The following is a 72089-nucleotide window of genomic DNA, read 5'->3' on the forward strand; positions in this document are numbered from 1 at the left end:
GGCTCAAACCCAGGTCCTTGTGTACTGCAACATGTGCGCTCAACCAGGTGTGTCATCCCTAGCCCCCCCTTTTGTAGTCTTCTGATGCTCTGAATTCCATTCCTATCATGTTAAATTAGACTCTCATTCTATGCCTATTGCATTTGCCTAACAACTGGCTTCTGCCTCTTCAGACTTTCATTCTTTTAAGTTTTTTCTACATCACAACCTCAGTGTCCTCTGGAAGCACAAGTCTGGTATGTTCATTCCCCTGCTTCAGGGCCTTTAATTCTCTCCTATTGCCATTGACTTGGAAACTGGCTATCTTGGCCCTTCTCTCTGTATACTTTGCTTATTACTGATTTCCAGTGAATCTAACAGGATGACCAGTGCCTCAGGGTATTTGTTCTATGCATTTGCGTCTCTCTCTGCTTGGGGTTTCCTTGTCTCTTTTCTTTTCTTTCTTTTTATATTTTATTTATTTATTTTCTCTTTTGTTGTCCTTGTTGTTTTTCATTGTTGTTGTAGTTATTATTGTTATTGATGTTGTCGTTGTTAGATAGTACAGAGAGAAATGGAGAGAGGAGGGGAAGACAGAGAGGGGGAGAGAAAGATAGACACCTGCAGACCTGCTTCACCGCTTGTGAAGCGACTCCCCTGCAGGTGGGGAGCCAGGGGCTCGAACCGGGATCCTTATGCCGACCTTGTGTTTTGCGCCACCTGCGCTTAGCCCGCTGAGCTACAGCCCAACTCCCCCTTGTCTCTTTTCTTAACAGACTGTGTCCTTGTGCACACCTGTCACTTCCAAACTAGAAGAATTCTTTTCTCTCTGTCTTTCCTAATTTATTGATAGCTTATTCTGACTTACAGCTTCTGTGGCATCATATAGGAAAATTCGTATCTGGTATTAGTCACACTGTATGTTAGTGTCAGCTGATCTGTCTGTGCTTTCTGCTTGGTCTCTGGGGAGCTGTACTTTGTTCTCTGTGGCCTCAGTTCCCAGAGCAGTGTTTTGCACAGAGGCATGAAGGCATATAGACTCAACAGATGTATGTGGAGCGAGTGTATGGAACCCACCTTCCCTAAGAACTTTCCTATGGTCACCAGCTGGGTTTCAACCTTTTCTATCTGAGTCTGCATTGCAGAAGGACAAAAAGAAGTATAGAAGTAAAATAAAAAGACTTCTAAAAAAAAAAAAAACTAAAGACATTTGTTGAACAAGTGAATCTTGAATATAGGGTTTTTTTTGTTTGTTTTTTTCCTCTAGGGCTATCGATGCCTGCTCTGTGAACCCACTGCTCCTGGAGGCTATTTTTTCCCTTTTGTTGCCCTGGTTGTTTATCATTGTTATTTCTGTTATTCTTGTTTTTCTTCTGGTCATTATTGTTGGATAGGACAGAGAGAAATCAAGAGAGATGGGGAAGACAGAGAAGGGAAGAGAAAGATAGCTACAGACCTGTTTACCACTTGTGAAGCCACTCCCCTGCAGGTGGGGGCTCGGGGCTCGAACCGGATGATTGCGTTGGTCCTTGAGCTTCACACCATGTGTGCTTAACCTGCTGTGATACCACCGGTCCCTTGAATATAGTTTATAAAGAAATAAAGTAAAAAAAAGGCAATAAATTAATGTATTGTCTATCTTTTATCATATAACTAATTAGCCATGGGGGCTGGGCAGTGATACACCTAGTTAAGCACACTTAGTAGTATGCATAAGGATTCGCATAAGGAACAGGGTTTGAGCCCCTGCTCCCTGCAGTGGGGACACTTTACAAGCAGTGAAACAGGTCTGTATCTTTCCCTCTCCCTCCCTTATCTTCCCTTCTCTCCTCTCAGTTTTTCTCTGTCTTATGCAATAAATTGGTATAAGATTAAAGAAAAAAAAAGACCTAAGAGCAGTGGCTTTGTAGTGCCGGCACTAAGCCCCAATGCCTTGTAGGCAAACAAACAAACAAATTAGCCATAAAACAGTTTTGCTATGGAAAAAAGAAAGAATAAACTCTGATGCTTTCATTATGCCCTTCTGATTGCCCCTCTGTGCCAAATATCTTACAGTTAATTCACTGTGTGACCAAACACATATGTATAAAGATAAATTAAAGGCCAAGAAAGGGCCAGCCAGTGGTGCATGTGGTACACGTATCACCATGCACAGGGACCAGGGTTCAAGTACCCCAGTCCTCACCAGCATGGGGAAAGTGAAGCAGTGCTATAGATGTCTCTCTGGCTCTTTCCCTCTTTTCTCTCAATTTCTCTCTGTCTTGTCAAATTAAGTAACTAAATAAAAAGTCTTAAAAATCTTAAAAAAGAAAAAAGAAAGGCCAACAAGATAGCTCACTTGGGTAGTGCACTGCTATGGCTTCCTTCACTCTCTCCCTTTCTGTCTATAACAAAAAATAAGCATAAAAAGAAATAAAATGAAAATAAGAGGAAAAAAAATCTCAAAAACCACACAGAAGTATTCCTATTAGGTACAAAAAATTGTGTAAGATCTTTGGGTACATTGAAAAGTAGGAACTCGGAAAAAAAATGAGTTTGAAATTTACTGAAGGTCACATGTTTTAAGAAAATCATAGGCAAAAATTGTCAAGGAAAAACACGTTGCATAATAAGCAGGTATACTTAATATTATCTTCCATTTATGATCATATATTATGTGTCAGGCACTATGCTGAGTATTAAACATACTTAAGCTCAGCTAATGTTTATTTAACACTATGAAGCAAATATAGTTATTATGTCTAAGTAGCTAAAATGAAAAGCAAGATCTCTGTATGAGTCAACTCAGCTGGACCCACAGCTCATGCTTTCCTGCCTTACAATAAGGACAAATAGTTTTCCTCAGAGGAAAGAGCTATGTTCTCTGGGCAAGTCAGAGGCAGGACTGTGTCTTCTCTGGGGCTACACCATTCGAGGCATATTCCCATCTTTTCTTCATGGTGGACTGTTGTGATTTCCAAATTTGAGAGTCTTTGAAACAAGAGATTTTCAAGCTCACAGATAGGAACAGACTGGAGATTCCAGAGAGAGAGAGTGAAGCATTTGCACTTCATAGCATCCACTATGGAAAATTTCCTTGTGAGGTCTGTGGGTGTGAATGCTGAGAATAAGCTTCTGCTTTCAGAGGAGGAAGTGGCAGGGCCAAGAGCCAGAATAACTTGTGAGAAGTCCCCAAGGAAGTTTTGCACAAAAACAGGAGCCTGTGTTTTCACCATTTGACTTCTCAGGTGGGATCAACTGGAAATATCATGTGTGAGAGAGAGGGCATAAGAGAAGGATGTGAAGCCTCATAGCTCAGTTATAGAGACACATAAACCACTCTTCACTTGTTTTGAGGCTACTCAAAAATCTCAGAACTTACCTCATAATAGACTCTTATTCCCATGTATGTTCTTGATGAATTAGGGAGATTTTATGACTAACCATTACCTGATTTACCCCCCATACATTTCTGTCAGATTATATATATCTTCCAGGGTTATTGCTGGGGCTCGGTGCTTGCACTATGAATCCACAGCTCCTGGAGGCCATTTTATTCCATTTGGTTGCCCTTTTTGTCATTATAATTGTTGTCATTGCTGTTGTTGAATATGACCAAGAGAAATTGAGAGAGGAAGGGAAGACAGAGAGGGGGAGAGAAAGATAGACACCAACAGACCTGCTTTACCGCACTGCAGGTAGGGAGCCAGGGGCGCGAACCGGGATTCTTACTCCAGTCCTTGTGCTTCACACCATATGTGCTTACCCACTGTACTACTACCCGACCCCCTCTGTCAGGTATTTGATTATTTTAGGGAGATGAAAATAGGGAAACTCACAGAGGTTGAATGGCTCACTTAAGGTCCCTCTGAAAATGGGAAGTATAGCTTGGGTTCCAGGATAATCCTCATGGCTAAGAACAGCAAAAAAAACAAATCAAAAACCCAAAATACACACACACACACACACACACACACACACACACGTTTCATTGTCTTGAGCTGGTTCATGAGATATTCGAAGTCTTTCAAGCTGGTTATGAAATTATTATTAGTGTGAGATTAATATGCACTATACCAACTCCTAGCGTAGTATTTATACCAGAGACCAGCAGACACTGTTAAAAAGTTTTTCCTGTCTACCTTTTGAAAGAGAGTTCACGAGATTAGGGGCTGGGTGGTGGCACATCTGCTTTAGCATACATGTTACAATGCACAAAGACCCAGGTTCAAGCCGCTGGTCCCCATCTGTAGGGGGAAAGCTTTGCAAATGTAGAAGTAGGGCTGCAGGTGTCTCTCTCCCTCTGTATCTCCCCCTTCCCTCTCAATCTGGCTGTCTCTATCCAATAAATAAATAAAGATAATAATAAAAAATTTTAAAACCCCAGAATTTACATGATTGACTTAGTGCGTCTATTACTGCTCCCACGACTGTCCAAAATGACAGTGTCTTTATGAAGCGTTCTGCATCCAACCAAAGCAACTGCCTTCATTGTGCTCTTCTATATGGCTATATTTCTTTTTCTTTTTTCTTTTTTAATATTTTTAAATATTTATTTTCCCTTTTGTTGCCCTTTTTTATTGCTGTAGTTATCGTTTTTGTTGATGTCATCATTGTCTGATAGGACAGAGAGAAATGGAGAGAGGAGGGGAAGACAGAGAGGGGGAGAGAAAGAGAGACACCTGTGGACCTGCTTCACCGCTTGTGAAGCAACTCCCCTGCAGGTGGGGAGCCGGGGGCTCGAACCAGGATCCTTATGCCGGTCCTTGTGCTTTGCGTCACGTGCACTTAACCTGCTGTGGTACCACGTGGCTCCCATTTCTTTTTATTTTTATTGATTTAATAATGACCAACAAGACAACAGGATAAGAGGGGTACAGTTATACACAATTCCTACTTCCAGATTTCCATATCCTATAACCTCCATTGGAAGTATATTTCTTTTATAGAAAGTAATTTTCAAGTGCCAGGCAGTGGCACACCTTGTTAAAGGTTCACATGACTATGTATAAGGATTGGAGTTTGAGTTCCTGCATGTGTGTGTGTGTGTGTGTGTTTGTGTGTTTGTGTGTTGGGGGAGCTTCAAGAGTGGTGAAGTCAAGTACTGCAGGTATTTCTCTCTCTCCCTCTCTATTCTCCCCCACCCATTTCAATTTCTTTGTGTCCTATCAAATAAACAGAGGGGGAATAAAAAGACAGTAACGGCCACTGGGACTGGTGGATTTGTTATGCAGGCACCGAACCCCAGGTATAACCCTGGTAGCAATTTAAAAAATCCAAGCTATGGATAGTGATTCATCTGGCTGAGTGCACATATTACCATGCACAAAGACCCAGGTTTAAGCCTCCAGTCCCCATTTGCAAGGGGGAAACTGAAGTTGAGTGTTGAAGTAGGGCTGTAGGTATCTTTCTCTCTCTTTCTGTCTCATCCTCCCTCTCAATTTCTCCCTGTCCTATAAAATAACTAAATATTTTTTAAAAATACTGTTTTATCCCTCCTCCTCCCCCACCCTTTTTTTGCCTTTCTCTATCCCCTAAGGCTTCACCACTGCAGGCTAACTTTTTCAGATAGAAACACAATGCCAGAAAGGGAAAGAAACCACAATACTAAAGCTTCCTTCAATGCATTCAGGGGAGTTATTATTTTTTAAAATTATTTATTTATTTTATTAGTGATTTAATAATGATCAACAATATTATGGGATAAGAGGGGTACAATTCCCACCACCAGAGTTTCACATCCTACCCCTTCCATTGGAAGGTGCCCTTATTCTTTATCCCCTCGGAATATGGACCAAATATCCTTTTGGGGTGCAGAAGGTGGAAGGTCTGGCTTTTGTAATTGCTTCTCCACTGGACATGGGCATTGACAGGTCAATCTACATCCCTAAATTTGTCAGGGAAATAACTGGAATTCCACTGGAATATCAAGGAGACTAGGGCCAGGCTGCAGTGAAGCAGAAAAGAGACTTTATTGCATGCAGACCGAAAAGCTCAGATTATTCTTCAAGCTTTCAGCCCTGAGTTCAAGTATGGATTCATTATATATCCCGTCAGTAAAACAGAAGCAAGTTTTACAGAAGCAGATGCACAGTGAGATTTGTTTCTAATCTTCTCTACCTCTCCCCACACACTCAGTGCAGTCCCCCCCTCCCACAAGCTGCCAGATTCATGGAAAGCCCCCCTAATAGCTTGTGGTTTGTGGCTTTGGCTAACTCATTCTGTTTCACTTTTGTTCAACTATCTCCCATCCTTTGTCTCCTTGTCCTGCTTCTCTCTCATTTCCTTCTCTGCTTGACCATCTTGATGGTCTCTTTTACATATCTTCTAATGGAATTTGCTGTATTTCTACCACTGGTCTCTATTCTACTTATACCTAGGAGATCTTTCCTGTTCTTCTGGCTGATAGGGACCAGTTCCCATTCTCTCTGTACCAGCTGTAACTTAACTGTTTCTAGGCACCTCTGTTACATGCTCCACTGCTTGTGAAGCGACCTCCCCACAGGTGGGGAACTGGGGGCTTGAACTGTGCCCCTGTTATAAATTTTATTAACATGTTCACAGGCTCACTTAGGAAGAGAGAGAAACTAAACCCATTAACACCAGTATATAAACTTCTAAGCCTTGCCTTCAATTTTTTTTAAAGCCACATGCATTATCTGTTACCACTCTCTTTTGTGCAAAATTTCTTTCTTTACTAGTGTGAGAAGATTTTATGTCTAGAAAATGTACTTTGGCAGGTCACAGTATTGTCTTGTTTTCCCCAGGTTCTGCCTGTTCATTCCCTGAACTCAGCATTTTCCCATCTAGGAGTATGGGCCAAAATTCTTTTTTTTTTTTTTTTTAAAGCTTTTATTTATAACAAGGAAACACTGACAAAACCATAGGATAAGAGGGGTTCAACTCCACACAATTCCCACCATCAGAACTCCGTATCCCATCCCTCTTCTGATAGCTTTCCTATTCTTTAACCCTCTGGGAATATGGACCCAAGCTCATTGTGGGATGCAGAAGGTGGAAGGTCTGGCTTCTGTAATTGATTCCCCACTGAACATGGGCATTGGCATACTCCCATACAATCCATATTCCCAGCCTGTCTGTCTCGTTCCCTAGTGGGGCAGGACTCTGGGGAAACGAGGATCTAGGACACATTGCTGGAGTTGTCTGCCCAGGGAAGTCCAGTTGGCATCATGCTAGCATCTGGAACCTGGTGACTGAAAAAAGACTTAACATACAAAGCCAAACAAATTGTTGTCTAATCATGAACCTAAAGGCTGGAATATTACAGATGAACATTAGGGATCTATGTTTTGGAGATAGGAGGCCTATTTTAGTTATACTCCAAAGGGCCCATGATACTACTTTTGGAGTGCTAAAGCATAGAATTTCATACTTCTATAACTGCTTCCTGCTGAGACATGGACTGTAGCATACTCCCACACAGACCTGTTCTGTCTTTAATTTTTCTCTAGTAGGGTAGGACTTTGGAGAGATGAGGTTTCTGGACACTTCACCATGTAGTCATCTCCAGGGAGGCCAGTAATTAATGGGGTTTACCATCTGGGACTTGATGGCTGAAAAGATGGCAAGGTGTACAAATGTTTAATAAATAGAGGGCCAAAGAATAAGATTAGACTCAATGAGAATAAGGAACCAAGGATTAGAGGAGGACAGAAAGTCTATTTGGGTATACATGTCCTTGGAAACTAGTACTCTTAACAGTCTTTAAGCTATTACCATAAGGCAGGCTTGAGACATATCTGGGAGAATGGTATTAGAGTGTGGGATTTGAGATTGGATGAGGGCAGAGAGAGTAACTCTCATATTTCAAGAAGACACATATATACATATATAATTAACTGTGTACCACATAAATCTGACCTGCGGCCCATGTCTATTAATATTGAACAAGGAGCCTGTATGACCTCCAAGTCCCTGTCAGTTTTAACTCACACTCTGTGGTTACAGCTGGGGCCATGTCCACATGTTGCATGCCAGTCTTTAAGTGGCAGAGTAGAGTGGCCCAACCTCCCTTCAGAGAGTGGGGCAGTCTTTGCCAGTGTTACTTTTCGTGAGGACAAAGTCCTGAGAGGACCACAGTAGGGCAGATAGAGACATCCCTGATGGAAATGACCAGTGATGGTAGACAGAGGGATCTCATGTAGGTCTGGGCCCATAGTATATGGGGGAATTTAAAATTCCATGACTAGAACCCTAAGTGATGAGGTGGCCTGTCTTTGGCCAAAAACAGCCAAACCAGGTAAGCCTCTCTTGTCACTATTCACTTTCTGTAGTCCATTCTTAATCTAATAAGCTCTTTTTATCAGTTGCTAAAACCTTTTAGACCATTTGATATACAATAACTAAATAACTATCACATATTCTGCTGGATTTAAGTCTAAGTTAGTGTATTTATGGAGTCCAGCCTTAAAGTTAAGAAATACTTAAATCTTAGTGGATCTAAGTTAGCCTCAAGATTTTGGCATTAGCTTGTGTGATAGTTATAATAAAGGGTATCTTAAGGACAACAATTATCTATGTATAGAATCTAAGGCTAATCAATAAATACTTAGATGATTCTATACTGTCATCATTAGGCTGTTACTATTAGGCTGTAATAATAGTATTACACTGTGCCACCACCCGACCCCCAGATCTGGCAGCTTTAACAGGCAAGAGTTTAAACTCATAAAAATGTTTAGAGGAAATCTCATATATTTGTTTAAATCTTGAAATAACTCTTTAATTTTATACCACTTTAAAATTACCTTTTTTAGACTAAATTAATTTTGCCCAATGAAAATGTGCCAAACATTAAATTTTCTATCAGATCAGAAACACATGTACCATATTAATTTATCAAGAATAAACTTTTGATAGTGTCTTGAAAACAAAGCAGCTTGAATTAGATGCCAAAAAAAACCAGGTATCACACACACACACACACACACACACACACACACACACACACACACACACACACACATCATGGATATGAACAACAATTTTGTAACATAAGAAGTTTTTAATCAAATTGATTTTAAAACAGCCTTAAGCCTTAAATGAAAGACTCAGAGTTAATGATAGAGTTAACACCAGAGTACTGTTCATCTCTGCCCCAAGGCAGTGCTGGGAACTGAACCTGGACCTGCAGAGCCTCAGGCATGAAATTCACCTGCACAGCCATTTTGTGCTACACTTGATCTTAGCTGAAAGGCGGAGAAGTGATTGCAAATGATGTTCATTTTGGTATCTCCCCACCCCCCTTATGATAATCTCAGATTTGGTCTGGTTAACCTCTAGGTCTGTCTCAATTAAAAAATTTTTTTATTTTGCATAATTTGCAATTTTGCATATCCATCATCTTACTATTAACTTCAGCCTGACCCTCATGTTTAGATTTAAAAGGCTTGCCTTAATGATCTTTACTGTTTTAAATTCTACACATATTTTAGTTTAGTAAGACTGAAACATATACTAGGTGAGAGGTTTTAAGTTAAAAGAAAACAAATCTTAAAAATAGCTTATTTAACCTTGTGCACTACAACCCACTACGCTAGGAATCCTAATCCACATGGAGTTAAAGAATATTGATTTTAACTTGGGTTTTTTTTTTTTACTTTAAAACGTTCAAGTTTAAAGTTTAAGCTCAAGTTACTTAGGGAGTTAAGACACATGATGTTTGTGATATTGCTTCACAGAAATTTCCACAGTGCCAAACACAAGCCAAATTTGCTGTGGATTAATTTTCATATATAATTTGATTTCACAATTTAAGGATGAAGAATTGCCACATGGTAAATGTTTCAGAGAATTTGACATCTATATTGAACATTGTTTTCATCTACATTGACCAAGTTGTACCTACAGAGGAACAGTGCTGGAACTTTTTCAGTATACCTCTTTCATTGTAGTGGGCAGAGGGCTCACAGTCAGGCCATCATTCTCTATACTGTCCCTACTTACTCTGATGAAACTAAATCTAGGGTACAGGTCACCTAGCGAATGTTAACTATTAATCTATAGGGAAACTGATCTTTTACTACATCATATACTCAGGAGATCAAAAGCAGATCTGGAGTGTCCCTCTTGCCACCTCAGAGAAGGAATAGTCACTCAAAAACAAACTGTAACAAACTGCAGCTGGCCTTGGTATTTAGCTTTGCCACCACAGGTTAGAGCCAAATCAGATCCCATAGTCAGAGCCATGGAACTAAGTCGTTCACTCACACATTTACACGTATTCATACCAGAGTTTAACAGACAACCCCAATTTTAAATCTCTGTTCTAACTGATGAGGACCATTTCCTGACACGAAGTGTCAGAGGCTTAGGATGCAATCCTCTGCGAGGTGATCAAATACCGTGCTTGACTCTGAATAACTCAGGCCCCTCAATACTCACTTCTGAATGTGCTGACTTGGTACTGGTTCAGTTGCTCGTTTCTATGCCTCCATTTGGGGTGACTCATTGTCCTGGGTGCTGCAGTCAGTCCCTGAGAAAGGGGGCTCCGAAACAGCTTCAGAGTTGTGCACTTCCTGGCTCCTAGGTTGAGTGGGCAGACTGGGGCTCTCGGAGAGCAGACCCCTTGACCCAACATGGGCTCATGACCGGTCCATAATATTGGGGCCTCCAGAATGCCAGGGAAATGACTAGAATGCCATTGGATTATCAAGGAGACTGGGGCCAGGTTGGAATAAAGCAGAATGGAAACTATTACTGTGCACAGACTGAAAAGTTTAGATCATTCTGCAAGCTTTCAGCCCGGAGTTCAAGTTTGGATTCATTTTATACCCCTTCAACAAAGCGGAAGCAAGTTTTACAGAAGCAGATGCACAGTTAGACCTAATTGTCTCTAGTTTTCTCTACTCCTCCCCACATACTCAGTCCAGTTCCCCCTCTAAGCTGCCAGATTCATGGAAAGCCCTTCCTGCTAGCTAAGTGCAATTGCTTGTGGTTTGTGGCTTTGGCTAAGTTCATCCTGTTTTTCTTCTGTTCAGCCCCCCCTCCCCCATCCTGTTTGTTTCCTTGTCCTACTTCTCTCTCAGCCTGTTTCTGTCCTGTTAACTGGCTACGGAAGATGGGCAAACGCTAGAAGAAGTGAGGCAGGGCTCTGGGGAGGTGGGGTTCCAAGACTCATTGTTGAGGTTTTTCTGCTTAGGGTAGTCAGGTTGGTGTCTTGGTAGCATGTGCAACTTGGTGGCTGAAAAGTATTAAAATATTAAGCAGAACAAATTGTTTAGTAATCAGGAACCTAAAGGTAGGAATATAGCAGATGAGATTTGGGATCTTCACGTTGGAAGAAGCTAGGAAGCCTATTCTTGGTACATTCCAAGGGACCCGTGACTCAAGGAAAACTTGTAAAGCCCCACAGATAACTTGCAAGTGGGCGAAAAGTATTGTCTGGGAAGATGGTGTCAGAGTTGGGAATAGGGCTAGAAAGGTAGATCAGGGCAAAGAGGAGCTCCCAAATATGGGAAAAGTATATAAATACCATTAACTGTAAACTCTTTATCGATCTGACCTAAGTTCCATGTCTATTCATAATTACACATGAACCTGTGCAACCTCTGCATCCCCACCAGTTTGAACTCACATTCCAGGTCATATATAGGGATACTATAGGCTGCATTCATTTCAGGACCAGTCTTCCTCATGTAGTAGAGTAAAAGAATATGTTGACCCAGCCTCCCTTTGGAGAGTGGGGCCGTCCCTACCATTGTTGTTCTACATTGAGGGCAAGGTCCTGTAGAGACCCACAAGAGGACTTATGGTGTTGTTCCTGATGGAGATGATCAGTGATGGTGGAGAGAGGGATCTGTTAGAGGTCTAGGCTCAGGGGCATTCTTGAAGCTAGGTTGTGCATATGATAAAGGAGTGCATAATCCAAGTGACCTATTTTGCTTCCTTTTCAAAAGATTTATTTGTTAATTATTATTTATTAATGTAGGGGTAGGAGAGAGAACCAGAGCATCATCACTCAGGCAAATGTGATGATAGGGATTGAAGTGGGGACTTCATGCTTGAGAGACCAATGATTTTTAAAATTGATTTAATAATTATTGACAAGACTGTAGTCTTGTCACAATTCCCACCACCAGAGTTCCATATCCCATCCCATCCACTGGAGGTTTTCCTGTCCTTTATTCCATGGGAGCATGGATCTAGGATCATTATGGGGTGCAGAAGGTGGAAGGTCTGACTTCTGTAATTGTCTCTCCACTGATGTGGGCGTTAACAGTTCGGTCCGTACTCCCAGCCTGTTTCTGTCTTTCCCTAGTGGGGAAGGGCTCTGAAGAGGTGGGGTTCCAGGGTACACTGGTGAAGTCATCTGTCCAGTGAAGTGAGGTTGGCATCATGGTAGCATCTGCAACTTGGTGGCTGAAAAGCATTAAGATATAAAGCAGAGCAAATTGTTTAATAATCAGGAATCTAAAGGTAAGACTAGCAAATAAGATTTGGGGTCTGCATTTTGGAAAAGGCTAGTAGGTTTATTTTAAGTGTATTCCAAGGGGCCCATGACTTTACTAATCTTGATCAGACCCCGACAGCTAATATGCAGGTGGGCTAAAAGTATTGTTTGAGGAGATGATGTCAGAGTTGGAAATAGGACAGAAAGCTGGATCAGGGTAGAGAGTAGCTCCCCAATATAGGAAAAGTATATAAATATTGTTAACTGTAAACCCCATAGGTTTGATCTGGGGCTGATAACCTCTGCATCCCTTGTAGCTCTGAGTTTGCATTCTGTAGTCATAGCTAGGAACTTTTTTTTTTTTTTTTTTGCCTCCAGGGTTATTGCTGAGGCTAGGTGCCTGCACTATGAATCCACTTCTCCTGGAAGCTATTTTTTCCCTTTTGTTGCCCTTGTTGTTTATTGTTGTTGTTATTGCTGCTGTTGTTGGATAGGACAGAGAGAAATGGAGAGAGGAGGGGAAGACAGAGGGGGAGTGAAAGACACCTGCAGACCTGTTTCACCGCTTGTGAAATGGCCTCTTTGCAGATGGGGAGCCAGGGGCTCCAACAAGAATCCTTACCCTGGCCCTTGCATTTTGTGCCATGTGTGCTCAACCCACTGTGCTACCACCCAGCCCCCAGCTAGGAATATTTTAAGCTGAAATCTTTGCAGGACCCATCTTCCTCGAGTGACAGAGTATGTTGACCTAACTTCCCTTTGAAGAATGGAGCAGTCCCTAGCAATGTTGACCTACATTGAGCGCAAGGTCCTATAGAGGCCCACAAGAGGATCAACTATGTTGTTCCCGATGGAGATGACCAGTGAGGGTGGAGAGAGGGATCTGTTAGAGATCAATGCTTTATCCATAGCACCAGCATCTGGTCCACAGGTTCCCTTCTAGGTATTTTGCCTGCTGGCATATCTTCTCTGCAAGCATTTTGTTCTGTCAGTAATTGGCCACAAGACAATTTTGCTGTATAAGAGAAAAATAACTAGCTCTTACCCTCACCCTCATTAAGTCCTTCTGAATGCCTCTCATGGCAAAATTGCCTTATGGCTAGTTGGTTACTTGGTAAACATGCTGAGAGAGAGGTTGTGGTCAGATGTTTCTAGAAGCAGGACCATTAGAGACATGAAGTCTATTGAATTCTGAAACTATTTATAAATATTGATGCTTTGTGGGGAAGCCAATGGAGAAAGTGAGTAGGCAGTCTGGGAATAAGTCTAGAAAAACTCTTTTGATTGTCATTACAAAGTCTTAGTAGAGAACCAAATAAGTTCCAGAGCCTCACACATTCCAGGGCACCACAATAAATTGGGCGATAATCTGAAGATTCAGGCTACCCTTTGCCCCAGGGAAACAATTTGAGGGAAATACACCCATAGCTGGGTGATAATGAATTTTCATACAGGGCTTAAGAAGGTCTCCAAAGAAATGGAAGTGCTCATGTCTTCCAATTAGAGTTGCCCAGGGCCTCCAAACCCAATACCCCCAGCTTCTCCTGACCATATGCCATTGGATAACAAACAGTTACAGTGGCCCCACTACAATTTAGCAACAATAATGTGATCTCAGATGAGCTGCAGTTGTGTCAGTGAGAACTGCCATCCTCTCAGAGCAAAGAACAGGGTGATTAGAGGTGACTGTCTGAAGCTTATGTTTGTTTGTTAAAGGCAAGTTTCTAGAAAGATTGAGAATAGTGAAGCAAGGATAGAAAGAGCCACAAAGAAGGGAAATAGAGGGTAAAGAAAAGAAGAAAGGTAGGAGTCAGGCTGTAGCGCAGCGGGTTAAGCACAGGTGGTGCAAAGCGCAAGGATCAGTGTTAAGGATCCCAGTTCGAGCCCCCAGCTCCCCACCTGCAGGGGAGTTGCTTCACAGGTGGTGAAGCAGGTCTGCAGGTGTCTGTCTTTCTCTCCCCTTCTCTGTCTTCCTCTCCTTTCTCCATTTCTCTCTGTCCTATCCAACAATGATGACAACAATAATAATTACAACAATAAAAAAACAAGGGCAACAAAAGGGAATAGATTAAAAAAAAATTAAAAAAAAAGAAAAGAAGAAAGACAAGCATACTGGGAAAAACACAGATAATTAGTTTAGTCCATTTGTCCCTGGGCATAAAATAATTAAGAGCAGAAATTTGGGAATAGGAACAGAAATCCCTATCCACAACAGTAATATTAAAAAATAATAGAATTCAAGGTTTTTTTTTTTTTAAAGTAACAGTTGAAAATGCAAATGGAGATTTCAGAGCTAAGGGAACAAATTAAAGACCAAAACAATATCATTAAGAGCTTTAAGCATAAATTCAAAACAACCAAGAGGCTAGTACACACAGCTGAAAATCACATTATTTACAAAGGGAAAATCTGAGATATTCACAGAAAACAAAAGAAAAATGGTGAAAGTTGAAAAAAATTAGAATAAAGTTCCCACTTATCCTCCAGCTGGAGTTTATATCATACTAATTATTTTTTGACATTTTTTGTTATTTTATTTTCAAAGATACATTGTTTTTAAATTTTTAAATATTTACTTATTGGATAGAGGTAGATAGAAATCAAGACATAAAGGGGAGAGGAACAGAGAAAGAGACATTTGTGGCACTACTTCACCACTTATGAAGTTTCCTCCCTACAGGTGAAGATGGGGGCTTGAACCTAGTCCCTTGTGCACTATAATGGGAAGAAGCCTTTTTTTAAAAAAAAAAGAATTTATTTTTCAATAGAAATAGAATTTGAGAGGGGTGGGGATTTAGAGAGGGGGATACATGGAGAGACACAAGCACTGCTTCACCATTTGTGAAGCTTTCCCCCTGTAGATGGGGGCCAGGTCCTTGTTCATTGTAGCAAGCCTACCAATTCTTTATTTGCATTCCTAGTTCATCTCTCCCACTACTCTTCATAATTCCTTAAGCTTTTCTTTGTTAATCAGATGTTTACTTAAAAGCAGGCTTGAAAATCTGAACAATTTACCTTCTTATTTTTTAAAAATATATTTATTTAGTCTCTTTTGTGGCCCTTGTTGTTTTATTGTTGTAGTTATTATTGTTGTCATCATTGTTGGATAGGACAGAGAGAAATGGAGAGGGGAGGGGAAGACAGGGGGAAAGAAAGATAGACACCTGCAGACCTACTTCACTGCTTGTGAATCGACTCCCCTGCAGGTAGTCTTCTCCATTGTTCTTCCACTCAAGTAGGCTATTGACTTTCTAGTACTAGGATAAATCATAGTTATGTTTGCCCAAGGTATTTGCTATTCCTTCTCTGTATAATGTCCTCTTTTCTCCATCTTTTCTGGACTGACTCTTAAATGGTTCAGGGCTCAGCTTACCTATCACACTCAAAACTGATAGGTTTCTTAGCTAAGATAGCTCCTCCCCCTTTTAGTCATATATTTATGTACATAGTCCTTGCTGGGATGCTGGGAGAAAATTCCTTGGTCTCTCTTAATCTGGACAAATAATCTAAACAACATTGGTAGATCAACAAAGAAAAGAGTCTAGTTAATTGTTTCTGGAGGGAGTGCAGTGGAATGGGATGTGAGGAGATTATACTGTGCCTTCAGGGAATTCAAACTGTGGGGAGTGGATCTGGAAGTGATGGAAAAAGGAATAGTCACTTCCTTTTGGAAAGAACACCATGACTTGATAAGGGGGAGATAGTAGCCAGTCTGGGAAACCAGAACTGCTCTGGGCCTATTTTTGTTTTAGTTTAAAGTTATCTGCATGACAAAGAGCATTGAAAATAGCAGTTTTGTGGAACTTTGTAAGGCTTATTTATCATACCATCATCCTTTCAAATTCAACTTGAGAATGCAGTTGGTCTATTTATTTATTTATTTATTTTATTTATTTTAATTTTAATTTTCCCTCCAGGGTTATTGCTGGGCTCAGTGCCTGCACCATGAATCCACCGCTCCTAGAGGCCATTTTTCCCCCTTTTGTTGCCCTTGTTGTTGTAGCCTCATTGTGGTTATTATTATTGCCATTGTTGATGTTGTTCGTTGTTGGATAGGACAGAGAGAAATGGAGAGAGGAGGGGAAGACAGAGAGAGGGAGAGAAAGACACCCGCAGACCTGCTTCACCGCCTGTGAAGTGACTACCCTGCAGGTGGGGAGCCGGGGGCTCGAACCGGGATCCTTATGCCTGTCCTTGCACTTTGTGCCACATGCTCTTAACCCACTGCGCCACCGCCCGACCCCGTTGGTCTTTTTTAGTACATGTCCTTATTTTCTCTCTCCCTTTTCGGAATATAAGTTTTATTTGTCCAGTAATCTTCCCCATCTTTCATTACTGTCTCCTCAGTGTCTAGAAACCCCTGGTATGTCATTAAATATACCTGGGTTGGAAAATCAATGGTAAAAAAAAATCAGTGTGGAGGACTAGGGACTTTAAAATAAGGAACTAAGGCTGAACAATTGGAATTACAAAATACATTTAAGTGTAAAAAATATTGACAAGGTTAAGGTAACAATATAGCTCAAAACTAAGAAGTTGAATGTTACCTAATTTGTAACTCAGGAGAGAAGTGTGTCCAGTGGGAGGCAGCAGTGAGAACTGACTTGCACCCCATAAAGACACTAGAGAAGTGTGGTTAGAGCTGCTCACCTGAACAAAACAAAACTTCTAGAGCTAGATAATGTATATGGAACAAAGGAAGGAAAGAGATGTTACTAGATAAATTCAAGGTTTGAATTACTTGCCATTCAGAAGACAAACAGATGAGCCAGGCACTTGTGTAGGAAAAGCAGATTTATGTGGCTGCTAGAAGCCTGCATAGATGGCATACTTGTTTCTCAAAAACAAAACAAAACAAAATAAAACAAAATAAAAAACCCCACCTTATTGGGGGGGCTTGCTGGTGACACACAGGTTAAGCACGTATAGTACTAAACTCAAGGACCTGCTCAGGGATCCAAGTTTGAGATCCTGGCTTCCCACCTGCTGGGGGGTGGGAGGGATGCTTCACAAGTGGTAAAGCAGATCTGTAGGTGTCTCTCTTTCTCTCTCTCTCCCTCCCCCTCCCCTCTCAATTTCTCTCTGTCCTGTCCAATAAGATGGATAAAATGGCTGCCAGGAGCAAAGGATTTGTAGTGCAGGTACCAAGCCCCAGGGATAAACCTGGAGAAAACAAAATCTTAGCTTGGGGTTTATAAAGAGTAATAGGTCAATGTGGTGATGAAGGGGGTTGTGGAGAGAAGAAGGGATTTTGTTACATGGAATGAGTCTGTGGGACATAGTGATCTGTTACTTGTGAAACACTGAGAGAACATTGTTAAACAATATCTTTTCCTGGAAGCCTGTGCAACATTGCCTGTTTTTTTTAAATTCTTTTTTTTTTAAAGATTTTATTTATTTCATTAATGAGAAAGATAGGAGGAGAGAGAGAAAGAGCCAGACATCACTCTGCTACATGTGTTGCCAGGGATTGAACTCAGGACCTCATGCTTGAGAGTCTAGTTCCTTAGCCACTGCGCCACCTCCTGGACCACCAATTGCCTGTTTTATTTACTTATTTTTTTAGTGTTTTCCTGGAGGTCTATGTGATAGACCTTAACATTGTTTAATAGTAGGATACAAGGAAAAAGAACAAACAGGAATGAGAGGATATAAGAAGTATATGTGTGTGGGGGGGCTAGGTGCTGGTATACCTGGTAGAGCATATGTATTACAATGTATAAGGACCTGTGTTCAAGCTCCCTTTAACCACCTGCAGGGGGAAACTTAATGAGCAGTGAAGTAGTGCTGCAGGTGTGTCTCTCTGTAATCACCTTCCCTCTCAATTTTTTATCTTTCTCTCCAATAATTGAATAAATAATGCTTTTTTTAACTAATGGAAAGCTGTATTTTGAAAAATTAAAAAAAGAAAAAAAGAAGTATATATGTAGAGGGTCTCTTACCCTGTAGAGCACACTTATTACCACGCATAAGGACCTGGGTTCAAGCACCTGGTCGCCATGTGAAGGGGGAAACTTTATGGGTGGTGAAGCAGTGCTGCTAGTGATTTTTCCCCTCCCTTACCTTCTCTATTTTTTCTCTGTAGATATTGTAAGTTAGACACAATATTTGTGATAACCATAAAAGAAAATATAGTACAAATACAAATAGGAAAGATATGCACAGTAGGCCAAGACTGTTATAGAAAGTCATCCACATAAAACAACAAACAGAATCAAACAGGAAAAGAGTGAACAAGAACATAAAGCAACCTTGAAACAAAAACCAGAATGGTTATAAGCAAACCACATTTATCAGTAATCACCCTAAATGTGAATGGCTTACATATGTGAATGGCTTACATATGTGAATGGCTTACATATGTCAGTCAAAAGATTCAGAGTGACTGAGTAGATTAAAAAGCAAGACTCAACTATTCCGTGTCTCTAGGAAACACACACCCAAAAGAGAGACAAACAGAAGCTCCAGGTGACAGGTTGGAACAAGGTATTTGAAGCCAATAATGCAAATAAAAGGGTGACAACAACTATTCTAATATCAGATAAAATAGGCTTTCAGGAAAAGCAGATGAACAGTGATGGACTTGGACAATACATATTGGTTAGAGTATCAGTCCAACAGGAAGTCAACCATCATAAATATATATCATCCTAATATGCAGGCACCCAAATATGTAAAATAGGAACTACTGACCTTAAGGGAGACATCAGCAAAGAAATAGATGCTTTTAGTGAAATAATAGATGATATGAACTTAGCAGATATATTCAGAACCTTTCCCTCCCCCCCACCAGAGAATATACATTTTTTTTTCAAGTGCACATGGAACATTCTTAAGGATTGACCAGTGTTGGGACACAAAGATAGCCTTAATAAGTACGTGAATATTGAAATCATAAAATCATAAAGTGTCTTTTCTGACCATGAGGTAGTGAGGTTAGACATCAACCACAAAAAGAAGGAAAGACATACACCCAAACTATGGAGACTGAACAATACACTTCTGAATCACTGAAGAATACCCGAATCACTGAAGAAATCAAAAGAGAAACTGAAAATACTTAGAGAACAACGTAAATGAAGAGAGCAACTACCAGAAAGGGAAGCTTATAGCAATACAGGCTCATATTAACGAACTGCAAAGGTCTCAAGTAATAAGCTACTTAACATCATAACTAAGCCAACTAGAAAAAGAGCACTAGAGCCCCAATGTCATCTGCCCTGTTCCTACTTTTTGGTCCCTGTTCATTATCCATTTTGTCTCATTTTATGTCCTGCCACCTTCCAGACACCAAGTTGCAGATGCTACCATGACTTCATCCACCCTGACTTCTCGGGCAGATGATGTCACCAATGTGTCCTGGAACCTCACCTCTCCAGAGCCCTACAGGCTCGGGGTATGAATTAACCTGCCAACACCTAAATCCGTTGGAGAAGCAATTACAGAAGCCATCCCCAAAACAGCTTTGATCCATACTCCTATTGGGGGAGAAGTGATAGGAGGAAGATGGTAAGAGGGCTCTGAACTCCAGCTCTATCAGGTCCCAGAGAGAGGGGACAGAAAGGGGAGAGATACCTGGATGTAGCAATAGGGTGATGTGTGGCTTGGAGGGGAAAGGAGAATTGGACCTGGAAGAAAAAGGGGGCAAATATGTACAAATGTAAACACATAGTTGTAGAGATGACAATTAATTCATATCTGCAACTTTGGGAGAACCATAGTGGTCTGCAATAGAGCAACTTGGGATTCAGAACTCTGGTGGTGGGAGTGGTGTGGAATTTTACCCCTGTTGACATGTTCTTTTGTAAATCATTATCAAATCGCTAATAAAATTTTTTTAAGTGGGCCAAAGAACTAAACAGTTTTCCTTTTTTCTTTTCTTCTTCTTCTTTTTTTTATCTGTACTATTAAAGTTTATTCTGACTGTACTGCTTACCTACCTCACAACTCCTCAGATTTTTCCATAATCTTGTACTTTATAATTGGCTTTATTTTATGTTGATTTAATAATGATGAACAAGACTGTAGGATAAGAGGGGTACAATTCCACACAGTTCCCACTGTCAAAATTCCATGTCTTATCCCCTACATTGGGAAGTTTCCTATACTTTATCCCTCTGTGAGTATGGACCCAGGATCAATATGTGGAAGGTGGAAGGTCTAACTTCTGTAATTGCTTCTCCACTGGACATGAGCATTGGCAGGTCGAGCCATACTCCCAGCCTATTTCTGTCTTTCCCTAGTGGGGCAGGGCTCTGAAGAGGTATGATTCCGGGACACATTGATGAGGTCATCCGTCCAGGGAAGTCAGGTTGGTGTCACGGTAGCATCTGTAACTTGGTGACTGAAAAACATTAAGATATAAAGCAGAAAGACTGTTTAGTAATCAGGAACCTAACACTAAGAATAGAGCATATGAGATTTTGGGGTCTCCATTTTGGAAAAAGCTAGGAAGTCTTTTACGTATATTCCAGGGGGCCCGTGACTTTACTAATTTTTTCCCTGAGTCCAACAGCTAACTTGCAGGTGGGCTAAAAGTATTGTCTGGGTAGATGGTGTCAGAGTTGGAAATAGGCCTAGAAAGCTGGATCAGGGCAGAGGACAGCTCCCAAACATGGGAAAAGTATATAAATGCCATTAACTGTAACCCTCACCGCTCTGATCTGGAGCCCATATTCAGCACAGGAGCTTGTGCAACCTCTGATTCCCTGTAGGTCTGAACTTGCATTTGTGGTCATAGCTAGGAACATTCTAGGCTGTGCTTATTTCAAGCCTCACTCTCCTCAAGTGGCAGAATATGTTGATCCAGCCTCCCTTTCTGTCTCTACCATTGTTCTACATTGAGGGCAAGGTCCTGTAGAGGCCCACCAGAGGATTCACTATGTTACTCTTGATGATGATCAGTGATGGTGTAGAGAGGATCTGTTAGAGGTCTAGGCCTATCATGTCTGTGTGGGAATCCCAGGATTCCCTGACTAGGATGAGGTGAGGCACATGGTGAGATGGCCTGGTAGTGGCCAAAAGGGCCATCATTAGAGTGCTGTGGTCTCTTGCCCGTATCCCACTTTTGTATTCCTTACTTTGACAAGGTTAGCCTTGGAGTGACTGAGGGAAGTGAAATGGGAAGTGAGGAGGATATCTAGGTCTAAGTAGATCAAGTACATTATGGTGTCCTTTTTTTTTTATGTCTTTATACTTGCTTGCTGAGTCACTGCAAACTATTGTGCACTTCACTTTAAGGTACATATTTCCCCCCTAACTTATGGATACATGTGTACATGAGCTATTTCTCATGGGCCCTGGTTTATATCTAGGTTCTGTGTCTTTGTTAGGAAGTGCGCCACCTAAAATGGAATCAAGAAGTCCTATGAGCTAGGACTTCTAGGACTCCAGAGTAATGGAGCTGAAGGGTTGACATTCCAGGCCTGGTGTCTCTGGACACAATCCAAAGTATGAGGTTTGCATTTGTAATAGGCAACAGTGGGATTCCCAGGCTGCCACTCCAGTGAACACAGTTTAGAGTAGCAGGGAGCTGATCTTATACCTTGAAATGAATTTCTTCCTCCTTCTCATCTTCATTTTCTGAGCTTTGCTAATTGATCTTGAAACCAGGCCGTTAGACACCTCTATCATTTCCCATAATTGAGTAGGAAGTAAATAGTGAAAGATGCAAATCCTGCGGAACAACCAACGCCCAGCAAAGGAAACAGAGAGTCCTGATGATGGCTTGGCAACTCATGTCTGCCTGTATGAGCGTAAGCGATGCTGTCTCTTCCCAGGCACAGTATGTCAAACAGGAACGGGCTATCTTGCAGGAAATGGCTACAGGACAAACACACCAGAGTCAGATGAGAGGCTGATGTGCAAGCAACACATTTGGACAGACACTCAGATCAGCTTCCTTCCTTTGTCATGTCAAAAGATTTCACCGTGTCAAGCTTCCTTTCCTTACAAAACATATGTTCCCAATCTAACAGATAGACAAAGCCACAAGCTCTCCTTTCCCAGCTGACTACGGGCTTCAGTTTGTCTGAGGGGCTATCATCTCCTGCAGAGCTCATCCTGTGTTGCATAAGAGAAACACACATAACCTGCTCTCACATGGTCTGCTGTTCATATCTAACTTTCCCCATCTCCAAAGGCCCGAAGCACATGAGTTTGTTCTTCTGGATGGGATGTGATTTTCATCTGCAACCAATCTGTGTTTCAGTTGCTAGACAAATAGCAAGTATTTGGCAGGCTGCCTCTGAGCCACTAGATCCAAAGGGAAAATTAGTTATAAGGAGAACTAAAGGAAAGGAAGGAACAGAAAATGTAACAGCCGTCACTGACGATGGCTTTCCTTTGGCGAGATGAGTGTTCATGTGGTTAGGAAATGCTGAATATGAATAATTGGGGGGAAGAGTCAGACTCACTGCTTCCTTCCTCTCAGGATCCGTTTCAATGGAGAAGGAAATTATTCCGAGAAGTACTTGCCATACAGCACATACGCTCCAGAGGTCAAGCTTAGAGAAGATTGGGAAGGATGTAAATGCCACTTCTTATTCTTTCATCTTGTGGGGCCACTTGCTTTCTCAGAGGAGGCTCTGCAGCCTCACACTCAAGCAGGGGCTGAGATTATCTAGTGGCTCCTTCTTGCCTTCTGGTGGACCCTGTGCTTGAAGATGGTGAAAAATCAAAGAGCAAGAACTGTCTTATCTAAGGTCTGTCTGTTAGGGCTTCTTTAAATATCCTTGTTCCATTTAAGAAATGACTGGAGATACACTTTCTTTTTAAATTATCTTTATTTATTTTTTGGATAGAGAGCCAGAAATTGAGTGGGATGGGGGAGATAGAGAGGGAGGGAGACAGAAAGACACCTGCAGCACTGCTTCACCACTTGCAAAGCTGTCCTTTTGCAGGTGGGGACTGAGGGCTCGAACTCCAGTCCTTACATATTATAACATGTGTGCTCAACCAGGTGTGCCACCACCCTGGCCCCTTGGAATATGTTTTTTTTTCTATAAAATTTTTTGAAAAATATTTTTTATTAATTATTGTACAGAGACCGAGAGAAATTGTGAGGAGAGGAGAGAAAGAGAGGGAGACAGAGAGACACTTGCAGCCCTGCTTCACCTTTCCTCCCGCAGGCGGGTTGCACACTATAATGTGTGCACTTAACCAGACGTACCACGTCTTGGCCCCCTACCTCTCTCTCTATTCCTTCTCTCCTTCCTAACTCCCTTCCTTCTTTCCTTCCTCCCTTCTTTCCTTCCTTTTCTTCTCCTCCTTCTTTTTCTTCCTATTGAATGTTTTCTGCCAGGCCCGGGTGGTGGCGTACCACGTTAAGCACACACAGTGATTATGTTTTCTGTTGTGTTGAAATCTAAGGCCTTTTTATCTCCAGGAAATGGTGGTTGGGGCTCAAAAATGAAAGTAAGGGAGTTTATGATCGCCACTTGCAGTGGAGCAATTAGCAGAACTATGTAAATAGCAAGCATAAAAGCCCCTTTCCATGGAAAGAACACTTCGTGTAATAAAGGCAAATGAACTCCCACTGTCTCTGCCTTCACCGCCTCTCACACTGCTTTTATATACACTGCTGAAGCCACAGACCTTGGACTGGATGACAGTATCTACTAATTAAGCTGAAGTATTGTAAGAGGTCACTGTAATTATTAAGTTAGGACATATCCATGGGTTGAAATGAAGAAGGAACAGGAATGAACTTACTGAGCTGTCTTGAGTTTCCATTTTGCAAAGCCAAGAAATTCCAAGTGTCAACATAATGGGCGTTGTGGAGATTTTTTTTTTTTTTTCTTCCTCAAAGGTGTGTGTGTGTGTTGTGAAGGAATTAGAAGAACTGCAAATTACTTGGAATAAAGAAGATGGGGATAAAGTTCTACTACATGTAGGAAATTAAATACCAGATGTTCATTGTTACAGAATCTCAACCAAATGTCTCAACATGTGGTGACTGGGGGGTATTTATTGCAAACAAGGCATTCAGCACCTGTCCAAAGAAACTTCTCCCTGAACTTTTCCTGTGTACTAGCATGTTAATCAGGCAAGAGTGACACAATATTTATGTCACACTCCTTAATTAAAGAGGCTAAGGAAATTTCTGAAACTGTTAATTACCCAAATGCCAGTTAAGTGAATGGCAACAGTGTTCCTCCTGAGATAGTTTTGAAGATTATAAATAACACTGTGTAAAAATATGCAATGCATCATGGAAAGCCAATTCAGAGTGGAAAAAGAATTTCAGATAAATTAATCCAACAGTTTAAAGGGACTGTGTGTACTGTCAGAGAGAGAGAGAGTAGCCTGAAACTGCTTGAAACAACCATCTTTTCTGGACATCTGTGTGAGCCAAAAGTTAGAACTCCATCGATCTGGTTCTGTGAAGTGAACTGACTCCAACCTCCTGAGTCTGTGAAGGAGCAGGCAGGGGCACAGCGAGTTAAGACACGATGTTCATTAACCATTAAGGACACACAAAGAGTAATCAGTCCAGGGTGTCAATTTCTGGTTCCCAGAAGAATAAGTTAACAGGGTAAATAGAAAAAATATGAATAGGGGCCAAGTGGTAGAGTACATTTGTTATTATGCTCAAGGATCAGGTCCCATCTGTGGGGGGGGGGGGCAATTTCATGAGCAGAGAAGCAGGTCTTCATCTGTCTCTCTTTCCCTCTCTTATTTCCCATCCATCTCTCAATTTCTCTCCACCCTAACAAATAAAAATTAATAAAAAACAAAATGTATTGAAAAAGAAAAAATATGAATCACATCACGTGGTTGTTGTAGTATATAGACATATAAACTAGGTCAGGATGGGATACATATGTGACTCATTGTACTGTGACTTCTGATTACATATATAAACTCCCCATACCAGTATTCAGTCTTTGGACTAGTTATTTCAAAACAATCCGAGGACTGTATTTGGGTCTAAGCCCTCTATTTAATTTATTTTAAGTACTCACCTAAAATCAGGCTTGGTTTTTTTTTTTTTTTTAGCTGACAAATCCAAAGGAAAGACACTTATATTTGGCAGGCCTACCTGTTGCTATAAAGTAACTCAATTGTTAAAAGTGTCACTTACTGTGGAACTATTGCCAGCTATCTGGGTGCATTTTTGGACTTTCATCATGAGAAAACAGTTCAAGGACAAGCCAATGGATAAAGGAAAGAATACAGATTTATTTTTTTCATTTTTTATTTTTTTGTTTTTTGACCTCCAGGGTTATTGCTGGGACTTGGTGCCTACACCACAAATCCACGGCTCCTGGAGGCTATTTTTCTCCTTTTGTTGCCCTTGTTGTTTTATTATTGTTGTGGTTATTATTATTGCTGTCATTGATGATGCTGTTGTTGTTGGATAGGACAGAGAGAAATGGAGAGAGGAGGGGGAGATAGAGAGGGGGAGACAGATAGGCACTTGCAGACCTGCTTCACCTCTTGTGGATAGACACCTGCAGACTTGGATAGACCTCTGCAGGTGGGGAGCCGGGGGCTCAAACCGAGATCCTTACACTGGTCCTTGTGTTTCGTGCCATGTATGCTTAACCCGCTGCGCTACCACCCGAACCCCCAGAATATAGATTTATTTAAGGGAAAAGGAAAGTTCACTCTCCATAGACAGAGCACAGATTTACTTGGAGGGGGTGAGAAGCCCCACGCTGAGCCTGTTTTGATGGATCTTGCTTTTGGGGGAATCAAAAGAACAGGGTAATGATTGATCCAAGAGGGCAGAAATCAGCCATTTCCTTTGTTATCTGGGAGTCTGAAACTCCTGCAGGTAGGTCCATGGGATAAACAGACATGCACAAAAGTTAATTAAAGGGGAAAAGAATCTCTGCCAAACTGTAAGAAAAGAAGAGGTAAACTAATTTTCACTGAGTATTAAGAAGCAAAGTTAGTAGAGTGAGCCTGCTGCCAGTTTGCAGAAGTTCTGAGGGTAATATCTTGCACAAACTTAGCTGTGATATTAAGATATTAAGTTTTTCAGGAACAACTGTCTTTAGGACACATTCGCCATTCCTGAAGCCCATGGAACTCTCCTGTTTTTGTAACTAAAAAACGCTCGGGAAAGTGGCGCCTCCTCCAAGACCTCCGCGCAATTAACAAAACAATGCAGGTCTGGGGAGCCCCCCAGAGAGGCTTGCCTCTCGCTTCTGCGATTCCTGCAGGAATTCTGATTATGGCAATTGATATTCAAGATTGCTTTTTCTCCATTCCCCTGCACCCACAAGATTGTAAGCGTTTTGCTTTTTCTGTTCCTTCTATTAATAATGCCAGCCCTGCTGATAGATTTGAATGGGTGGTATTGCCTCAGGGCATGGCCAATAGCCCCACATTGGGCACCAGATTTCGGGGTATCTCTCTCCCTCTCCGGCAGGGTGGTCTCCAGGGGAAAGGTAACGGGCTGGTTCTTTCTCGCTCATAACAGGGGTGACACGAAGTAAAAGATACCAGGGGACTCTTAGCGTGCCTAGAATCTGAGTCCTAGAATCCCAGAATCCTAGAGTCCGTTTATTAGCAAAGTGGACATGAGTTAAATAGAAAAGCAATGAAGTTAATTATTGTTGAAATATGACAGAAATTATAGGTTTCTTAACAGTCAGCATGCCCCTAAGGTAGGGGGCTGGTATGACAGGAATTGATGAGATACAAGACAGTTATTCTCCATGACACAAGCAACTTAATTCTCCAAAGGTATTTGAGAGAAGCATAGGGGTTAAACCTGTAGGGTGAGACAGAAAGAAGATGGATATCAAAAGGCCATATAGTTTGGAATTTCTCTTATCTGGGGTCTGAGGTGTGTGATGAAGTGTGTGATAAGGTGTGTTCTTCTGTGATCAGAAGGTAACTTTGAATGAGTGAATCTGCGGCCATGTGGCCTGTGGTTAATGGAGGGAAGTACTGGGGCTTCTGTGGGCCTGAGAGTCGAGAAGGAATGAACCAAGTCTGAGTTTCCCCCCTTATGCTCACCTCGGTTGAGAGAGACTTACAAAGAGGTTATCTTCTCAGACCTCCATCCAAAGACAGGGGTGGTTCTCCTAAGCTCTATCAGGCTTACACATGGTCCCAATATGAGGGGTGGTTTCCTATACATTTGCTGTGTCTTAAAAAAGGGGGTGGGACAGGGGAGTGACTGCTTAGTGCTCCTGTCTGTTAGGACAATGGCATGTACTCTGTCAAAACCCAGAAATTGCTTGAAACATGATGGCAGAGGAGAACCTAGTGGGGGCTGAACTATTATGTGGAAAATTGATAAATGTTATGCATGTACATACAAACTGTTGTATTTTACTGTTGACTGTAAACAATTAATAAGTTTAAAAAAGAAATAAAACTATATAAAAATGATAAGAAAAAAAAGAAAAAGAAACCTCAAAAATTGGATCTAGAAATTAACTATTGTCTGAATCTGGTTGTCTGAAAAGTGGGTGTGTGCATCCCAATCTAAGATCACCAAACCAGGCAGTTAATGTCTATTTTATTATGAATTAGTTAACTAATTAACTTATTAAATAATTGTGTTTTTACCAAGGCACTGCTCTTCTCTTGTTTATGGTGATGGTGGGGATTGAACTCAGGCCTCAGGCATGAAAGTTGTTTGTGCCACCATTATGCTGTTTCCCCAGCCCCCAGGCAGTAACTTTTTCCCCCCGTACTTTCAATTTTATGTGATAGAACAGAGAGAAATTGAGAGGGGAGTGGGAGATAGAGAGGGAGAGAGACAGAGACACCTGCAGGTCTCCTTCACTGCTCATGAAATTTCACCCTTCACCCCTGCAGGTGGGAAAGGAGATGAGGTGGGGCTTGAACTTGGGTCTTTCACAAGCTAAGGTGTACTCTAGCAAGTGTACCATTACCCAGCTATAGTTAATGCTTAAATGTGACTGGAATCTGGTGGAGGATTGGAGAAAGTACCTGAAAAAATTAGATGGAAATTTCAAAATACAGACTTCATGATTTTCTTTTAACTATGCCTGGTGGATTTCCATTTCTCGACAGTGATAGGATTTATCTATGCTTTCCTTGCCTAATTGAACTCCACCTGCATCAGAACATCCACTTTCACATGTCACAGCCTTTCATCTGTATTTTTACTACATGGAAGAAGTGAGCATTGTATTGTCAGACATTGTCAGTCTGGGACTGGACATTCCTGGCTGTGTTGTAGCTAGGCCTACTTAAGCAGGTGACACCCCTATTGAGGTCACACTTAAAAGAGTCTGTATTTCAGCTTGAGTTCTTTAGTTTGGGAATAAATTAAAATTACAACCTTTGCTAGTTTGGAGTGAAGGCTTCATTTCTCTTACCCCAACTTCAACTTACTTATTAAAATACATTTATTTGTTTTATTATTTAATGAGGTAAACGTACACACACACACACACACACACACACATATATATGAGGGGGGAGAGAGAGAGAGACACTAGAGCCCTGCTCAGCTCTGGTTTATGGTGCTGGGGATTGAACTAGGGACTTTGGAGCCTCAGGTATGAAGCTTTGCATCACTATTATGCTATTTCTTCTGCCCTCAGTTTTTTTATTTTATTTTATTTTATTTATTTATTCCCTTTTGTTGCCCTTGTTGTTTTATTATTGTAGTTATTATTGTTGTTGTCGTCGTTGTTGGATAGGACAGAGAGAAATGGAGAGAGGAGGGGAAGACAGAGAGGAGGAGAGAAAGATAGACACCTGCAGACCTGCTTCACCGCCTGTGAAGCGACTCCCCTGCAGGTGGGGAGCCGGGGCTCGAACCGGGATCCTTATGCCGGTCCTTGTGCTTTGCGCCACCTGCGCTTAACCCGCTGCGCTACAGCCCGACTCCCCTGCCCTCAGTTTTGATTTAAACCACATGTAATGAAATGATAGTCACAGGTTTGCTGCTTGATAGGGAGGTCAGCTGAGAGGAGAGAAATAGGTGGATTTCTCTGAAACTCACTCTACAATATAGTCCATCACACAGACATCTTCCGTGTATCTCTACAGCCCCTTCTGATGCAAAGACAAATCACTTAAAAGAGAAAAAGAGAGAGAGAGATGTATTTTAATATGAGAAAGGAGTGAGAAAGAGACCAGAATGCTACTCATCTCTGGCATAAAGTGGTGTTAGGGATTGAACCTGTGGCCTCAGGAATGCAAGTTCTGTGCTCTACCTCCCCAGTGCAGGGCATGTGATCTTTTTATGGTCTTTTGCCTTCTGTAGTCTACTATATGAGAATTCAGTCTGAATTCATTTTTCTTTACTCTTTTCTTTTAATGCTTGCCACTCTCAATTTGATTGCTCCTATAAGAACTTTTATTTACCCTTTTAATATTAGATACAGGGAGAAAGAGGCGTAGAAAGAGGAAACAGAAGGAATGATATCACAGCATTGGTCCATCATTCATAGTTTTTCATGGTGTTATGCCTTCTGCCCTCTTGTGGTGCTGGGTTTCGAACCCAGGTCCTTGTGCATGATAAAGTGTATGCCCTATTGGGTGAACCATTTCCTGGCCCTATCTTTGCCTTTCTGAAAATGTAGACTGTTTTTTAGTCAGAAAGGTGGCTTGCTGGGTAGAGCACAAGGCTTTCATGTGTGAAGTTCCTAGGTCAACTCCTGGTACCACATACGCTAGAATGATGCTCTGAATTTTTCCTCTCTCACTTTCATAAAATCAGTCATTAAAAATAAACTGTATGGGGGCCAAGTGGTGGCACACCTGGTTGAGCGCACATGTTATAGTGCACAAGGACCCAGGTTCGAGTCCCTGGTCCCCACCTGCAGGAGGAAAGCTTCACAAGTGGTGAAACAGTGCTGCAGGTGTCTCTCTGTCTCTCTCCCTCTCTATCACCCCCTTCATTCTCAATTTCTGACTGTCTCTATCCAACAAATAAATAAAGATAAAAAAAACCCTGTATGATCAAGAGTAGTTTTAGGTTCACAACAATGTTGAGGAGAAAAGTACAGAGTTAATATATATACACACAGTACCCCCACCCCACTTCATGCTGCAACCATGCAGCTTATCTCCCAAGTACCAGCACCTTCAGTACAGTGACAGATCATGTTACCCACAGTCCGCAGTTTATGTCAGAGTCCTCTCTGCTGTTGTGCCTTTCATGCGTTTTTACAATGTGTAACGACACCCATCCATAATTACGATTCCATTTAGTATTGTTTTCCTACTATAAATTTCTCTGTGTTCTCCCCTTCCTTCTCTTCTATCCCTGTCCACAACCACTGATTTTTTTCTGTCTCCTAGTTCTGTGTTTTATTTATTTATTTAAAAAAGGATACATTAACAAAACTATAGGATAAGGGGTACAACTCCAAACAATTCCCACCACCAGCTCTCTGTCTCCCCTCCCCTCCCCTGATAGCTTTCCCATTCTTTATCCCTCTGGGAGTATGGACCCAAGGTCATTGTGGGTTGCAGAAGTTGGAAGGTCTGGCTTCTATAATCGCTTCCCCGCTGAACATGGGCATTGACTGGTCGATCTATACTCCCAGCCTGCCTCTCTCTCCCTAGTAGGGTGGGGCTCTGGGGATGCGGGACGCATTGGTGGGGTTGTCTGTACAGGGAAGTCTGGTTGGCATCATGCTGGCATCTGGAACCTGGTGGCTGAAAAGAGTTAACATACAAAGCCTGTGTATGTACACTTCTATTAATTTGTAGTCATATAAGTCACTATTTAACTAATATGAGAGGGGAAATATTAATTGTATGTCTCAAACTTTTTAAAGCACAGACTGAGTCTTTTTAATACATAGGCTGAGTCTTTGGTAAGTTGACTCTCTCAAAAGTTTAGACCAGGGAGAACAGAAGCAATTGGTGGCACAGCTATATACAAGATGCTGGGTATTATACAGCAAATCCTAACAAAGGGACTTTTCAAAGTTAACCCAATTATGGACCTAAAGGCTGGAATAGTGCAGATGAAGTGTTGGGGGGTACTCACTGCAGACTATTGTGTACTTTTGCTTTCAGGTATATATTTTGCCCTAGTTTATGGATACGTGTGAACATATGCTCTATCTCACGGGACCTGGTCTATATCTAGGTTTTGGGACTTTGTTAGGAAGTGAACCACCTGGAATGGAATTAGAGAATACTATGAAAGGAAAGGTCTCACCCAAGTAATGAAGCTGAAGGGTTGTCATTCCACACCTAAAGTCTCTGGAGACAGTCTGACGTGAAGCATGCTGAGGTGGCACTCGTTGCGTTGATTAGGTTGTGATCGGTGGATGCAATATTATTTGATATGGATTGAGTTGCAGGAAAGTGAGCCCCATCCTGAGGTTCCAGGACTGGGGGAAATAAAAGCTTTATAGTGGAAATGTGAGGTTCCTGCTGTCTTAGGGTTCAAGAAGACAATAGGTAGTTATTATTATAATCACATTATTTGGTAATTGGGTTAAATATGAATGCAGTGAGGCACAAGATGATCTAGTACTAGGAGAGAAGGGTCTTCCTTTTTGTCTACAAATGACAAAGACAGTGAAGACAGTGTTTCTTTTCTTTCTTCTTTTGAGAATGTTTGTCTTCTGATTCTAGCTCTCTGTTTCAGTAGAGGGCACTCTGACCTTAGATAAAGCACAGTAATTTTCTCATTTGACCAGTTTTACAAAGTAACTAGTTTATCATATTCATCCTTCATCTTTGCTGTCATCATTGAGCTTAGTCTCAGACTACAAACCAGCTGCATTAAACTAGAGTTCAGTCTATGCAATATGATCCTGAAGTCATTTATTCATCTCTCCCTAAAACTTCTACTAATCTTCTAACATTATCCGTGTGTTTATATGTAGCCTTTCTGATCAGTCTGTGAGCTCCTCAGGCCTGTGACCCAGATATTTCATTATGGCTGGAAAAGACTACACCTCAATAAATATTTATTGAATACACATATCTCCCACTTTTTGAAAGTTCATGCTAAGTCATCTTGTTTTTTTTTTTTTGCCTCCAGAGTTATCGCTGGGGCTTGGTGCCTGCACTATGAATCCACTGCTCCTGGAGGTCATTTTTCCCATTTTTGATGCCCTTGTTGCTGTTATTATTGTTATTGCTATTGTTATTGTTGGATAGGACAGAGAGAAAATGAGAGAGGAGTGAAGGTAGAGAGGGAGAGGGAAAGAAAGACACCTGCAAACCTGCTTCACCATCTGTGAGGTAACCCCCCTGCAGGTGGGGAGCTGGGGGCTTGAACCAGGATCCTCAGGCTAGTCCTTGCACTTAGCGCCATGTGTGCTTAGCCTGATCCCCCCCCCCCCCCCCCGCTTTTTAATTGAAGGGTTAATGGTTTACGGTGCAGTTGTTGACACAAAGGTATGATTTTTCATTTCACCATGCAATCAAACAAGAGGACCTTAAGGTTCTTTCCAGCTACTTCCTCTGTCTCCTTTCACAGGGTCCTTTGCTTTGGTGCATCACTGCTTTTAAGCAAGACTGATGTTTTTGCTGAAATGTAAAGAGAATTTTTGCTTTTATGGTAAAGGGCAAAAAGCAAAACTAGCGTTGAGAGTGTTTTGCAGCAGCCACTTTAGAAGTAGCTCTACAGTGAGAGCCCCTGCCCCCTCCCCTGGACCTACGTCATTCGGGCTGTGCCTCTGTCGCTTTGCTTTTGCTTTTACTACATGCCATTGTTATATGCCATTTTTTTTTCCTCCAGGGTTATTGCTGGGCTCGGTGCCTGCACCATGAATCCACCGCTCCTGGAGGCCATTTTTCCCCCTTTTGTTGCCTTTGTTGTTGTAGCCTCGTTGTGGTTATTATTATTGCCATTGTTGATGTTGTTCGTTGTTGGATAGTACAGAGAGAAATGGAGAGAGGAGGGGAAGACAGAGAGGGGGAGAGAAAGATAGACACCTGCAGACCTGCTTCACCGCCTGTGAAGCGACTCCCCTGCAGGCGGGGAGCCGGGGCTTGAACCGGGATCCCTACGCAGGTCCTCGTGCTTTGCGCCATGTGCGCTTAACCCACTGTGCCACCGCCCGACCACCCATTATATGCCATTTTATATGCTATTTTTGTAGGTTATTATTATTTTTTTTGGATCTGTAAGCATTGTAAACATTTTTTTCTTATTTTATTTTGTTCTTTTTTGGGAGGTTAACAGTTTATAGTCAACAGTAAAATACAGTAGTTTGTATATGTGTAACATTTCTCAGTGTTCTATTAACACTCTAACCCCCCCACCTACGTCCTCCTCTACCATCATGATTTAGGACTGGAACACTTCCCCCCATCCCGGAGTCCTTTATTTTGGTGTAATAATATACCATACTCAGTCCAAGTTCTGATTAGTGTTTTCCCTTCTGATCTTGTTTTTCAACTTCTGGCTATCAGTGAAATCATCCCATATTCATCCTTTTGTTTCTGACTTTCTCATTTAACACGATTCCTTCAAGCTCCATCCAAGATGAGATGAAGAAGGTGAATTCACCATTTTAAATAGCTGAATAGTATTCCATTGTGTATGCATACACAACTTTCTCAGCCACTCATCTGTTGTTGGACACCTGGGTTGCTTCTAGGTTTTGGATATTAAAAGTGTGCTGCTATCAATGTAGGTATACACAAATATTTTTGGATGGGTGTGTTGAGGTCCTTAGGATATATCTTCAGAAGAGGAATTGCAGCGTCATAGGGTAAGTCCACTTCTAGCCTTCTGAGAGTTCTTCAGACTCCACAGGGGTTGGACATTCTCACCAGCAGTGCAGGAGGGTTCCTTTGTCCCCACAACCTCTCCAGCATTTGTTGCTGCTGCTACCTTTTCTGATGTATGACATTCTCATAGGAGTAAACTTGTATATCTTGTTGTCTTTATTTGCATTTCTCAGACAATCAATGACTTGGAGCAATTTTTCATATGTTTGTTGGCCTTTTGGATCTCTTCTATGCAGAATATTCTGTTCCTATCCTCTCCCCATTTTTGGATGGGGTCATTTGTTTTCTTGTTGCTGAGTTTGGTGAGCTCTTTATATATTTTGGTTATTAGCCTTTTGACTGATGTATGGCATGTAAAGAACTCCCATTCTGTGGGCGGTCTCCTTGTTTGGGCGATGGTTTCTTTTGCTGTGCAGAAGCTTTTTAATTTGATGTAGTCCCACTGGTTTATTTTGACTAAGTATTCTTCGTAATTGTATTTGTATCATTGAAAATGCCTTTAACATTTATATTGAAAAGAATTTTGCCAATATTTCCCTCTAAGTATTTGATAGTTTCTGGTCTCACATCAAAGTCCATGGTCCATTTGGAATTTACTTTTGTGTCCAGTGAAGTGTACTGGTTCAAATTTATTCTTCTGGATGTTTCAACACAATTTTTCTAACACTATTTGTTTAAGAGACTCCCCTTTCTCTATTTTATAGTCTGGGCATCTTTGTAGAAGATAAGATGTTCGTAGGTGTGGGGGCTAATTTTTTTTTTTCTCATAGATTACTGGTTATTATTTCTTTGCCTTATGTCAATTTGAGTTGTGGGAGATTTCATATAACTGTTTTGCTTTCAAATAGCAAGAGAAACCTGTAAACAGAAAACATTAAAAAATGAAAATAGATTCCCACCAGACTGTTCACAAAGGGAAGATTGTCTGTGTATTTGATATTTTCCCAGAGACCAGCATTTGCCTTGAGGATTCATTAGTGCTTTTGGCTATTATTTTACCGATCACTGTCAGTCAGCAGGCTAGATGACACCTACCTGTCAGTATAGTTTTGTGCCATGACATGTCATGTGGGTAAACAAAAGCTTGTTTTCTCAGCAAAATATGTTAGGCAAAAGCCCAAAATAAGTCCAGCTTGCTAATTTGCATGTATTTTTCTCTGGTCCTAATGTGCTCCATTTTTATCTCTGAATCTCAAAATCCTATTAACCATTCAGTCATTTGCTCAAGTGTTACCTCTATTATCAACGCCTGCTTTGGATCCTTAGTACTTTCTCTGGCTGACCTTCTAGTGGGGTCAAACCTTTGCACAACTCCCATGTTGTAGGGAAATTGTGAGGATATGGTTGAGCATGGTGTGGGACCTCCTATTGAAAAGTGGGAGCCTGGATGGCACGACCTTTCTGTCAGTCTCTCTCTACTTGAGATTGAGCATGGAAGCAAACAACTACCAGGGAAAAGTTCCCTCTATCAGCTTCCCTGCCTCACAATAGCCCACTCCCTTATTATCTACATAATCATTGTTTTGCCTGAAAGTCCCCTCCCTACTTCCCCACCCGTTCCATTCCTTTGATCATATCTGATCTATCTTCTCTCTGCCCTCAGAACCCCCCTCTGGCTGCTGGCTACTGGTAACCTTGCTTTCTCATTCCTTTAACCAATTAAACCTCTTGCTCAACAATTACTGGAAAAGTCCTGACCTTCCCCCAGACCCTTTGCCTCCCTACCATATATGGCATACACATACCACTTCCTCCTGTGACCCCTTATAAACTCTGCTTTGCTGTTCAATAAACCGATTTTGTGCATGAAACATTCCCTTGGTGATCTCTGGTGACGTCTCTTGCTACATAGGGAAAGATCCAGTCTGCTCACTCCTACTGCCCCAGAACATTCCTTCTGGGTCCCCACATCTGGTGTGCAACAGAGCGGGTAAGCCATAAGTTTGTGCCTGGGGAGAGGCTTATCCACTGAAGAGTTCCACACCATGTCATTTATTAAGTTTTGTCTTAATTTTCCATGTGTATGCCACCTTTACTTCTGGACATTTTAACTCCTATAGTAAACATCTTAGTAGTTTGAAGTACCTACTGCATATGTTCTTGTCATTTGATTCTAGTAACATTTTGGTGGAGGAGATTGCCAAGCTCATCTTTCTGTTGAGATTGGAGCTCAGATAAATGGAATATTGACTATTACTGTTCTGTTAGCAAGTAATAAAGTCATATGTTGTGTGTATTTAATGATTATTTATTTTGCCACCAGAGTTATCTCTGAGCCTCAGTGCTGCCACTATGAATCCACTGCTCATGGAGGTCATATTTTTTCCCTATTTTATTGGAGATGATAGAATTTAAAAGGGGAAGAGAAGTTAGAGAAGGAGAGAAAACGTAGACACCTGTAAACCTGTAAACCTGCTTCACTGATCACCTCCTGCAGGTGAGGAGCAGGGGCTTGAACCCCCGGTCCATTTGCATGGTACTATTTGCATTTAACCACGTGTGCCACTGTCTGGCACCCATAATGGAGCCATATATATATAACTGGTTTGGTCAGATGCCAAAACCCCCTTTTTAAATTTTTATTTATAAAAAGGAACCACTGACAAAACCATAGGATAAGAGGGGTACAACTCCACACAATTCCCACCACCAGAACTCCGTATCCCATCCCATCCCCTGATAGCTTTCCTATTCTTTATCCCTCTGGGAGTGTGGACCCAGGGTCATTGTGGGATGCAGAAGGTGGAAGGTCTGGCTTCTGTAATGATTTCCCCGATGAATATGGGCTTTGACAGGTCGATTCATACTCCTGACCTGCCTCTCTCTTTCCCTAGTGGGGTGGGGCTCTGGAGAAGCAGGGCTCCAGGACACATTGGTGGGGTTGTCTGTCTAGGGAAGTCTGGTTGGCATCATGCTAGCATCTGGAACCTGGTGGCTGAAAAGAGAGTTAACATATAAAGCCAAACAAATTGTTGACTAATCATGAACCTAAAGGCTGGAATATTGCAGATGAAGATTTGGGGGTCTCTGTTTTTTATTTTTATTTTTTGCCTCCAGGGTTATTGCTGAGGCTCGGTGCCTGCACCACAAATTCACTGCTCCTGGAGGACATTTTTCCCCTTTTGTTGCCCTTGTTGTGTTGTTGTTGTGGTTATTATTATTGTTGTTATTGATGTCATTGTTAGAACAGAGAGAAATGGAGAAAGGAGGGGATGACAGAGAGGGGGAGAGAAAGATAGACACCTGCAGACCTGCTTCACCACTTGTGAAGCGACTCCCCAGCAGGTGGGGAGCCGGAGGCTCAAACTGGGATCCTTCTGAGGGTCCTTGCGCTTTGCACCATATGCCCTCAACCCACTGCGCTACTGCCCAACCCCGGGGTCTTTGTTTTGAAAATAGTTGTTATTGCTTGTTGCTATGCTTCACATTGGTTTGGTCTCACTCTCCCCCTACCGGGAGATTTGGTTTGGCCCTTACTAGTTTTCGCGCTATTCCCTTCTCCCTGCCCCCTACCCTACGTACTTCCTGAGTTCCTGCCACAGCCACCAATGCAGGACAGATCTGTGTGGTGATTAGTTTAGGAGTCTCTCTGCCACCGGAGGAGAAAGACAGAAGAACACATGTTTGCCCGCTCTTGAATAAAGATTAAACTGCATTCTCAGCTCAGCCATGTGCCTCTGGTCGTCTCTGTTACCCACCCATTAAGCCAGCCCCGGCAAAAACAACATATGGCACCTACAACGTGGGATGTGACCTGCCCATTCCCCAGATAAGTGACAATTTGGCTACGTATGCACTGTGGCCTTCTCTTCTGCTTATAAAGAGATCTCCAAAGGCCTCTGCCCTTTCTTCACGAGACTGTTTCGCTGTTTCTGGAACATTTATCTCTGGACCACTCTGTGGTTTCCGCCCAACGCCAGCCTGCAGGAGCCTAACGCCAGCTCGCATGAGCCGGCTTTCCGCCGCGTGGTGCGGGGCATTGGGCGTGGGCTCCCCCCACGCTGCTCGGCCACCGAGAGCAGGGCAGCAGGCATGGCGGGCAGGGCTGCAGCCCATCCTGGCCACCACCTTGGGCACCTCGGCCCGTGCCTTCTGCACGGCCGGCCTGCCTGCCCTCCTGCTATGAAGTCTGGACAGATCCTGGACCACCCGGAGACTGCAGGCTCCCTGCCGAAACTGGGCCCCCTGGCCGAGATCCCCAACTCGGCTTTGAAGTCAGAAAAGCTAGAATACACAGAGATTCCTGCAGAGATTGCTACCTACAATTCCTGGAGCTGAAGTTGCGCAAGAAGCCACTGCTGGACAACGCACTCCCTGAACGGCTAAGACAGTATAGGTCTAGATTCGTGTTTAAAATGACATGTCTTCGTAACAAAAGTTTTCCTCCTTGTGTATTGAAGACCATGTTTACGTGTGTGTTTAAAGTTTGGTAAACATTAACTTTAAGATTAAAAATGTAACTTTAAGGCTATATTCTTACCAGACAGAGTTAAATGAAAAAGGTTTTCAATATAGTTCTCATAAAGGTAAAATTAACTTACATTTAAAGTCTGAGTTAAAAATTAGTTAAAAAAACCTGCGCACAACTAGGGTTTGTCTCCATCTTTAGTGGGTGTAACAAAAGGTTAAATAGACTTGTTGATATGTAAAACTCTCGAATCCTTCTCAATTAGAAATGGTAGATTGCACAATGGTTATGCTAATGATTCTCATGCCTTAGGTTATTATTTTTTTTCCCATGGTTCTTCTGTTTACCTTTCCACATTTTATTGTTTAAACTTTAAACAACCTTAAAATCATACTAAAAAAGACTTCCAATTGTAATAGAGTTATCAATTGTGGTAAACTTCTAACCTGCTCCAAGTTTTGTTTCATAAGTAAGTGAATTGCAACTGTCACGTTCTCTACAGAAAAGCGGAATTCCAACAGCTGACCTTCCTCATACAACGTTCCACCCCCTGGCATTCTTCAGTGGACATCTGCTTTGGACTGACACTTCTATCGGACTCACTGGTACACCTCTTGGACACTTTGCACAAAACCAGCAGCTTCCCTTTATGCTGCTGGGTTTCTCAAAGACTGACTGCAGCCAGCTGCCTTGGGACTCTAGGCCATACCCCTGCCCCCATGCCAAATAATGCCCATTGAGGCAAGTAATGCCCCCCAGAGGCAAAAGAAGCCCCCAGAGGCAAGAAATGTTTTTTAGCTGATAAAGTCTTGCCCACAGAGGCAAAAACGCCCCCCTCAGGCCTTCCCTTGGCAGCACACTGGTTCTTGTTACTCACTTACCTGTTCCTCCATGTTTGTGCCAGTTTCTTTTTTGAAAATGCCTGTACGATATAGGTTTCTGTTCACCCCACACTCCTGATACTATGGTCATTTAGTTAAAAAGAAAAGGGGGAATTGTTGCTATGCTTCACATTGGTTTGGTCTCACTCCCCCCTACCGGGAGATTTGGTTTGGCCCTTGCTAGTTTTCGTGCTACTCCCTTCTCCCCACCCCCTACCCTACGTACTTCCTGAGTTCCTGCCGCAGCCGCCGATGCAGGACAGATCTGTGTGGTGATTAGTTTAGGAGTCTCTCTCTGCTGCCGGAGGAGATAGACAGAAGAGCACATGTTTGCCTGCTCTTGAATAAAGATTAAACTGCGTCTCAGCTCAGCCGTGTGCCTCTGGTCGTCTCTGTTACCCGCCTGTGAAGCCAGCCCCGGTTTATAACAACAATTGCTGTAATCAGATTATTTGGCAATTGGGTTAACTTTGAAAATTGCATAGTTAGGATTTGCTGTATCATACATGATATGACCATAATTTATGTACTTTGACATTATTTATATATAGCTGTGTCTTATAGAGTAATGCCACCTGTTGCTTCTCTTCTCCGTGGTCTAACCTTCTAGAAGAGTCAACATTTCAAAGAACAAGTCATTATTAGAAATGTATTAACAATTTGAGACCGCCGTAAAATTCAGTCTGATTACACGTTTGAAGTCTTAAGTGCTTAGATTGAAGGAACATATACTCAGCCTATGGTCTATGCATTAAAAGGTTTGAGACATTCAATCAGTTTTCCCCTCTCATATTAATTAAATAGTGATTTATAAGACTACAAGTTAATAGGAGTGTATATCAACACAATTCCCACCACCAAAGGACTGTGTCCTGATACCCCCTACCTCCCTGCCCCCATCAAAACCCTTTCTATTGGAGAGTCCTTTATATAGTGTCATGCTGCTGAAGACTAGGCATTATGCTGTTGAGAACGCACTTAGTGGGTATGGTGGGAAGAGAGTAGACTTTTTAATGCTCTTTTTAAATATTTATCTTAATTATTATATATGAGAGACACATACACAGAGAGAGAGAGAGAGACAACGAGAGAGACAGAGAGAGGGAGTTAGTTTTATATGAGGCAGATAGGAGAAGAGAGGAAATGACAAGCCAGAGCACCAGTACATGTGGGACTGGGAATTGAACTGGGAATCTCAGGCATGAAAGTCCAGTGCCCTACCAGTTGAGCTATTTATTTATTTATTTTACCAGTAGATGCCCTTTACTTTGCCTTTTATGTATAGGCTTCTACTGTCATTTATGATTTTCTTGTGTAACTACTCATGACAACCTGCTTATAGAAAGTAATCTGTGAGCCTGTCATCATATATATATATATATATATGTGTGTGTGTGTGTGTGTGTGTGTGTGTGTATATTTAAGTTTAAAAAGTAGATTATAGGGGGCTGGGTGGTGGTGCACTGGGATAAGCACATATAGTATGAAACCCAAGAACACATGCAAGAATCCCAGTTTGAGCCCCTAGCTCCCCACCTGCAGGGGAGTCGCTTCACAAGTGGTGAAGCAGGTCTTTCTTTCTTTTTCCCTTCTTTTCCTTCCTCTTCTCTCTCAATTTCTCTCTGTCCTCGCCAATAAAATAGAAAACATAGACTCCAGGAGCAGTGGATTCATAGTGCAGGCACCAACCCCTAGTGATAACCCTGGAGGCAAATAAAAATAAAAAATAGACCACACTTTATTAACTTAATAAAATACCAAAGTCTTAAATATGGAGTTGGGAACATTGTGAACTTTTACATATGATGCAGAAAAGAGTTAGCTCTGGCAATTGCTGTTCTTAGGAAGACTTCCTGGAAGGTTGGTCCTTGACTGGAATCTAGCAACTTGAATTTCAGAGGCTCCCCCACCATCCCTTATAAGAATGGCACTTGTGTATTTACGTGACAATATGGTTTATGCTAAATACTTACTTACTTTTCACTTTGAGAGTCTGACATTTTGAAACCTGTTAGGCAGACACTTCCTCTATTTAGTAGCTCCTGCTTGTTCCTTGTTAGTGCTTGGTATAACTTTTTCTTTTCTTCCTTTTTTCAGTGTTAAACATTCAGATGGGTGTGTAGTCACTCAGATGGGTCACATCTTGTGTTTTAAATTTACCTTTCTAAAGATACTTAGCATTTTTTTCACATCATTCTTGTCTGTTTGTATATCTTTTCTTGTGATGCTAGTCACATTACATATTGAAATCATCAGAACATTTTTTTTTCTGATTTTTTCCCTTTGTTCTGCCACCTCATTTATGAATTTTTCTAATTCTGATTTATGGTATCTCTTTTTATAACTCATCATTAAAAAATCTCCAATAGCTCATTAAAAATGTTGTTACAATTTTATTATCATGTGATATTTTACTGAAGTATTTCCATTATCTAAGAGCTGTTTTCCTACACCTAATTTTCTGTTTTCAAATAATGCTGTATGGAATTGGAACTATGGTTCTTTTATGTTGCTAATTTTTACAAGATGTTAGTTTTCCTCAGTTTTTAGGGTGGATTAGAGCAGTTGTTCTAGTTATATTGCTGTAGATGTCTGTCCTTTTGTTGTTGAGCACCACCATCAGCAAGAGCTGAGCAGTATTCTGGTCTGTCTCTCTCTCTCATTAAAGTAAATAAATAAGATATCTTTTAATGACTTATACTTTTGGAAAACCCTAGTTTTGTTCCTCATTCCTGATATATCTGGACCTTCTGTTATTTTCCATTTTAATAAACTTAGGGTTTATTCTCAACATTTTCTTGCCAGTATGGAGAAGGGTTAATGAGGACATGTTATCACTTGATTTTGTTATAGATGTTTTCTGTGGCTTTTTGGTTCTATAATGCTTTTGTGGAGTGATTTGGGCAGATTAAAAAGCTTATATAACTCTCACTGACTTGCCATAATATGAATTTATGCTAGTGTATTTTTTAGAAGCACTTGTTGTTTTGGTACCATCTGAAATTGTGAAATAGGAGAATGCATCAGTTAAAGAATTCTCAGAAAACAGATGTCAAGTTTTCAACCCTTTGAAGTCATATCATGGCAAATCAATATCTGCTGGGTTTTTAATTTTATTTTACTAGTGACTTTAATAATGATGGACAAAATTGTGGGATAAGAGGGGTACAATTCCATACATTTCCCACCACCAGAGTTCCATATGCCTCCCCTCCATTGGAAGCGTTCCTAGTCTTTATCCCTCAGTGGTATGGACCCAGGATCATTATGGGGTGCATAAGGTGGGAGGTCTGGCTTCTGTACTAGACATGGGCATTGACAGGTTGATCCATACCCCCAGCCAGTTTTTATCTTTCCCAACTGGGACAGGGCTCTAGTAAGGTGGGGAATTTGATTCAGGCTCTTTTGAGAGAAGGGGGTTTGGGAAAAATGCACAACTCTATGTTGGACTCTTCTTCTGTTTTCCTTTTTTTAAAATTTTCCTTTTTTTTAAACACTGACAAAACCATAGGATAAGAGGGGTACAACTCCACACAATTCCTGTCACCAGAACTCTGTATCCCATCCCCTCCTCTGATAGCTTTCCTATTCTTTATCCCTCTGGGAGTATTGACCCAGGGTCATTGTGGGATGCAGAAGGTGGAAGGTCTGGCTTCAGTAATTGCTTCCCCACTGAACATGGGCGTTGACAGGTTGATCCATACTCCCAGCCTGCCTCTCTCTTTCCCTAGTGGGGCGGGGTTCTGGGGAAGTGGAGCTCCAGGACGCATTGGTGGGGTTGTCTGTCCAGGGAAGTCTGGTTGGCATCATGCTAGCATCTGGAACCTGGTGGCTGAAAAGAGAGTTAACATATAAAGCCAAATAAATTGTTGACTAATCATGAACCTAAAGGCTGGAGTAGTACAGATGAAGAGTTGGGGTAGGGGTGTCTCCGTTTGAGGATAGCTAGTAGGCATATTTTAATTATATTTCAAACGGCCTGTGGCTATACTATTTTTTCTGTTTTCCTTTTAAAGAATACTTTCCCTACTTCCTCTACTAGTTTTCCTCCCTTTATTTGAATTCCTGGGAGTATATTAGTTCCTTATGTAAGACATGGTTTAGCAAAAGAAACTTTTAAAACTGTTTTCCTACCTCCCAAAGCAACTATTGACAAAGGTATGGGTTTCTGTCTGGACATATAATGGAACACATGGGACTATTTGGAATCTTTTCATAATGAAATCTTTCCATAGGTTCCTTGCACTGTCCCTATCTCATTAGGACTTCTATACTAAATTTGGATAATGGACTTTCTGGTTAGGGACTTTCCCCCTCCCCCAATATTCTATGGTTGTTGACCAATTTTAGAGTGCTGTCAATTGGGGTAGCCACATGAAGCAGTGGTCCTCTTAACTTTCTGTATTTTAGATTCACCTGGAATTTTTGGATGTACACACTGGAAATTCAGATATAGTGCCACAGGGTAGGTCTAGAAATCTGCACAGGATCGCAATTTGACAAACATTAGCATAAACAAAACTGTTTCAGAGATCAAACCAAAACTACGTGTGTGGCTATACTATCTGAAATAGGCAGCGAGGTTTCAGAAAGATGCTCTGTTGGAATTTATTCATTTGTAGTTTCAGTTATCATCAAATGATCACTCTGTGTCAGGGAATATCCTCAGTCATTTCAAAGTGAATGAGAGGTCAATAGGGACTTTAGGGAAGAGATAAAAGTCCAAAGGGACTTACAACATGATATTAAAGGATAAAAGTTTTTCCCTTGTTATTCTCTGGCTTGCCAAAATTGTTAACTAGTCCCCCAGTACATGTTTTTAATTTGATAGAACAGAGACAAATTGAGAGGAAAAGGAGAGGTAGAGATGGAGAGATACAAAGAGACACCTGCAGAACTGCTTTACTCATAAAGCTTCTCTCCCACCAGCCCCCTGAAGGTGGGGACCAGGGGCTAGAACCTGAGTCCTTGAGCATGGTAGCATGTATACTCAACCAGGGTGTGCCACTGCCTGACGATCTCAAAACATTTATAATCAAGATTTAAAAGCAAAAATCTCAGTGATATATAAAGTCTGGGCTGTTACACAGATTCTTTTTCACTAAATGACCTCCATAGAACTCTACTTTGATTTTGTTCAGTGAAATAACTTCATATGAAAATTCTGGTCAGTCAGGAATGCTAAATTTTTGGTTTCCAGTAATTGTATCAGACTAAACTTTTAAAAAGAATGGTGCTTCTTAACTTTAAAAAGGCTTGTTAAAACCCAAATTCCCAGGGTGCACTCTGAACCCTGATTCATTAGGTCAGAACTGGTCTATGGAAGCTCAGTGTTCATAAGCTCCAAGAGATGCTAACTCTTTGTGGTAGAAGTTCTGTTTTTTAACAGCAGCCACAAGGCATTTAGAACAAGTCAGAGCAGTTTTGAACATTTTTTTCCCTCTTTTTTTAAAAAAACTTTTTTATTTATAAAAAGTAAACATTGACAAAACCATAGGATAAGAGGGGTACAACTTCGCACAGTTCCCACCACTAGACCTCCATATCCCATCCCCTCCCCTGATAGCTTTCCTATTCTTTACCCCTCTGGGAGTATGGACCCAAGATCATTGTGGAATGCAGAAGGTTAAAGGTCTGGCTTCTGTAATTGCTTCCCCGATGAACATGGGCGTTGACAGCTCGATCCATACTCCCAACCTGTCTCTTTCCCTAGTGGGGAAGGGCTCTGGGGAAGTGGAGTTCCAGGACACATTGGTGGGGTTATCTGTCCAGGGCAGTCTGGTTGGCGTCATGCTAGCATGTGGAAACTGGTGGCTGAAAAGAGAGTTAACATACAAAGCCAAACAAATCGTTGACCAATCATGGACCTAAAGGCTGGAACAATGCAGATGAAGAGTTGGTGGTCCTCCATTTTGTAGATAGCTAGTAGGCATATTTTAGTTATATTTCAAAGGGAGTTACTTTTTTTTTAAAGGTTCATAGTTAATTACATATGAAGGGGTACATGAGATTAGTAGAGAGAAGTCAGAGTACCACTTTGGTACGGGTGGCACAGGGTATCAGATAGGGAGCTTCAGTTAGGCAAATCTGGCACCTGCAGTTAAGTTTTTCCCCAGAGGTAGAGCCAGATTTCTTCTTCTTCTTCTTCTTCTTCTTCTTCTTCTTCTTCTTCTTCTTCTTCTTATTATTATTATTATTATTATTATTTATTATTTTTTTAATTTAAGAAAGGATAAATTAACAAAACCATAGGGTAGGAGGGGTACAACTCCACACAATTCCCACCACCCAATCTCCATATCCCATCCTCTCCCCTGATAGCTTTCCCATTCTCTATCCCTCTGGGAGCATGGACTCAGGGTCCTTGTGGGTTGCAGAAGGTGGAAGGTCTGGCTTCTGTAATTGCTTCCCCGCTGAACATGGACGTTGACTGGTCGGTCCATACTCCCAGTCGGCCTCTCTCTTTCCCTAGTAGGGTGGGTCTCTGGGGAAGCTGAGCTCCAGGACACATTGGTGGGGTCTTCAGTCCAGGGAAGCCTGGCTGGCATCCTGATGACATCCGGAACCTGGTGACTGAAAAGAGAGTTAACATACGAAGCCAAACAAATTGTTGAGTAATCATGGACCCAAAGCTTGGAATAGTGGAGAGGAAGTGTTAGGGGGGGTACTCACTGCAAACTCTAGTGTACTTCTGCTTTCAGGTATATATTTTGCACTAGTTTATGGATACGTGTGAACATATGCTCTCTCTCATAGAAACTGGTGTATATCTAGGTTTTGGGACTTTGTTAGAAAGTGAACCACCTGGGATGGAATTAGAGTATACTATGAAAGGAAAGGTCTCACCCGAATAATGAAGCTGAAGGGTTGTCACTCCACACGTGAAGTCTCTGGACACAGTCTGAAGTGAAGCATGTTGAGGTGGTGATCGTTGCATTGATTAGGTTGCGACTGGCAGATGCAACATTATTTGGTATGGATTGGGAGAGGCATACGGGAAAGTGGGCCCTATCCAAGGGTTCTAGGACTGGGGGAAGTAGAGGCTCTATAGTGGAGATGTGAGGTTCCTGCTGAGTTTTGAACATTTTTAAAAACATTTTTTCATTTATTGGATACAGACAGAGAAAAAATGAGAGAAGGGGGAGGTATAAAGAGAGAGAGAGAAAGCAAGAAAGAGAGACACCTGCAGCAGTACCTCACCACTCATGAAGCTTCCTTCTTGCACATGGTAACTTAACTGCTAAGCATCCATTTTGAACAGTTTTAGGAAAGCTGTTGTCAGCACCCAGGAACTGGTAATTAATACCCTAGATGGGGCCTAGCAGAACATCAGGTGAGGAGACTCTTCAGTAAGGACCTAGACACTTCTTCATGTGGGGAAAAGTAAATGATGGATATAGAGAGGATTTTCAGGCAAAGCATTTGCAATCTGATAGTGAATGCAGATATGCAGCTGTATAAAGTATAGAGGGACCTGTCCACAGACCCATCTCCATAAAGTCTACCAGCCCACAATGACTCTGGAGACATAGGACAAAACTGAGCTCCTACTTGAGCAGCAGAGGAAATGAAAACAATGGTTTTTGAGACTCCACGAAGCCAGTTGTGCCAGGAGATAGCAGGAAACACCACTGTGTCCTTGTCCCTTTGAAATGTTTCTGAGAAAAGGGTGGGTAGCTGCTTTCCAGGGGTAGATTCTATAGAATTCTGTTTGTGCAGGAGTGGGGATAGTGAATGCCTATAAAATCTCTGGTTCTGTGACATTTAAAAAGCATTTAGAAGGGGGCTGGGTGGTACCACACTGGGTTAAACATACATAGTACAAAGCTCAAACCAGCACAAAGATCCTGGTTCAAGTCCCCGACACCTACCTGCAGGGGGAGTTCACTTCACTTGTGGTGAAGCAGGTCTGCAGGTGTCTTTCTCTTCCCCTCTCTATCTTTCCCTCCTCTCTCAATTTCTCTCTGTTCTATCCAATAAAATGGAAAAATAATGGCCTCCAGTAGCAGTGGACTCATAGTGCCAGCAATAATTTTGGAGGCAAAAAAAAAAAGCATTTAGGACTGGTAAATAGCTCACTCAGATAGTGTGCTACTATGCCATGCACAGCAGCACCCAGTTTTGAGAGTGGCCCCACATCGCCTTGAAGGAAGCTTGAGTATTGTGATATCTCCCTTCTCTCTGTCTCTGTCTGAAAAATTCAGCCTGGAGTGGTGAAGCCCTGGTTTGAACAATAACAACAAAAGTAAATAATAAAATAGCACTTAAAATTTGGGGCATAAAAAGGAAGAATATGTGCTTTTCTACTTGATTTTTAAAAAGTAGGAAACCAACTTCTGTTAGAGAAGGAAAAGGTCTGAACAGAGACGATAGCTTCCTGACTGTCTTGCTGGACCAAAAAAAAAAAAATCCCACAATAACTTTGTTTCTCATTAGCCTGAGCTGTCATAGAATGTTGATTTTCTCAGTAGCGAAGCACACTGCCCCTGGTCAATGGAAGTAATAAATGGCCATTCTCATTAGTCGCTTCTGGAGTTTACAGTGAAGAACACATTACATGAGAAAGGCTACTTCTAATTGTGGCCTCAGAGACTTTCACATTACTGGATCTTTTTTCTTCTCCTAGGAGGGCTGATAAGTGTTTTGAAAAAAAGAAGAAGATGAAGATGATGATGATCACTAGGGGGGCAGATGGTGGTGCACCTGGTTAAGCACACATTACAGTGCACAAGGACCCGGGTTCAAGCTCCTGGTCCCTACCTGCAGGAGGAAAGCTTCACGAGTGGTGAAGCAGGGCTGCAGATGTCTCTCTGTCTCTCTCTCTCTCTTTATCTTCTCTATTCCCTCTCAATTTCTGTCGCTATCCAATAATAAATAAATAAAATTTAGAAAAAAATCATCAGTGAAATCAAGCTTACCAATGGTGCCTTTGTATACATAGTTTTTGGTGAGCAACCATGATGTGTTTGCTAGAGCAGAAGTATAGGTTGATTTACTATAGGTAGCGAATATGGAAAGGGCTGGTTCCAAGGGAGAAGACAACCTATGCATGCTTTAACATTTTAATTAATTAATTTATTTTGAATAGAGACAGAAATTGAGAGGAAAGGGGGAGTCAAACAGGGCGAGAGAGGCAGACAGAGAGACACCTGCAACACTGCTTCTGTACTTGTGAGGCTTCTCCCCTGCTCGTAGGGACTGGGAGTTTGAACCCAGGTCCTTGCATACTGTAATGCATGCACTTAACCAGGTATACCACAGCTTGACCCTGCCTGTGTCTTTTTGAAGAGAAAAATAATAGACACTATCACCATGATTTTTTCCTGACAAAGGCTAAATTTTCTTCTTCTCACTCTCTCCAACAATTGCTGTGTAATACTAGAGCCTGTAGCACTTACTTGCTGATAGAAAATTGCACCTTGTCTCTGAGCAGGAATTGATAGCAGTCCTAAGGTCCCTTTGGATAGACCAACAAATGCTTGCACTCTTAACCAGCCGGATCCACAGACAAACTACAGTTAAAAGCTCATCTACAGGGCAAAAGCCAGGGCTCTTTATTTGCTGCTGATTGGCTTGGTAAGCAGATTTGTCATGTAAGTCCTTGCTAAGAGGTGGCTTTGATTCATTCTATTTACTTATTGAATACTGCTAAGAATTGGTATTGACTAGTTCTTTTTATTACTATTCTGAGAGAGAACCTCAACAGCTTATTCATGCAGCTGTATAGTTTTACGAACATCGGTGAATCACCTGCTATGAGCCCTCCACAGTAACAAGACACAGAAATACTGTGATCAGTAATATGTACCTTTAAAACCTCCTTCTTTCCTTCCTTCCTCCTTTCTTTGATTCCTTCCTTCCTTCCTCCCTCCCTTCTTTCCTTCCTTTCTTCCTTTCTTCCTCCCTTCCTTATTTCCTTCCTTCATTCTTTTTACTTTTTTCCCCCACCAGGGTTATCACTGAGATTTGGTGCCTGCACAATGAATCCACCACTCTCAGCAGCCATTTTTTCCCTTTCCCGTTTAATTTGATAGGACAGAGACAAAATTGAGACTTTGTTAGGAACTGAACCTCCCAGAATGGAATTAGAGAATCCTATGAAAGGAAAGGTCTCACCTGAATAATGAGGCTGAAGGGTTGACATTCCATGCCTGACGTCTCTGGACACAGTCTGAAGTGAAGCATGCTGAGGTGGTACTCATTGTGTTGATTAGGTTGGGATCAGTGGATGCGATATCATTTGGTATGAATTGAGAGAAACATGCAGGAAAGTGAGCACCAGCCTAGAGGTTCCAGGACTGGGGGAAATATAGGCTTTATAGAAGAAACTGGAGGTTCCTGCTGTCTTAGGGTTTAAGAAGGCAATAGATAGTTATTGCTATAATCACATTATTTAGCAATTGGGTTACCTTTGAAATATCCCTTTGTTCGGATTTGCTGTATCATACATAATATCACTATAATTGATGTCCTTTGGCATTATTTGTATGATAGTTTTCCATCCTTTGACTTTGAGTCTGTGTTTGTCTTGTTGAGTCAGGTGGGTTTCCTGTAGATAGCATATTGTTGGGTGGTGTTTTCTGATCCATCTTCCTACTCTGTGTCTTTTAACAGGTGAATTCAAGCCATTGACATTTATTGATATCAAAGATTGAAGATATTTTAATGCCATTCTTGAAGAGTTTTAGAGTGTTCTGATAGATGGCTTATTTATGGTGGTCTCACTGTTTATAGGAGAACTTTCAGAACTTTTTTCATGGCAGGCTTGGTGAGAGTTGATTTTTTCAACTGTTGCTTGTCTGAGAAGGTTCTGTTGCCTCCATCTAGTCTAAATGACAGTCTAACAGGATACAGTAGTCTTGGTTGAAAGCCTTTCTCATTGAGTACTCGATAGATACCTTGCCATTCTCTTCTGGCCTGTAGTGTTTGTGTGGAGAAGTCTGTTGCTAATCTTATGGGTTTTCCTCTGTAGGTGACTGTTTGTTTTTCTCTGGCAGCCTTCAGGATCTTTTCTTTATCCTTATTCCTTTCCATTCTAAATATGATGTGTCTTGGTGTCTTTAAGTCTGGGTTAATTCTGTTTAGGACCCTCTGGACTTCTTGAACCTTTGTATCTTTGATGTTGTCTAGACTAGAGAAGTTCTCAGCTATTATGTTCTGTAGAATGCTTTCTTCTCCTCCCTCTCTTTCTTCCTCTGGTAAGCCAATACGTATATTATTTCTTTTGACGTCATCCCATATGTCTCTGTTGTTGATTTCAGTATCTCTTAATCTCTGTTCCCAGATATCAGCACAGGGTCTCCCTCTGCTGCTCCAGCCTCGGAGGGCAGTAGCATTGGAGACTCACAGTTGCATTTAGTGATTCTTAGGGGAGTCCTCTCCTCCCTTCAGCAATATGTTTGTTGGTAAAACAGACTGTAGTTGGTGCCCTAACTGGTAAACTGCTGAATTATTACCAGCCAGGCAATCTATCCTTAGACTCCTCCCTGTCCACGAGCCACACGTGTTTGCCCTCACTGGTGGTTTGGTGAGTTCCTGAAGTCATTCTAGTCCTGCCTTGTTGCAGTCCCAGATGATCTCCTTTGGTATTCCTAGTTGACTTGGTAGAGGAGAGGAGAGAAAAACAGCTGCTACTGCTCTGTAGCCCCGCCTACGTAAGTCTTGTGCAGAAGCTTTTTAATTTGATGTAGTCCCATTGGTTTATTTTGATTTAGTTTTCTTTGTAATTCGATTTGTATCATTGAAGACGCCTTTCACATTTATATTTAAAGGATTCTGCCAATATTTTCCTCTAAGTATTTGATAATTTCTGGTCTAACATACAAGTCCTTTATCTTTAGGAATTTACTTTTGTGTCTGGTGAATATAGTGGTTTAATTTTATTCTTCTGCATTTTTCAACCCAATTTTTTCCAACACTATTTGTGGAAGAGACTCTTTTTTCTCCATTTACTAATCTGGGCACCTTTGTCAAAGATTAGATGTCCATAGGTGTGTGTGGGAAATTGGCTACTTCATGCCATACTTTGTACTGGACTCTAAGAAGGTAAGGAGACAAATCAAGGTAGCTCCAATGAGCGCCTCAGTGACTATAGGTGAGTGGGGGAGATAGAGAAATTCAATAGCTACACACATGAAGTGGTTGAAAATTTCTGAGGAAAAAAAGCATATAAGGAGCAGTGAGCAGACTTGATCTCACTTGAGAGGATCAGAAAATATTTTTCCTGCTTACGTTTTATAGAGACCAGATATGAATTGTATACAAGTAGTAATTAGTTGAACCCCAGCATGCATAAAGTTGCAGGCAGAGGGACAGCTTTATGTAGAGCCTGGGGCAAGAGAGGAAAATGATTCATTCTAGGAAAACATTTTGCTCAGTGCCAGTTACTTATCCAGCCAAACTCTTAATTTTCTCATGATACTTACTTTATGGAATCTCTGAAGATGAAGTAAGAACCATTTAGTAAGAGTTGAGTGGATTAAATAGAAAAATATATTTGAAACATCCTCCCTAATACATAGTGTACAAATAATAAGATTTTATCCTCTGATGTCTAGGATTTGTCCCTGAGATCAGCTTCAGGTAAATTAATCATCTAATTACTAGCTGTGAATGCAGTTCTTTCTACACATATGTGCACACACGTCCACATAGCAACCGTTATTTGGTGATCTTTGGAGGCTTAGTTTGGTTTGTGAAAGGTGAGTTTTATCCTAATGGCATCTGCATCTGCCATTTTCAAACTTTACTTCCAATATTGTGTTATTAGTTTTGCTTGCCAAAGTCCTAGAAGTTGGTTGGGAGGAAAAAAAGAAAATTGGTATCATCACTACAACATTCTCTAGCCTGAAATACTTTAGGCAGCAAACTCTCCTATTTGGGATAGAAATGAGGCACTAATTTCAATTCACTTCAATTTAATGCATGCTGACAATATGCAAGGGATTAAAGTGGTTTCTGGGCAACAAAAATATTAAAACAGCATCCTTGTTTGGAAGAGAAGTGCATGTAATAAAACTTGTTGTTGTTTTTGTTTATTGTATTCTACTCTTCTGAAGGTCAGTTAAGCCAAGTTTAGTTACTCATAATCAGAAGTAATTCAGTCTGAAATCATTTCCAATCTTGCCAAAATTTGCTCTAGTATGATTTTCATCAAGCAAGGCGGCAGAAGTCTTAACAGACAGATGGGAGACAAAGACTGCTTTTGTTTCTAAGCGAGGCTCTGTGCGGTTTGAGAGAATGGGTAAGTTGTGGTCTTTCAAACTGCACACATTTTCCTATTCCTATTCTCAAGGTCCCACTGTCTTCAGATTAGTCCCTTAACTCTCTTGGACAAGGCTGGGATTGAAGTTATACTATAGTACTCCATAGCATCAAACCCTGAAAATGCTATTTGACTTTATTTGCTTACTATTTACAAGAGATAATGTTTCTACATTAGGGAATCCTCTGTGCCTGTGGCCAATAATTAAACAGCCCAAGCTAGCCATTTTCTTTTCTTTCCTTTTCCCTTTTCTTTTATTGCGAGGTTAATTGTTTACAGCTGTTGGCATATGGGTACCATTTCTCATCTCCCTGTGATAGGTTACTGCAAAATACTCTTACCCCAGCTTAGGTCCATTCCCACTGTCATATACCAGGACCCCAGAGACACCCGCTCCCCCCCCCCCCCCCATGCTCCCTCCCTTTCCTTCTCTGTCTTCCTTCCCTAGAATCCTCTGGCTTGGTGCAACTCACCCAACCAGCTATTATATTTATTAAAGATCTCCAACACCATTAAAAACAGCTAGCCCACGTCTCTCATAACCTTGTGTGTTCCACACTGTTCCAGCCAGCTTTCCAAGCAGCATCTTGATCCATGAAAATGCTCGAGTGAACACGCTATAACTGAGCTTCATGCAAAGAAACTAAACAATTAGTATCCTATCTTGAATGCTAACCAGAACTGCCTGACTTGACATCTAACCAGACTAGATTATTGTTCTGGAATAAGTTTGTGTTCCCCACATTTCTGTTCAGATACTGAAGCCCCAAGTGCAGTGTGGCTGGTTGGCATTTGGAGGTGGTCATATCATTGGGAGGGAATTAAGCTTGAATGAAGTAATGAGGATGGAGCTTGCCTTTTTATTTTTATGAGAAAGAGCTGGAGAGAGAGGAAGAAAGGGAGGCATGAAAGGAGGAAGAGAAAGAGAGGGAGAAAGGGAGAAGGAGAGAGAGAGAGACAGAGACAGAAAGACTGACTAGAACACTTCTCAGCTCTGGCATATGGTGGTGTCAGGAATTGAACATGGGGCCTCTGGGACCCCAATTATATAAGTCCTGTGTTGTAATGCTGAGCTAACTCCTAGGACCAGGAGTGTGCATGTGTATTATGAGATATTTAATAATGATCAACAAGACTGTGGGATAAGAGGGGTACAATTAATTCCACACACTCCCACCACCAGAGCTCTCCATCACACTCCCTCCATTGGAAACTTTTATTCTTTATCCCTGTGGAAATATGGACCCAGGATCATTATGGGGAAAGTAGAAGAAGGTCTGGCGTTTGTAATTGCTTCTCTGCTGGACATGGATGTTGGCAGGTTGATCCACACCCCCAACCTGTTTCTATCTTTCCTTAGTGGGGCAGGGTTCTGGAGAGATGGGGTTCCAGGACACATTGGTGAGGTCATCTGCCCAGGGAAGTCAGGTTGGCAGCATCTGCAACTTGGTGGCTGAAAGCACTCTTTTGGTGATTACCAGGCCACTCCATCATCCAGGGCTCTACTTAGGGAATCCTGAGATTCTCACATTGATATGATAGGCCTAGACCTCTAACAGAGCCCTCTCTCCACCATCACTGGTCATCTCCATAAGGAACAACATAGCAGACCCATCTTGTGGGCCTCTACAGGACCTTGCCCTCAGTGTAGAACAACAATGGTAGAGACAGCCCCACTCTCCAAAGGGAGGCTGGGTCAACATACCCTGCCACTTGAGGAAGACTGGTCCTATAATAAGTGCAGCCTAGAATGTTCCTAGCTATGACCATGGAACTCAAGCTCAAACCAAACCAACAGGGATGCAGAGATTACACAGGCTCCTGTGCTGAATATGAGCCCCACATTAGATCAGTGTAGTTTACAATTAATGGTATTTACATACTTTTCCCGTTTTTTGGAGCTACTCTTTTCCCTGATCCAGCTTGAGGCCCATGTCTTTATTAATTCTTGCTTGAGCCCGACAGCTAACATGCCAGTGGGCTAAAGGTATTGTCTGGGGAGACAGTGTCAGAGTTGGGAATAGAATTAGAAAGCTGGATTAGAGCAGAGAGTGGCTCCCAAATATGGGGAAAGTATATAAGTACTGTTAACTAGAAACTCCATCAGTCTGACCTGGGGCCCACGTCTATCTTCATTCAGCACAGGAGCCTGTGTAACTTCTGCATCCCTGTCAGTTTGAGCTCACATTCCATGATCATAGGTGGGAACATTCTAGGTTGCACCAGTCTTCAGGACCAATCTTCCTCTAGTAGCAGAGTATGTTGACCCAGGAATTTGTGTTCTCATAAAGAGAAGACACAAGAACTCTCTTCTCTCTCAGCCACATGAAGATGCTCTAAGAGGAGCTACCTTCATGCCAGTAAGAGGATCCTTACCAACTAACTACATTAGTTCACACCTTGGTCCTGGATTTCCTCACTTCTGGAACCATGAGAAAAAAATATTTTTTAAAGGATTTAAATTATTCATCAGAAAGATAGGAGAGAGAGAAAGAACCAGACATCACTCTGGTACATGTGCTGTTAAGGATTGAACTCAGGACCTCATGGTTGAGAATCCAATGCCTTATCCACTGCGCCACCTCCCGGACTACAATATTTTCCATTTTTGATACTCCCAGTCTTATTTTTTGTTGTTATGGCAGCACAAGCAGACTAATATAATAGTCAACATTAAATTCCAGTTTCTTTAGAGAGTCTGCTTTTTACAAGTTGTTCTGGTACAAAGTCTTATATGAGCTGACATTACTTACAGACAACAGAATCTATTCTAGAAAGTTTAAACAGAAAGAGATCATGTTAGAGTATTCAGTGCATACTGATTTCTGGGGAGGCCAGCAAACTTAGTTTGGATATTTGACTTTCAGGAGCAGCATAAGGTATTGAAACTATAAACCATGTTAGAATTCTTCTATTGGAAATTCTTATGGTTGTTTACTATTTGATATCTGTGATGACTGTAGTGTACTGAGAGTAGAATGTCAGTCATTTTTGTCTCAGAAGATTAAAATGACACATACTAGCTGGAAGATCTGATTTTCTCATGTGACTGACACCTATTGTTTTGAAGTCTTTAAAAATATTTTTTTATAAGGGAATCTGGTTAATGTGCTTATCATGTCTCTCTCTCTCTCTCACTCTGTGTGTCTGTGTATATGTGTGTGTACATACATCTTAGAAAGAGCCATGTGCAAGGACCCAGATTCAGCACCCCCCCCCCCCCCGTCCTCACCTACAGGAGGAAACATCATGAATGGTGAAGCATGTCTATAGGTATCTCTCGTTCTCTCTCCCTCTCTATCTTCCCCTTCATCTCACTTTCTCTCTGTCTCTATGCAGTAAATGAATAAATAAATTATTTAAAATAAAGAGCCTCCAAAAGAGAAAGAAAAGAAGAGCCCAAGAGTCTCAAGTAGGTGTTGAGCTGTGTCAATCTAGGATCTACAGGACATCCATGGATCCTATTGAGAAATACTTGTGAAGACATGGGGAAGATTCTCCACCTGCTCTTTTATTATCCAAGCTGAATATTTACAATGGCCTTCTATTTTAGGAATGCAATCCATAGTTATAAGCCCAGTCTCTACCGGAAAACAGCCTATGGGAGACACAGAAAATCTCATCCTTTGATTTAATGAGCCGTCCATTAGAGCTAGGATACTGGCCCTGGGTGTCTCATTTCCTGACTATGAAGACAGGCTGTCCTTTGTAAAGATGCTACAGGGAAAACAGGCCGTAGGGGAGAAAATCGAGGCTGAAACTCTAGCTCTTTTTTCTTTTATAAGCATTTCATTCCGGTCAGACTCCAGCCTGTGTAAGGTCGAGCTGAATGGCTCAGGGTTTTGTTGTTGTTTTTCTGTCAGGGGGAAATCACCTCACAGGTTAACAGGTGGTGGCCTTGGGATCCCTCTGTGGTCCTCACAGATTTGATTCCCTTCTAATCATCCTAACAGTGAAAGTGTATTTAGCAACAAATGCTGTTTTCTGGTAATCTTTCATCTTCTGTGGAAAAGCAATTTATCTGCTCAAATAAGAAACAGCGGGAGTCTTATCTTCCACATGGCTATTTTCTCACATTGTTCTTAGGTCTGAGTGTCTTAAAAAAAAAAAAAACCAAAAAATTCTGCACTGTTTATGCAAAAATACTGTTAAAATGCAGCTCTGAGAGTTTTGGTGTCTCTAATAGGAGCGATTTGACCATTGGCTAAGAGGAGGCTGGGTAATTTGATTTGATGCCTAAAAGACCTCTCTTCCTCCTCCTCCTCCTCCTCCTCCCCCTCTCCCTCCCCTCCCCCTTCCCCTCCCCCTCCCCCTCCTTTTTCTTCCCTCCAGGGTTATTGCTGTGGCTCAGTGCTTGCACTAAGAATCCACTGCTCCTGGAGGCTATTTTTTCCATTTTGTTGCTATTGTTGTTTATTGTTGTTGTTATTGCTGTCGTTGCTGTTAGATAGGACAGAGAAATCGAGAGAGGATGGGAAGGCAGAGAGAGGGAGAGAAAGATACCAGCAAATCTGCTTCACAGCTCTGAAGTGACCCACCCTTGCAGATGGGAAGTCTGGGGCTCCAACTGGGATCCTTAAGCCGTCCTTTCGTCATGTGTGCTTAACCTGCTGCGCTACCACCTGGCCCCCAATACCACTTCTTCTTTTTTAATTTTTTTGCCTCCAGGGTTATTGCTGGGGCTCAGTGCCTGCACCATGAATCCACTGGTCCTGGAGGCCATTTTTTCCCCCTTTTGTTGCCTTTGTTGTTGTAGCCTTGTTGTGGTTATTATTGTTGTTGTTGATGTCATTCGTTGTTGGATAGGACAGAGAGAAATCGAGAGAGGAGGGAATGACAGAGAGGGGGGAGAGAAAGATACCTGCAGACCTGCTTCACCGCTGTGAAGCGACTCCCCTCCAGGTGAGGACCCAGGGGCTTGAACCGGGATACTACTGCGGGTCCTTGCGCTTTGTGCCACATGCTCTGCGCTATCCCCTGACTCCCGACCACTTCTTCTAATGAGGAAAATTAAAAAGGAAAAAACAAACAAATAAAACACAACAACCCACTCAGTAATTTTACTCAGTGAGGAAAAGCTATGGGCCATATTTTAAGGAAAATATATTCTGTCTGAGGAATAACTGTTTAAAAATTTTCTTTATTGGGGGATTAATAGTTTATAGGCAGCAGTAAAATACAATAGCTTGTACATGCATAACATTTCCCAGTTTTCCACATAGCAGTTCAACCCCTGCTAGGTCCTCCTCTGCCATCATGTTCCAGGACCTGACCCCTCCCACCACCCCAGTCTTTGACTTTGGTGTAACACCAACTCCAGTTCAAGTTCTGCTTTGTGTTTTCCCGTCTGTTCTTGTTTTTCAACTTCTGTCTATGAATGAGATCATCCCATATTCATCCTTTTGTTTCTGACTTTCTCACTTAACATGATACGTTCAGCCTCCATCTAAGATGAGATGAAGAGGTGAATTCACTATTTTTTTTAAAAATTTCTTTATTGGGGGAATTAATGTTTTACATTCCACAGTAAATACAATAGTTTGTACATGCATAACATTTTCCAGTTTTCCATATAACAATACAACTACTAGGTCCTCTGCCATCCTTTTTGGACCTGTATTCTCCCCCCACCCCAGAGTCTTTTACTTTGGTGCAATATGCCAATTCTAGTTCAGGTTTTACTTGTGTTTTATCTTCTGATCTCGTTTTTCTACTTCTTTCTGAGAGTGAGATCATCTCATATTCATCCTACTGTTTCTGACTTACTTCACTTAACATGAATTTTTCAAGGTCCATCCAAGATCAGCTGAAAACAGTGAAGTCACCATTTTTTAATAGCTGATTAGTATTCATATATATATTGCTCAGCCACTCATCTGTTGTTGGACACCTGGGTTGCTTCCAGGTTTTGGTTATTACAAATTGTGCTGCTAAGAACATATTTATACAACACAGATCTTTTTGGATGGGTGTGTTGGGTTCCTTCAGATATATTCCCAGGAGAGGAATTGCAGGATCATAGGGTAGGTCCATTTCTAGCCTTCTGAGAGTTCTCCAGTCTGTTCTCCACAGAGTTTGGACCAATGTACATTCCCACTAGCAGTGCAGGAGGGTTCCTTTGACCCTACAACCTCTCCAGCATTTGCTGCTACTATCTTTTCACAGGAGTGAAGTGGTTTCTCATTGTTGTCTTTATTTGCATTTTTCTGACAATCAAAGACTTGGAGCATTTTTCCATGTGTTTCTTGGCCTTTTGGATCTCTTCTGTGGTGAATATTCTCTCCATGTCTTCTTCTCATTTTTGGATGGGGTCATTTGTTTTCTTGTTGTTGAGTTTGGCAAGCTCTTTGTATTTTGGTTATTAGCCTCTTGTCTGATGTATGGCATGTAAAGATCTTCTCCCATTCTGTGAGGGGTCTCTTGGTAGTGGTTTCTTTTGCTGTGCAGAAGCTTTTTAATTTGATGTAGTCCCATAGGTTTATGCTTGCCTTAGTCTTCTTTATAATTGGAATCGTTTCATTGAAGATGTCTTTAAAATTTATGAGGAAAAGAGTTCTGCCAATATTTTCCTCTAACTATCTGATAGTTTGTGGTCTAACATCGAAGTCCTTAATCCACTTGGAATTAATTTTCTTATTTGGTGAAATATAGCAGTTCAGTTTCCTTCTTCTGCATGTTTCAACCCATTTTTTTCAACACCATTTGTTGAAGAGACTCTGCTTTCCCCATTTAATAGTCTGGGCACCTTTGTCAAAAATTAGATGTCTCCAACACAATGATTGCCACCTCAACATGCTTCACTTCAGACTGTGTCCTGAGACTTCACGTGTGGAATGACAACCCTTCAGCTTCATTACTCGGGTGAGACCTTTCCTTTCATAGTATACTCTAATTCCATCTCAGGTGGTTCACTTTCTAACAAAGTCCCAAAACCTGGATATACACCAGTTTCTGTGAGAGAGAGCATATGTTCACACGTATCCGTAAACTACTGCAAAACTACTGAAAGCAGAAGTACACTAGAGTTTGCAGTGAGTATCCCCCTAACACTTCCTCTCCACTATTCCAAGCTTTGGGTCTATGATTGCTCAACAACTTGTTTGGCTTCGTATGTTAACTCTCTTTTCAGTCACCAGGTTCCAGGTGTCATCAGGATGCCGGCCAGGCTTCCCTGGACTGAAGACCTCACCAATGTGTCCTGGAGCTCTGCTTCCCCAGAGACCCATCCTATTAGGGAAAGAGAGAGGCAGATTGGGAGTATGGACCGACCAGTCAACGCCCATGTTCAGCAGGGAAGCAATTACAGAAGCCAGACCTTCTACCTTCTGCAACCCACAATGATCCTGGGTCCATGCTCCCAGAGGGATAGAGAACGGGAAAGCTCTCAGGGGAGGAGTGGGTGGGATATGGAGAATGGGTGGTGGGAATTGTGTGGAATTGTACCCCTCCTACCCTATGGTTTTGTTAATTAATAGTTTCTTAAAAAAAATTAGATGTCTGTAGGTGTGGGGGCTTACTTCTGGGCTGGCAGTTCTATTCCACTGGTCAGTGTGTCTATTCATGTTCCAGTACCAAGCAATTTTGATGACAATGGCCCTATAATACAATTTGAGATCTGGGAATGTGATGCCTCCAGTTCTGTTCTTTCTTCTCAAGATTGTTTTGGCTATTCTAGGTCTTTTCTGGTTCCAGATAAACATTTGTAGCATTTGTTCTATTCTCCTAAAAATGTGGTTGGGATCTTGATGGGAATAGCATTAAATTTGTAGATGGCTCTGGGTAGTATATTCATTTTGATGAAGTTAATTCTGACAACCCATGAGCATGGAACATCTTTCCACTTCTTTGTGTCTTTTTCAGTTTCCTTGAGTAGTGTCTCATAATTTTCAGTATACAAGTCTTTGACTTCTTTGGTTAGGTATATTCCTAGATATTTTATAGTTTTTTGTTGCTCTAGTAAAAGGAATTGATTTCTGGATTTCATCTTCTTCTAACTTAGTGTTTGCATAGAGGAATGCCGCTAACTTTTGAATGTTAATGTTGTAGCCTGACACTTTACTATATTGCCTGATGATTTCCAAAAGCTTCTTGCTGGATTCTTTAGGTTTTCCTTTGTATACTATCTTGTCTGCAAATAGGGAGAGTTTGACTTTTCTCTTCTAATCTGTATCCCTTTAATTCCTTGCTCCTGCCTGATTACTATGGCAAGAACTTCCAGCACTATGCTGAATAATAATGGTGATAGTGGGCAGCCCTGTCTAGTACCTGATCTGAGTGGAAATGCTTCCAGTTTTTCACCATTTATTATTATGTTGGCTGTAGGATATACATATATATATATATATATATATATATATATATATATATGGACTGCACCATCTTCAGGAACTTTCCATCTATTCCCATTTTTTGTAGTGTTTTGTTCATAAATGGATGTTGAATTTTGTCAAAGGCTTTCTCTTCATCTGTTGATATGACCATGTGGTTTTTGGTCTTGCTTTTATTGATGTGGTGGATCACGTTAATTAATTTACATATATTAAACCAACCTTGCATCCCTGGGACAAAGCCCACTTGGTCATGATGAACAATCTTTTAAATATACTACTGTATCTGGTTGGCTAGAATTTGTTCAATATTTTAGCATCTATGTTCATCAAAGATATTAGTCTGTAGTTTTCTTTTTTGGTTGTGCCCCTTTATGCTTTGGTATCAAAGTGATGTTGGCTTCATAGAAGCTGGAAGGGAATATCCCAGTGTCTTCAATCTTCTGGAAGACTTTTAAAAGTAGAGGTATAAGTTTGTCTTTGAAAGTTTTGTAGAATTCATTTGTAAAACCATCTGGTCGAGGATTTTTATTTTTGGGAAGGCTTTTGATAACTGTTTCAATTTCATTAGCCGTGATGGGCCTGTTCATGTTTTCTAGTTCTTCTTTACTTAATTTTGGAAGTTCGTAGGTATCTAGGAAATGGTCCATTTCTTCCAGGTTCTCTAGCTTGGTGTCATATAGGTGTCCATAGGAGTCTCGCATGATATGTTGAATTTCTGTGGTGTCTGCTGTGATATTTCCTCTTTCATTTACAATCTGATTAATTTGGGTCTTCTCCTTTTTTGTTTTGTGAGTCTGGCTAAAGGTTTGTCAATTTTGTTCACTCTTTTGAAGAACCAAAATTTACTTTATTGATCTTTTTTATGGTTTTCTTATTTTCAATGTTATTTGTTGGGGCTTGGTGCTGGCATTATCAATCCACTGTTCCCAGCAGCCCTTTTTTTTTTTTTTCCTGTTCTCTGCTTTTTAAATTTTTTATTAGATAGGAGAGAGAGAAATTGAGAGAGGAGGAGGAGATAGAGAAGGAGAGTGAAATAAAGACAATGGCAGACCTGTTTCTCTGCTCATGAAGTGTCCCCTCTACAGTTGAGGAGTAGGGGCTTGTACCCAGGTCCTTGTGATTGTTAATATATGTGCTTTACCAGATGTGCCACTGCCTAGCCACCAGATAATTTTTTTATACTTTTTTTTTTTAAAAGAAGATTTTTATGGGAGTTGAGCAGTAGTGCAGTGGGTTAAGCGCATGTTGCATGAAGCGCAAGGACAGGCATAAGGATCCCAGTTTGAGCCCCCGGCTCCCCACCTGCAGGGGAGTCGCTTCACAGGTGGTGAAGCAGGTCTGTAGGTGTTTATCTCCCCCTCTCTGTCTCCCCATCTCTCTCGATTTCTCTCTGTCCTATCCAACGACAGCAGCAACAACAACAACAAGAATAACCACAAAAATGATAAAACAAGGGCAACAAAAGGGGAAAAAAATTGGTCTCCAGGAGCAGTGGATTCATGGTGCAGGCACCAAGCCCTGGCAATAACCCTGGAGGCAGAAAAGAAAAAAAATATATTTTATTTATTTATTTTGGGTAGAGACAGAGAGAAATTGAGAGAGAAGAAGAGATAGATATATATAGACACCTGCAGCACTGCTTCACCTCTCATGAAGTTTCTCCCCTGCAGGTGGGGACCAGTGGCTTGAATCAAAGTCCTTGCACATGGTACTACGCATGCTTCAATCAGGTATGCCAACACCTGGCCTCATTACTTTATTACTCATTATTTTATGAGCATTCTGAGCAATGTGATATTTTATGAGGATGTTCAGCCATCAGCTTTTTTTCAATTATAAGGAATCAGTCTACATTTTATTTGCTTCTTTGCAAATAAAAACAATGAATCTGTATCAAACCTTTCCATGGCAGGTAATGTTGGTTGTCTGCACAATACCTTATCTCTTATCTTCCTAGTGAGCAAAGGATCAAGGTGCCCTGCTCAGAATTATTGTTCCTGAATTTAGACATTCTGCCACACAATTCTGACCAATGAAACAATGGCAGAAATAGGGTATTATTTCTGCAGATCTTTCCCTTCCCAGACAGTGCAGTCCCATCTTGTCCCTTGGTTTTGCATTTGACTGGAAGGCAGAGATGGGGTGGGGAGAAAGTGCCCACTCAGGCCACAAGGAGCCTGTGAGAATGCACACCCCCGGGGCTGATAGAATAGACATAGAATAGAATAGTTGGCTTGAGGTCACTGTGGAAGTACTGCCTTCACTGCCTCAATGGGATTTTTTATTGAGAGGGGGCATTGAAAGATAACTCACCTGGTAGCACACACACTTTTCCATGCACTAAGACCTAGATCAAACCCTGAAAGTACATGGGAGCACCATATACGCCATGAAGGGAAGCTTCATGAGTGGTGGAGGAGTGCCATGGTGTCTCTCTTCAATTTTTCTCTTTCTACCCTCTCTCTCTGAAGTCTCACTTCCATCTGATATTAAAACGGAGGGAAAAAAACAGTCTATTGAGAGTGGTGGGAGTGTGTGTGTGTGTGTGTGTGTGTGGGGGGGACCTGGGGCCTCCCGACTCCCTTAAGTGTTTGGTAATCACTGAGGTAGTGTTTACATTATATGCACTTAAAATTAATCCCTAGAATTAGCAAAATAGCTAACTTGGATAGTGTGATGCTTTGCTATGTGTGCAACTCTGGTATAAGTCAGGCCCCCACTGAACTACGGAAAGAACCTCAGTTCTTTTCTATCTGAGAAAGTCAGCCTGGAGTGATGAAGAGATCTCTAACCAGTGATCATTTCTGCCTGCTGGATAATATGATTTTTACTTTCCATGATCTGAATGACTTAAAACATATAATAACCCTATCTTATGAAGTATAAATACTGCTCCTATTTCAAGGATAGCCAATGCAGGATGAATTCACATTTAAACCAAGGCAGTTAGGCTTCAGAATTCTTGTTTACCTTTTTATATCTTAATTTCCATTATACTAAAGACTTTAGTTTGCTTTGAAGAAATACACAATATAAAAGTATCAATATAAACAATCAGATTGTTAGTGTCTAGGAAATAAATTTCAACAGCAGGTATAAACTAAAGGGAGAGGACAGGGGATATAGCTCAGTGTGAGAGCATAGGGCTTTTGTTCCTAAGACCCCAGGGCCCCCAGGTTGAATCCACCATCTTGTGCCAGAGTTGAGTAGTGCTCTGGTCTCTCATTCTCTTTCATAAAACAGAAGGGAACAGTGACAAGGGGCAATGGTTATGTGGACTCTAGTTGCCCTTGGAAAGAACCATAAGCTTGAATACACTGACTAAGAAACTGTATAACCATTCTTCATATGAAACAAAACTTTTGCTACCAGTTGATTCTGAGAGTAGCTAATGTAGAATTTCATATGGGATATAACTGTGAATAAGAGACCTTCTGAAGAAAATGATTCCTGGGTCTCAACCTCAGTGATTCTGATTTAATAGGTCTGGAATCTGAGATTTTTTGCATGTATTTTGTGCTTTTAGTCATTACTGGTACTGTTGATGTGGATGGGGGGTTTGAGTAGTATAGATATAGGTCACAAACTTACATTCCCAAAGGGACTAGTCAAATCATGCAAATGATTGAAGTTAGCCAAGAGGGGCTGCAGTAGTGGCAAATTGGAAAATAGCTTCATTTAAGATTACATATATTAGTGATTTAATATTGATTTGCAAGATTGTAAGGGATATTAATTGTAATAGGGGTGTAATTCTGTACAGTTCCCACCACCAGAATTCTGTGTTTCATCCTCTCCATTGGAAACTTCCCTATTTATCCCTCTGGGAGTATGGATGAAAATTCTCTTCACAGAAAATGGAAAGTCTCACTTCTGTTATTGCTTCTCCACTGGACATGGGTGTTGGCAAGGTGGCCCATACCCCCAGCCTGGTTCTAACTTTCCCTAGTGGGATTGGCTTCTGGAGAGGTGAGGTTCCAGGAGGCATTGGTGAGATCATCTGTCCAGGGAAGTCAAGATGGAATCATAGTAGCATCTGCAACTTGGTGGCTGAGGCTGCAGTGCTTCTGTGAATGTCTCAGTTGTAGTTAGTGAGGTTTATGAAAACCAATGGTTGTAGATATTTGTTGTTTTTAGGGAGAGTCCAGACTGTCCACCTTTAGTTCATGGCCACAACTTCTAGAATCAAAATTTTATGTATTTTGGTTAGAGACAGAAAAATTGAAAGAGAATTGGAAGATAGAAGAGGGAGAAAGAGAAAGAGAAAGAGAGTGGGAAGGGGGAAGAGACTGACCTGCAGCACTGCTTCACCTCTCGGGAGGCTTCCCACCTACATCTGCGAATTGGAGACTTGAACCCAAGTCCTAGGACATTGTAACATGGCCACTCTACAAGTGCACCACCACTTAATCCTCAAGATCTTCATTTTATTTATTTACTACTTTTAATGTTATTATCTTTATTTATTTATTGGCTAGAGACAGCCAGAAATCCAGAGGAAGCAGGTGATTGAAAGGGAGAGAGACACCTTCAGCACTGCTTCACCACTTGCAAATCTTGCCCTCTGCAGGTGGGGATGGGGGGCTCAAACCTGTGTCCTTATACATTATAACATGTGTGCTTAACCAGGTATACCACCACCCGGTCCCAAGACCTTCATTTTACAGGGGTAGTTACTTCCTAGCACCAGCCAATTGTTGCTTTATAAAAATGCCAGAAACTTTTGCTAGATTTTCAATTATATTGAGAGAAATCTAATATAACCAAGAAAAATTATTTGAAGATTTTGTTTCTAAAAATAGTGTTCAGGCCCATCTCTCAATTAAGAAAGGCGTGTGTGTTGGGTGGGGTGTATTCTTCAACTTTTGTTGTAATTTTTCTATATTTTTGTGAGTTTCATAAAATATATATGTATATTGCCTCCAGGGTTATTGTTGGGGCTTGGTGCCTACACTATGAATCCACTGCTCCTGGAAGCTATTTTTCCCCTTTTGTTGCCCTTGATGTTTATCTTTGTTATTATTATTATTGTTGTTGCTGGATAGGACAGAGAGAAATCGAGAGAGGACTGAAAGATAGAGAAGGGGAGAGAAAGATAGACACCTGCATGCAGATCTGCTTCACCGCTTGTGTAGAAGCACCCCACCCCTCTTCAGGTGGGGAGCTGGGGGCTGGAACCAGGATCTTTACTCCGGTCCTTGTGCTTTGCTTCATGTGTGCTTAACTTGCTGCATTACCATCCTGCCCCCTCATAAATTTTTTTTCTGCATGTCACTAGCATATTCACTTATGATTGAGTTCCCTCTGAGATTATGTGTGTTTATGCTTTATTTTTTTTTAAATTTCAAAAAGGAGCTGAGTGGTGGCACACCTGGTAGAGCAGATATGTTATAATGCACAAGGAACTGTATTCAAGTTCCCAGCCCCAACCTGCAAAGGGAAAGCTTCATGAGCCATGAAACAGAGTGGCAGGTTTCTCTCTCTCTCTTCCTCCCCCCACCCCCTAACTGTCTCCCCTTGTTTCTAAATTTTTTCTCTGTCTCTATTCAATTAATAGATAAATAGAATAATGAAAAATAAATAAAGTTTGGGGGACCTTACAAAATGGTGGGTGTCCTTGCCTGTCTTAAAGCTGAATTTTTGCTTCCATTGGAGAGCAAGAGCTATGTGAAATGAAAATTTCATTTCTTGCAGCTTAAAACTTATAGTTTCTGGTCCAGATTTCCAGCAATTTTAAATTAGAAAACTTTGCAAAAAAAAAAGAGAGAGAAAATTTTGGGAGTCCAGCAGTAGCGCTGCGGGTTAAGTGCAGGTGGCACAGAGCTCAAGGACCTGTGTAAGGATCATGGTTCAAGCCCCTGGCTCCCCATCTGCAGGGGAGTCGATTCACAGGTGGTGAAGCAGGTCTGCAGGTATCTATCTTTCTCTCCCCCTCTCTGTCTTCCCCTCCACTCTCCATTTCTCTCTGTCCTAACAACAATAACATCAATAACAACAGTAATAATGACAACAACAATAAAAAACAAGGGCAACAATAGGGAAAATAAATAAATATTAAAAAATAGAAAAGAAATTTTTAAAATATTTTATTTATTTATTAATGAGAGGGATAGGAGAGAGAAAAAGAACCAGACATCTCTCTGGTACACGTGCTGCCAGAGAATTGAACTCAGGACCTCATGCTTGAGAGACCAACGTTTTTTTTTTTCCCAGTTTTTTAAAAAAAATTTTTTATTTATAAAAAGGAAACATTGACAAAACCATAGGATAAGTGGGGTACAACTTCGCACAATTCCCACCACCAGACCTCCGTATCCACTGTGCCACCTCCCAGACGCTTTTGTTTTTAAGGCAAGTTTTCTTTTGCACTAAATGGATAGAAGAGAGATCTGTTTGAAATTTCTAGAGTAGCATCTCTGTGTTTACTGGTCTGACTAATATACTGTGATAAACCCTTTATTTCTTATTCTTTTTTGCTAGAACTGCTAATAATCAGGTATTAACTTTATTTTATTTTATTTTATTTTTTAACCAGAGCACTGCTCAGCTCTGGCTTATGGTGGTGGAGGGGATTGAACATGGGACTTTGGAGCCTCAGGCATGAGAGTCTCTTTGCATAACCACTATGCTACCTACCCCTGCCGTAACCTCTTAGATCCTTTAAACATTTGCTCTGTTGTATAGATGTTCAATATTCCATTTAAGACTAAGCAAGTTTCAGTCTGCTCCCATTTTATTAACAGCTTGTTTTACTTTCTTAGATGATATTTGTATCTACTGAGGTTTTCCATATTTAGTTTTCCTCTTATTAATGCAAATAACTTCTCAGATTATTTTAGACTATTAAATTATTTCTGGATTCCTACTTGGTTAGGCTAGCAATGATTTTTATATATTGATATTTGATTTTTAAAAATTTAAAAGATTATTGGATTGCCTAATGAGATTTTTTTCCATCAAGGTTATTGCTGGCACTTGGTGCTGGCACGATAAATCCATTGCTCTCAGTGGATTTTTTAAAATTTCTTTCTATTTGTATTTGACAGGATAGAGAGAAATTGAGAGGGGAGGGGAGGGGAAGGGAGATAAGGAGGAAAAGAGAAAGATGTAGACCCACAAACCTGCTTCACAGCTCCCTGCAGGTGGAGAGTGGAGCCTCGAACCTCATCCTTAAGCATTGTGGTGATATATGCCCTTAATCAGGTGTGCCACAGCCTGGCCGCCACTTATGAGAATCTTTAGACTATCATTATTTTTCTCCTAACATTAGATTTTTGGATCTAGTTACACTAACTTTATCCTTTCAATTTTAGTTCCTAAAAATAAAAAAAAAATCTAATAAAATTTATATATGTATGCTTTAAATTATAATTTCACCAGAGCACTGACCACCTCTGTTTTATGGTGGTTGTATTTGAATCTGGGACTTTTGCATAACCATTATGCCATCTTCCCAGTATTATTTTTTCTTAAATATTTAGTGAATGATAAGATGAGCTCAGCTGAGCCTATAGGTGTATTTGTGGAGTGATTTTAAGTTAAAGATTCAGTTTTTAAACACACAGAGGGTTATTTAGATCCATTGTCTTCCTGATTGTTTATTAGTAATTCATTGCCCTTTTAGTAGTTACACACAACTGACAGTATGTACCAGTATTTATTAACATCTATTATAAATTATTGCCTTTAGTACATTAAAGGCACCCTGATGTGCCTTTAGTACATCTATTATAAATTATTGCCTTTAGTACACCCAGAATAATGCAAGAAACTTCAATTGAGTTGTAGAGCTGGCCCTTAACAGTTTCTGAAAGATTATTTATTTATTTATTTATTTATTTATTTATTTATTTATTTATTGTGTCCAGGGTTATCTCTGGGACTTGGTGCCTGCACTACACATCCACTGCTCCTGGAGACCATTTTTTTCCTTTTGTTGCCCTTGTTGTTTATCGTTGTTGTTGTTATTATTATTGTTATTGCTGTCTTTGTTGCATAGGACAGAGAGAAATAGAGAAAGGAAGACAGAAAGGGGGAGAGAAAGATAGACACCTGCAGACCTGCTTCACCACTTGTGAAGCGACCACTCCCCTGCAGGTGGGGAGCAGGGGGCGCGTTGTTGTTCAAACTGGGATCTGTAAGCCGGTCCTTGTGCTTTGTGCCATGTGTGCTTAACCTGTGGCGCTACTTCCCCGCCGTCAATTTTTATATTTTAATTTTCATGTTCAAACATGGGTGGTTTGAAATTGGTGATGATGGGAACATTTAATCTAAACATGGTGAAAACAACCAGGGCAGGATTTTTTTTTTTTTTTTTGAGAACTTACTAAGCATTTACTTGCAAGTTAATACCTTCTCCTGCACTTTGTGGTACTGTTTAAGCTTAATGCTATATGTACTTTAGACTCCACAAGTCATTATTGATATTTTTTGCACATTTTATGATCATACTTCCCAGGTTTTTTTAAAAAAAGAAATAAACATGTTTCCCACAGCACAGAGTATTGAAGTACCAGTGAGTAATTATCTGGTTGAATTGACATAAGTTGTGGGTACAGGCTTTGCCTGATTTTTGTCTCTTGTGGCAGCAAATCAAGGAGTGCCTAATTACATTTTTAGGCATTCAGCCTGTTGTTTGTTGAATGAAAGACAAAACTAATAAGCACAGGATCTAAAATTATTAGATAACATTGTCTTTGATGCCACTACTATTACTGCTATTATAGTGAAATGAAGGAAGAAAGCCCTGGCATACATCAGCAACAGTGTGTATTCAGTAGATTGTTGGGGACTTGAATGAATAACAAGCCACAAATGTGTGTCAAACCTCCCCAGAATAATCTTCCCTAAAACTGAAGATAAGCTTGTTTTGCCTCAATAATTCATTTACTTAGAGAACAGACTGCTCCAGAAAGACTTTTTTTTTTAAAAAAAAATCTTTATTTATTGGGTAGAGACAACCAGAAATCAAGAGGGGAGGGGGTGACAGAGAGGGAGAGAGAGAGACTCCTGCAGCCCTGCTTCATTACTCGCAAAGCTTTCCCCATGCAGGAGAGGACTGGAGGCTCAAACCCAGTTCCTTGCACATTGTCAACGGTGCACTCAACCATGTGTGCCTCTACCCTACCCCCAGAAAGACTTTTCAAACTCATGCTAGGTGCCCATTTCTGTTCTCACTGTATCCTCTATTGTGATTCATAACACTCACGCAGCTATCTTGACCATTCTGTATATTTTATCAGGGGTCTCTTGTCATAGAGTAGATGCTACATTTAACATGCATATGTAAACTGTAGATTCTCAAGAGCCAGTGCTGTAACTCACTTGCCTGTTTTATATCTGTGTAGTATACCTAGAACTATATTGCTGTACTGTTTTCAATCAATATTTCTTGTTTAGAATTGCCTGCCCATCTCAAGAAAAAAAAATCAGCTGCTTTTAATATTAACTTGGACAAAACATAGAGGACTAATCCTGGCTTATATCAATGTGCAATGATATTGGAAGTATTTTCCATTTTAGTTTTCCAGCACTTTTTCCTCTCCAATAATGTAGGGGATTAAATCCTTTTGGAATTTCCAAAAAAAAAAAAAAAAAAGAAAGAAAGAAAGAAAGAAAGAGAGAAAGAGAAAGAAAGACAGACAGAAAGAGGAACTGTAGTCACAGAGAATATTAATCAGAGGAGTTAAAAAATATTTAAAATGGTTTTGGATGATGATGCCTAGCAAAACTTCAGCAGGAGTCAAATATATCAGAATTCAGTTCAGAAGTTTAGGCTGCCAGCTTTATGGTTAAGTGACTTTGTTCCACTTGTGGAGCAGGCAGAATGCCTAGGAAGCTGTTTGTAGTGTCCCCATAGTACCTTGGCCCATGTCATTACCCAAGGAGGCAGAGTCTAAGTTTTTCAATCCAGGTATCATTTCCCCACAATACATAGGCTCCACGGAGCGACTGATTTACCCGGAAGGGCACTTTTCTTCCTTTGTCTTGCCATTGTCAGAGCATAGTATGAGAAAGGTCAGAGATCAGCATTATGTATCTGACACTGCACAAAGTTATCCTACCAGATGCCCTGGATAAGGTGCACAGCTCAGAACTAGTTGGCATTTCTAACTTCTTAGAAGGGTCAATTTCATTTGAAAGGCTTTTAGTTCTTAGAAAAACCATACTCTAGGAATGACTGGAGCTGGGGGTGGGGGTGGGGAGGGGTGAGTCTTTAGCTTGGCTGGGATGAAATAAGTCTTGTCAGCTCTTCCAAATTTAATCTTGAGGGGGAAAATGAAGACATCGCTCTATTTTTAATGAGTACAGGCCATGATTTCATAGTGTGACTGACTGCTTTTGGCAACATGTTATTGTCTTAAATAGATAGTTCTGAAACCCAAACCATGAGATTTCTCCCTCCCTCCCTCTCTCTTTTTTCCCCCTTATGATTTGTAACCACAGTTTGCTCTTTTTTTTAGAACTTCTCTTTTGTTGTGCTAGTAGATATTCCTAATCAGAATTTCCTTGCGGGGGGGGGGGGGGGAGATTCCTCTTTGCGTTGGTCACTGCACACATTTTTTTTCCTCCTTAGCAGTCCAATTGATTGAGTAATTAAAAACAGCACATGGTCTGTTGTCTTTGGGGGGAAACTGATTCAGTTTCTGATGCCAAAAAGTGACCAGGGCATTGGATCGAGATGGAGCCTCTGTCAAGCAAAGAGAGAGAAAGTTTTGCTGCCAGGTTGGAGGATTGCCCACTCTGTGTCATCTACCATGTTCTTTAGCCTCTCCTGCTGGCCCACAGACTGATGCTCCTGCTCCCACTTCATGCACAGCACTGTGTACATCTTTGTGCATTTTTGTACATGTATGGTGTGTGAGCACGGCATTAGAGATCAATAAATCTTTTTTATTTTCAACAGTATGTTTTGTCACTTTTTTTTTAGTGATTTTATATTGATTTACAAAATTGTAAGATACTAGCGCTATAGTTTCATATAGTTCCTACCACCACAGTTCTGTGTCCCATCCCCTCCACTGGAAACTACAGTAGTTCTCTCAAGGTCACTGACATGGGCTCATTCTGTAACTATATCTGTATCTATGTATATTTTTTACTGACAAGATATATTGATAAGACCATAGGGTAAGAGGGGTACAATTTCACACAATTCCCACCACCAAAACTCTGTATTTAATCT

The sequence above is a fragment of the Erinaceus europaeus genome, chromosome 10 (assembly GCF_950295315.1).
Source record: "Erinaceus europaeus chromosome 10, mEriEur2.1, whole genome shotgun sequence".
Taxonomy (NCBI): domain Eukaryota; kingdom Metazoa; phylum Chordata; class Mammalia; order Eulipotyphla; family Erinaceidae; genus Erinaceus; species Erinaceus europaeus.